This window comes from Vipera berus (assembly GCF_964194415.1).
Source record: "Vipera berus genome assembly, chromosome: 2".
Lineage (NCBI taxonomy): Eukaryota > Metazoa > Chordata > Lepidosauria > Squamata > Viperidae > Vipera > Vipera berus.
The window spans coordinates 271,275,825-271,347,654 of NC_138203.1; the positions used below are offsets into that span (position 1 = coordinate 271,275,825).

The following is a 71,830-nucleotide window of genomic DNA, read 5'->3' on the forward strand; positions in this document are numbered from 1 at the left end:
TCTTCCTCTGCCAGATCTTCATCTTAGAGAAAGGATTATAATGTCTACATTCTCCTTTCTCTCTGAGACATCCTATCAATTGCAGCAGTGGATTTGGGCTTTTATCTAGGGTTTCTCCCAGTCTGTTTCATTCCAGGTTTACTCCATCCCTTCTTCCCAGTTTTTAAAAAGCATTTTCCCCTTTAACAAGCTGGTTGGATCAATAATAATTAATCAGGGAATCCGTCCCATGGATGTTTCTTTCCCTCCAGGTTTTTTCCAATATCTTTCCCTTTAGCAGGATACATGGATCAATAATTGATCAGAGGGGGCCTCCAAAGAAAGTTTGCTTCTCCCCAGATTTTTTAAAAACTTTTCCCCTCTTTAATAGGATGCTGGTGTGGGAAGGAAAATCTGATCTGTATTTCAGGGGTGAAAAGAAAAACAAACAAACATCAGTGCTACTTGAACAGGAGGAACTTGTATAGGCAGTCTTCAACTTACAATTATAATTGAGCCCAAAATTTATCTTGCTAAGTGAGAAATTTATTGAATTTTGCCTCATCTTACGACCTTTCTTGCCACATTTCTTAAGCAAATCACTGCAGTTGCTAAATTAGTAACACGGTTGTTAAGTGAATCTGGCTTCCCCATTGACTTTGCTTGTCAGAAGGTCACAAAAGGGGATCGCATGACCCTGGGACATGGCAACCAGCATCAGCCGTCAGGCATCCAAATGTAAATCACGTGACCATGGGGATGCTGCCACGGTCATAAGTGTGAAAAGTGGTCATAAATCACTTTTTTCAGTGCCATTGTAACTTTGAAGGGTCACTAAGTGAACTGTTGTAAATCGAGGACTACTTGTATTTCCAAGTCAAAGCCCATGGATAGTAGACTCTAAAATACGAAACATTCTAGCAACATTTATAATATTCTAAATTAGTTTCTTAATTGGTTTTCCTTGTTTACATTTTAACATTCTTATTAACCCCGGGAAAAAAAATACTGATTAAATCAAGTGATGATTAAATCTTTTTCTTTATAATTAAGTTTACATAGTGAAAGTTCATGTATTTGTTTGTTTTTATAACTTAAAAGTATTTAATCCTCATGTTTGCTTGTGAATTTAAACGTTTTCTTTTCCTGAGTCCTTCGGGAGAAGGGCGGTATATAAATAAAATTATGATGATGATGATGATGATGATGATGATGAAGAAGAAGAATTGTCGGCTTTTTCACCCTTCCCTCTCCCGAGGCTCCTGTCAGCCATTAGTAACTTTCTTAGAGCTTAGATTACTCAATAATGCGATTTCTTATAAAACAGTTCTAATACACTTTATACAAATTTATAGACCCTTCCCACACTGGGACCAATTGATTTGGGATCCGTCCTATGCATGATGGCTTCTCCCCAGTTTTTTTTTAATAAAATTCCCTCCCTTTGACCAGCTGATTGGGCCAATAATCATTGATCGGAGGTCCGTCCCGTGAATATTTGCTTCTCCTCAATTGGTTCTTTTCAAAATACTCTGTTTTTCCTTTAAGAAGCCAGCGAAGCTGACCGCAACAGCCACAACAAATATTCTCGGTTTCCCAAAGGCGGTCACCTGTTTCGCAGGGAAAGGCGCGAAACTTAATTTTCTCTTTCCTTGTCCCGGCGGAGGAGATGGCGATGGCGGCGGCAGCGCCCATGCAGGATTTGCTGGAAGAAGCCACCTGCTCCATCTGCCTGGATTATTTCCAGGACCCCGTGCTCATCCCGGAGTGCGGCCACAACTTCTGCCGGGGCTGCCTGACTCGCAGTTTGAGGACGTCGGAATCGGAGGCTTCCTGCCCCCAGTGCAGACAGACCTTCGGGCCCCGCAACGTCCTCCCCAACAGGCAGCTGGCGCGGCTGGTGGAAGTGGCCAGGCGATGCAGAAGCCCTTGGGGCGAAGAAGGAGGGAGCTTTTGCCCGAAGCACCGGGAACCCTTCAAGCTGTTTTGTAAGGACCACGAGACCCTCATCTGCGTGGTCTGCGACCGATCCAAAGAGCACAGGGGCCACTCGGTGATCCCTGCGGAGGAGGCTTTCCAGGAGTACCAGGTAGGAATCAGCCATTCAGATCCTTGACCTTTCTGGCAATCCTTATATCAGTTTACTTGCTTCCTCTGCTGTTAGCAAAGTGGGGGTTAGCCTGGGGCAGATGCCAATGAGAACCAGACAGGAGAGGCTGTTCAAGCTGATGTTGAACTTAATTACGGCAGCCAGACTTTTAGTAGCGCAATATTGGAAGAAGGAAGAACTGCCGACTATAGAAGAATGGACTTTAAAAGTTTCCAACCTGGCGGAAATGGCAAAGATCTCTGCGTACTTGAAAGACCAGTCGCAACAGAGATATATTGTGGAGTGGAGAAGATGGATTGATTATATCCAGAATAAATATGGGACTAAAAAGTTTCATCTAGCATTTGAATAAGTATTGATGTGATATTTAAATTGCTTGTAGTTATTTTATAAGAGTTAAAGTGCGATAGATTTAATATTTTATTGTTGTTGGCATAAGGTAGACTATGATTGCTTGTATTTTTATACCCTGTATTGAGCTCTGGGAAGTCGGGGAGAGGGGAGGGGGAAGGGAGGGAGATGTTGGGGAGGGTTGGGGAGAGGGGAGGGGGTTGGGAGGGGTTTTGTCTTTTTAAAAAAAATGTATTGTAAAACTTTTCAATAAAAAAAGGAGAGGCTGTTCAAGGAACTTTTCTTGAAGTATGAAGGGTCTCAGCAGCTAAAGGAGCCAAGACCCCAACCATACACATACAAATTTTATACAATTATGATAAGGCCCTAAAAATCACACATTGGCTCATTGACTCCTGCGAGTCCCTTGGACTGCAAGGTGATCAAACCGGTCAGTCCTAGAGGAGATCAACCCTGACTGCTCTTTCGAAGGCCAGATCCTGAAGATGAAACTCAAATACTTTGGCCACCTAATGAGAAGGAAGGACTCACTGGAGAAGAGCCTAATGCTGGGAAAAGTTGAGGACAAGAGAAGGGGACGACAGAGAATGAGGTGGCTGGATGGAGTCACTGAAGCAATAGGCATGAGCTTAAATGGACTCCAGAAGATGGTACAGGACAAGAATGCCTGGAAGAAAGTTGTCCATGGGGTCGTGAAAATTCGGACCCGACTTCACAACTAAGAACAGCAACAACAACTTTGGATTGTATTCTACTTTACCTTCATTCTTAATACATTGCATATTTATATTTATGCTAATGAGCTTTCTTATCAAAAGGACTGTGTATTTTATTATTACAATCTAGAGGTTACCATACTTTATGTCTACGTTCCTTAGCTTCTAAACTTTCTTGTAACTTTCTTATTCAGTCATCCAATCAATCAGAACAGCTGGAAGGGAAGGCTCAAGCAGGAGGCCTTATACCAGGGCTGTCCAACTCACAACAGCACCTGATGTGTCGAGACGTATTGCGACCCTTTTGCCATTGCCGGCAATGGGGTGGGCACGTTTTTGCTATTTTGCATCAGGCCCGCGGGCCGGCAGTTTGACACCCCTGCCCTATACCATTTCAGACATTTAAAACCTCCAGTGATGAAGCACCCACAACTTCTGGAGGCAAAGCTGTTCCACTGGTTAATTGTTCTCACTGTTAGGAAGTTTCTCCTTAATTCCAGGTTGCTTCTCTCTTTGGTCAGTTTCCATCCAGAGTTTCTTGTCCTGCTTATTGGAAAATAAGTTGACCACCTCTTCTTTCTGGTGGCCCCTCAAATACTGAAATACTACTATCATGACACCTCAGTCCTTCTCTTGTTGCTAGGCAGTAGTGTCCCACCATTTGTCACATAAAAATTTGGATGCTTGGTAACTGGCATGTATATATCTTGTAACTTGGTGTACCCTCAGATGTAACTCTTTACGGAAAAGAAACTCAAAACTTGTATTTTCTCCTCAGATCAAGGTTGGGGATTGCCTGAAGGCTCAGAAGAAGGAGAAAGAAAAAATAGCTACATACAAAACGGACACAGAGCAAAGAGTGCAGGAGATGCTTGTAAGTATTGATCCAACGGTGAGGAGCTTCTGAACTAATAGGAAAAAGAACACAGTCTGCCATCTTTAATAATAGGCAGCCTATTATTTAATAATAGACAGTAAGTACAAGTTCTGACTTAAATAAAATTCAAGTTAAAGACTGTGTTAGGGCACAGAACTTGTTCGTAACCTGGGGATTGTATCTTTCGGTTGTCACCATTGGATGAATGAGTCACACTTATGTTAAGGCACCTATGAGCCTTGGTGGAGCAGTGGGCTAATGCCTCCTTAAGTAACACCAGCTGCCTGCAATTAGTGCAGGTTCGCATCCCACCAGGCTCAAGGTTGACTCAGCCTTCCATCCTTCCGAGGTAGGTAAAACGAGGACCCAGATTGTTGGGGGCAATTAAGCTGACTTTGTAATAATGCTGCTTGGGGGTGTGTGAAAGCCCTAATAAGCAGTCATATACATAGAATGAAGGCTACTGCTAAGCTTGTAAGCCGCCCTGAGTCTTCGGAGAAGGGCGGGATATAAATGGAATTAAAATAAATAAATAAATAATGAGCCGTGTTTTACAAAATGGGTTTGGTTTGCATAATTAATGCCAACCATATTTCATCTTACTGAAAAAAATGTGAACTCAAACATTTTTCTGACTTACTTTTTTGGAATCCCAGATCTCCCAAAGAAAATTTTCATGAGAGAGCATTTCAACTGGAGCCTTTTTTTTTTAGAAATCTTTCCCCCTGCCCTTGTTAATATAAAAAGTTTTTTTTTCTCCCTAGGAAATTCTACCACTTCACTTCTGGATTCTTCAGGGAATCTATTAAAATTAAAATAAATATAATTAAAATAAAATATAAATATGCCTTTTGCTGTTTCTGTCTTCTTGTTCTAGGACCTCATCGAAAAAGAGAAACAAAATGTAGTGGCTGAATTCAGAGAACTACAACTCTGGTTAGAAGGACAGGAGAAGCTTCTGTTGGCTAGAATGGAAGAGACGGAGAAGGAGATTATGGCTATAAAGGAGGAAGGTTTGGCCAAGCACATGGAGGAACTGTGCTGTCTTGACGATCTCATCCAGGAGATAGAAGAGAAGCATCAGCAGCCAGCCAGCAAACTCTTACAGGTCAGGCAGGGAGATCATAGATTCACAGGGCTGGAAGGGACCTTGGAGGTCTTCTAGTCCAATGCTTTGCCCAAGGCAAGGAGTCTTTATACCATCCTGAAGAAATGATTGTCCAAACTATTATTGGAAGCCTCCAGTGATGGAGCAACCGTCATAAATATGAATCAGTTGCTAAGCAGCTGATTTTTGATCATGTGACCATGCTGCAACAATCTTAAGTGTGAAAAATGATCATAAGTCATTTTTTTAGTGGTGCTGTAATTTCAAATGGTCACTAAATGAACAGTTGAAAGTCGAGGACCTTGTATAGTTGCTAATATTAGGGATATATAGTATAATTCAGAAAAAGCAAGCCGCACGAAAAGCAAGAATTCAAAGTTCAGGTCACTTTTATTTTTTTATTTATTTTATTTTATTTTAATCCCATTTATATCCCGCCCTTCTCCGAAGACTCAGGGCGGCTTACAATTTCAGCACAAAACAATGTGCTTAGCAGTAGCCTTCATTCTATGTATATGCCTGCTTATTAGGGCTTTCACACACCCCCAAGCGGCATTATTACAAAGTCAGCTTAATTGCCCCCAACAATCTGGGTCCTCATTTTACCTACCTCGGAAGGATGGAAGGCTGAGTCAACCTTGAGCCTGGTGGGATGCGAACCTGCACTAATTGCAGGCAGCTGGTGTTCCTTAAGGAGGCATTAGCCCACTGCTCCACCAAGACTCCTTGTCTATATTCTTCGCTTGTCTATATTCTTCACAATTTTAGGAATGCCTGCTTGTGAGGGGACGTGGTGGTGGGTGTTCTTTTAGGGTCTCCTCCCCTTAATCTCAGGGCAAGGAGAACCCCAACACTGATGGCCTTCTGCAGACTCATAACCACTTAGATTTTCCAAAGTGCTTTGATTCTGGAATAGTAAATGCAAGACATTTTTGTACTCTTTTAATGCACTATTTTATTTTTCACATATATCATAATCTGTATAATTGTGTTGGATTCAACCGGGGTATAATTTTTGTAAGACAAGGAAATAAAAATAATACCTCTCTAAAAGAGGTGGATGGCTAGGGAAAAAAGAGCAATGGGATTTTTTTTTTTAAATGGAAGTAGTTTTTATGTGTGTGTTAGTGTCTGGTTGTCCAGAGGCTTCACACATTTCTTTTGTGAATTTAACTGCATAGGAAATGGTTCCTTTCAGTGTTTTGTCTCTTTTTTTTTTTAGGACATTAGACGCATTTTGAAGAAGTAAGTGAATCCACCCCCTTCTTTACAGTCTCAGAAATCTGCGGTTCCTCCAGCAGTTTTCCTATTTTGGAAACTTCTGTTTGTATTTAACAGTCTTTTAATTTAAAGATAATGTACTGTATTTCAGAGCTTCGTAAATATTTCTTCAGACAACCCCAATACTGTACAATATAATTAGCAATATTTGATAAGGTGAATTATGGTTCGTTGCACTGTTAACCAGATGTTTAGACTGAATTTGGTATTTTTATCCAGCTGTTGAGTACTTTTGAAGTATAGACAGTTGTTTGACAGTATTAAAGGTATCATTGTAGGATGTAAGCTATTCCAAGTAAAGCTGCCTTTTGCAATTGTCTGATAGTGGTTTTGCCAATGCCGATGGTGTTCCAGTGGTGCTCCAGATGTTTTGGGATTACACCCAAGGCATTTATTCCTATTGGTACTACCTTTGTTTTCTTTTGCCGCAGTCATTCTACTTCTGTTTACAAGTCTTTGTGTTTTGTTATTTTCTCCAGTTCTTTCTCTTTTATTCCACTGTCTCCAGGTAATGCCATGTCCACTATCCAGACTTTTTTTTGTCTTTCTTATCAATAATTGTTAAGTCTGGGGTGTTATGCAGCAGCAAATGGTTGCCTTTGAATTCTAAGGTCCCAAAGCACTTTAGCTTCTTCATTTTCTATCACATTGTCTATTTAATGATCCAATTATAGTTTACTATAGTAATATTTAAGGGACGCGGTGGCTCAGTGGGTTAGGATGCTGAGCTTGTCGATCAGATGGTCGGCAGTTTGGCGGGTCGAATCCCGAGTGCCGTGTAACAGAGTGAGCGTCTGTTACTCATCCCAGCTTCTGCCAACCTAGCAGTTCGAAAGCATGTAAAAGTGCAAGTAGAAAAATAGGGACCACTACGGTGGGAAGGTAACAGCGTTCCGTGCGCCTTTGGCGTCCAGTCATGCCGGCCACATGACCACGGAGACGTCCTCGGACAAGTGCTGGCTCTTCGGCTTTGAAACGGAGATGAGCACCGGCCCCTAGAGTCGGAAACGACTAGCACGCACGTGCGGGGGAACCTTTACCTTTTACCTTTATAGTAATATTTAAAAAACCTTTTTGATACTGAATTATTTGTCCCCAGGATTTATCAGTCATTTTCATTAACGAAATCATTCAACATTGTTCTATCTGTCTCATTTTCAGTGAAAAAATATTTTCCGTAAGGAAGTCTTTTGAATCCTAGTTGCCGATTACACAATTAATGTCCTCTGTGAATTTTCTCTGCTCAAGACTAAACATTTACTTTCAGTATCTCTTCAAGGACCTGTTTTTAGGCATCTTTTTGCTCTTCTCTTTCCAGCCCCTTCTACAATACTTTTTAATATGTGGTACACAAAACTCAACCCTTCAGCACAGAAAAAAAGTGGAAGTAGCACAAATCCTGATTTGGAAAATTTGCCTCTGTTCATGTACATTTTTCTGGTAGATCACACTGTAACTCCTATTCATCCTCAGCTTGCATTTGGCTTCTCTTGCAACTAGGTAATCCTCGACTTATGACAACAATGAGGTCGTTAAATGAGTGATCATGGGGCAGCGCCCAACTATACACTCGTTTTTGCCACATTTGTTAGGTAAATCATGTGGTTGTTTAAGCCAGTTACACGGTTGTTAAGAGAATCCGGATTCTCCCGCGGACTTTGCTTGTCAGAAGCCAGCTGGGCAGAATCGGAAATGGTAGTCATGTAACCCTGGGATGCTGCATCTTTTGTAAATACCGTACATGCCCGTTGCGAAGCACCTGAATTGTGATTACAGGGGCACCGTGACAGATGTCGTGTGAAAATGGTTGCAAGTCACTTTTTTGAGAGCCGTTGTAACTGGCTGCTAACAAATAGTCATAAAATGAGGATTATTTGTAACTGCATTTGTCTCCGTTAAATTTCACTGCATTGCTTTTAATCCATCAAGATCAGTTTGAATGTTATATCCATCTTCTAAATTGATTAGCTACCTCATCCTCTCTAGCGATTTTCAGATTTGGTAAGATACAATCCATTTTTTTTGTCCAAGGGATTTGCAAAGAATTTTAAAAAGTAGGGATCTCAGAGCGGATACTTGGTGGTCTCTATTAGATCTCTCACTTGGCTGGATGAGGGTGGATGAGTGCAGTTCCAGGTCAAGCACCACATAAATACAACGGGCAGAACAGCCCAGTGCACACATTCTGGAGAGAGAGAGCAGTTCTCTGAGAATGGGCTGCAGCACGGATCCGAAAGTTTGGAAGAATAAACCTTTGTCTCAGTGACTGACTCAGACTGGATCCTTGTAGCTAGCCAATCCTCAAGCACCATCTGATGTTTTAGAAAGCTTCTTCCATGGAAGGATGATAAACAATGTTCTTTTGTCTTGCCAGGTACCAGGCTAAAAAAATGTATGAGAATCCGGTGGATTTACTTGTAGACCGGCAGTGGACAATCTGGGATTACAGTGAAATGACTGCACTTCTGAAAAGGGCCATGAAAAAACTGAGAGGTAAAAAAAAAAAACAGCCTCCGGGGTTTTACGCTGGGTGACATTTTGATCCCAGAGCATCCAAGAGAGATTCTGGGTCAGTGTCACAAGGATCAAGGAGGGATCATTTCAGGATCAGTGGAAGAGGCCCCTTCATTTCTCTGGGGAAAGGCCTTGGGTCTTGACACCAGGAGGGGGAACAGGAGCTTTCTGCTTTCTCTCATTAAAGATGGGCCTGCTAAAAATGGGAACCATTAGCTAGTGATATTTGACCAATTACAGGTAATCCTCGACTTACACTTCATTTAGCGACCGTTCAAAGTTAACAATGGCACTGAAAAAGTGACTTACGGCCATTTTTCACACTTTATGACCCTTGCAGCAACCCCAAAGTCATGCGATCACAATTCAGAGGCCTGGCAACTGACTCATATTTATGATGGTTGCAGTGTCCCGGGGTCCTGTGACCATCTTTTGTGACGTTCTGACAAACACAACCGGGTTCCTAATTTAATAACTGCAATGATTCACTTAACAAATGTGGCAAGAAAAGTCGTAAAATGGGGGGGGGGGAAACTAACTTAACAAATTCCTCATATAGCAACATAAATTCTGGGCTCAATACTGGTTGTAAGTTGAGGACTACCTGTATATGGAATATATAGTAGAATATATTTATATCTGGTGGAATATACATAAAGAGCTATGACATTCTGGCTTGTGGCTTTCCTTATTCCTTATTTCCTGATTTGAGTCCAAGGAAGGGAAACCAGGGTATCTGTAGGGAGGCCCTTCTGATGCTCCATTTCCAGTGAGGAGATGCTGAATCCCTCCCTTTTCTTCCCCAGATACTCTGGAAAGTGGACTGCAAATAGAGTAAGGTAAATATGAGTTATAAGAATTGCAATTGCTTGCTATTTTAAGCTCTGATGCCAGTAACTTTAGGAAAAACATAATAGAGTAACAAAAAAGAAAAATACAGGACTATGATGATCCAGTACATGTTAATGATTTTATGATTTATTACGTATTACTTTCTGTTTATATGTACACTACGAACTTATGCAGCACAAACAGGTTCCTTGTGTGTCTGATCACATTTGGCCAATAAAGAATTATTCTATTCTATTCTATTCTATTCTATTCTATTCTATTCTATTCTATTCTATTCTATTCTATTCTATTCTATTCTATTCTATTCTATTCTATTCTATTCTATTCTACTCTACTCTACTCTACTCTACTCTATATATAATGTACAATACAATACAATACAATACAATACAATACAATACAATATAATATGTTAGTTAATTTCTTCCCCTTCTGAATCCAGGAATAAGAAAAATTCTCTCTGTTCACATTCTTGGATCTCTTAGTGCTGGATGTTGTCATTAAATAAGTGGTATTTATTAGGGTTGTTGTTATACAACTGCCTTGTCTATTTCACAGATTTTTACCCAGGATGTAGATGGAAAGTTGATCTGTGTTAACAAACCATTCTAACTAAGCCTGTCAGCTCCCATAAGATTTTATGTTTGCTTATGCTTTGCTGCTATGCAGTGACAGACTGCCATGAATTGTGGGGAGGGGGAATTGAAGGGGGGAATGCTTGGGGAGATGAAAGTAAGGGATGTATCTCCTTGAGACTGCCTCAAGATCACTTGGCTGGAAGTGGGGGGGGGTCACTTGGCTGGAAGAAGGGGGCCGCATACCAAAGTACACTCGGACCATTATGAAAACATCTTGCCTGAACTATAGGACTGGGCAATGAGACACTGTTAAGGGAAATTGAACTTAGGGGATTTTGGTGCGCAATTCTCAGTTCTGGCTTTGCAGTACTGCTATACACTTGATCTCTAATAAAACTATACCTTTCTCAACAAATGGAACCAAGGATTGTTTCTGTTTAGAGGTGTAAGTTGTGGCAGGTCCGACAAAGCCTTTTTAAAGCCAGCAAAACCCTGACTGGATTTGTTTGGCCATGTTTGCTCTAACACTGGAGGTTTTTAAGAAGAGATTGGACAACCATTTGTCTGAAATGGTATAGGTTTTCCTACTTAAGCAGGGGGGTTGGACTAGAAGACCTCCAAGGTCCCTTCAAACTTCTTTCCTGACGTGATAGCATCCAGACGTATTTAAACTACAACTCTCAGAACTGGCCATGTTTGCTTGAATTCTGGCAGTTGTAGCCCCAAAACACCAAAAGAGAGGCCAGGCTGGGCTATATTGCCCTAGACTGTCAATTTCAAGCATCCTCTCATCTGCCTTTTACTTTCTTTTTTCCCTTTCTTCACCCCAAAGAAAACATAACTCTGCATCCTGATACTGCGAACGCTTGGCTAATCCTATCCGAAGACTGAAGAAATCTGAAAGTGGGAGGAGAGGGCCTGGATTTTCCCAGGAGCCCCGAGCGATTTGATTCCCATTTCTACATCTTGGGACAGGAGGGTTTTGCAAGTGGGAGATCGGTCTGGGATGTCATCATGAGAAGAGAGGAAGGCTGGAGTATTGATGTGGCTAAAAGTTCGGTGAGGAGGAAGAAGAAGGTTGAATATGGCTGAGAGGCTGGTATCTGGTGCTTTGGGAACTGGGGAGGGGATTACTATATCTCAGAACCCCCTGAGTATTCACCTCTGGTCCTGAAGGAGGAACCCAAGAAGATCTGAGTTTCTCTGAACTGTGAAGGGAGGTGGGTGACCATTGCCCTGCTCCATATATACTCCGAGCCCTCCTTCTTTGGAGATGCTCTCCTGCCCTTCTTTCTAAGTGGATACAAAAACCCACCTTATAATTGCCTGAGGGCAATTGAAAGGAGGAGGTAGCCTTAAGTCACATATATTGCTGTTACATCGGGATAGGACTCAATGTTAATTTCCCTCACTGAAGTAATTTATTTGGAGAATGGCAATATGAATTGCCTCATAAAAAGGTGCCAGGCTTTGAACTACCACACCAGCAATGGACAATCCTGAACAGGATTTGCACTCACATGGCATCTGCTGGGACTCACTGTATAAAAGGGACATAGTATCTTCCTTCAGTGTGATTGTGGGCTCCTGTGTCAACCTGTAGATCCAATCCTGCCCAACTGTAAACTGAGCACATATACAAGTCCGGTATCTGATTTTTTTTCTCCATATAAGCAATGCTGCAGTGATTAGACGGCCTAGACCAGGGGTAGGCAACCTCGGCTCTTTTATGACTCGTGGACTTCAACTCCCAGAATTCCTGAGCCAGCTGGCTCAGGAATTCTGAGAGTTGAAGTCCACGAGTCATAAAAGACCTGAGGTTGCCTACCCCTGGCCTAGACCAAGGTAGGTAACCTTGGCTCTTTTATGACTCGTGGACCTCAACTCCCAGAATTCCTGAGCTAGCTATTTTGGCTCAGGAATTCTGGGAGTTGAAGTCTATGAGTAATAAAAGAGCCAAGGTTGCCTACCCCTGGCCTAGACATTGGTATCTGAATATACTGTAGATCTTTTTAATATTCATATGTGTAGGCGAAATGTTAATATTTATTGCTAGTTCATGCATGATATGCCATACACCAAGGGTCCCCAAACCCCGTTCTGTGGACTGGTACCGGGCCACGTCATGCCAGCAACTGGTCTGCACAAACAAGCCAAGCTCCATCCACGAGATGCAGGCAGCACACAAAACCACACCCCCTCCAGTCTGCGGAAAAACTTCTCTCCACGGAACTGGTCCCTGGTGCCCAAAAGGTTGGGGACCTCTGCCATACACTAAATAAATAAATAGGGACTGTATTGGTCTATGACTTGAAGATTTCCCTCAGTAAATGATCCCATCCCACATTCTACATATTCCATATTCTGCAACTGTAACCTTCTGTTTCTCCCTTCCTTGGAGTCACCTAGGCTGCCTCCTCATGCTGAGTTTTGCCCAGTTTTAGAGCTTTTCCTCATCCATTTTCTGACTGGCTGGCTGGGAAGTGGGCAGTCCAGGCAGATCTTCCTCTGCCAGATCTTCCTCTTAGAGAAAGGATTATAATTTCTACATTCTACATGCTTCCTAGGTAAGTCAATGGAATCTCTTTCCCAGACGACCTCTGGGTAGTTAGTTGCCTTTAAGTTGGACTCCTAGGGGTGGGTGTCTGGCCACTTTTGGATTATTTCTGGCACAGATCAGGCAAGCTGCTACAGTTCGGGAGGCAACAGAATAGAGACCTTTGCCGACTGCATAGCATGTCACAAAGTCTACCAGGAATCCCCCCCCAAAAAAGCGTGTTAGCATGTATTTGGGATAAAAAGAATCCTTAGGGGTGCATTTGGTAGAATATGTTTGCCTCCATCGTCCATCATTCCCCTCTCTTCCTCCAACTGACATGGCCCGTGTCCTGTCCTTAGGTATATATGAGGATGGGGAAGTGGGTATAGATGGAGAAATTGGAATTAGGAAGGCTGTGAATTCTGAGCATCGTGGGGCAGCTCCTTTAACAGTCCTATCTGCAGTCCGATTCCCATTTGCATAAACGGTGCCTTCCTTAGAATGCCCCTTGTCATGTATGACTGCTACTTGTTTTGGCTGCCAAACTGCCTCCAATAATTCTAAAATTTGTGAGCCATACTTAATCGTTCACCCTTTTGCATTCAATAATCCCCTTTCCTTCCATAAGGCTCCATGGGCGTGCAAGACTCCAAAGGCATATTTGCTATCTGTGTAAAGATTTACTGTTTCTCCCACAGTCAGCTGTGAGGCTCTAGTTAAAGCAGAGGTCCCCAACCTTTTGGGCACCATGGACCGGTTCCGTGGAAAGAGGTTTTTCTGTGGACTGGAGGGCGTGTGATTTTGTGTGTCACCTGCATCCCACAGATGGGGCTTTGTTTGTTTGTGCGGACCAGTTGCTGGCATGTCGTGGCCCGGTACTGGTCCACAGACCGGGGATTGAGGGCCCCTGAGTTAAAGCAATCATCTCAGCCAGCCGGGCAGAAGTGTTTACTGATAATGGTTTGGCTTCTATAACTTCCCATGGTGTGACCACTGCATATCCTGCCTATCTCTAGCCTTCTGCCATTAAGCTACTACCATCTGTAAACCATTGACCGTCAGCATTTGGGATAGGCTGATCACTAAGATCGGGTCTACTGGCATAGACTGTACAGAATCTGTTCAGTCTATACGCCACCTGTACACAATCATGATGTAATTCAGTATCTACCGGGCAAGAGTGTAGTTGGCTTGAGTGTATTGTATAACTCTAATATACAATACAATACAGAGGCAAGCAAGAAAGTATTTTGCTTGGTGGCCCCCAGTCATATAAAATGCTCCATTTACTTCCATAATCTCTTGAACCCCGTGTGCAACTTTGAGTATGAGATGTTGTCCCAGTGTGAATTTTTGAGCTTCTTCAACTAGCAGCGCTATTTGCTGCCACTGCTCGCAATGAGCCAGGCCATCCCAATGCCACCCCCTCTATCTGCTCATTGAAATATGCCACAGGTCTTTGCCATGAGCCTAGTTTCTGGGTGAGAACTCACACTGCAATGCCTTTTCATTTGTGTACAGAGAGAGTAAAAGGTCTAGTGGGGTCTGGAAGCCCCAGTGCTGGTGTTTGTAAGCTTACTTTTTGTGTGACTGCTTGTTGGCCTTCTCTGGTTCATTCAAACATTTTCCTCCCTCCCCCCTGCTTAACAGCTTCATAAAGGGACTTGACAATTAATCCAAAATTAGGAATCCAAATTCTACAAAAAACAGCCATCTCCAAGAATCCTCTTAGTTGTTTTCTGTTAACAGGTAAGGTAAAGGTTCCCCTGCACATGCGTGCTAGTCATTTCCAACGGTGCTCATCTCCGTTTCAAAGCCGAAGAGCCAGCGCTTGTCTGAGGACGTCTCTGTGGTTATGTGGCCGGCATGATTAGATGCCAAAGGCGCACGGAACACTGTTACCTTCCCACCGTAGTGGTCCCTATTTTTCTACTTGCATTTATACGTGCTCTCGAACTGCTAGGTTGGCAGAAGCTGGGATGAGTAACAAGTGCTCACTGTTACGCGGCACTGGGGATTCAACCCGCCAAACTGCCGACCATCTGGTCGACAAGCTCAGCGTCCTAACCCACTGAGCCACCACGTCCCTTGTCTGTTAACAGGGGCCTTTAATTGACAGTCTGCTTCCCTCCTTGGAGCTAACACTCTCTGCTGTCCTGCAGAGATGCCATAGCATAGCCTAAAGTATTTAACCTTCTGCTGTGTAATTTGGACTTTTGCTTTAAGATACCTTCCAGCCACAAGTTGCCAGCCAATTCAAGAGCAGTATAGTTCTTTCTGTACATTTTCCCCTTGTATTGGTACCTAAAAGCAAATCATCCACATACTGTACAAGTGAATATTCCTTCACCCATGATGGTTTATACAGGTCCTTGGCCAAACATTGGCCAAAATTAGTGGGACTATTTTAAAATCTCTGTGGTAATCTCGTCCATGTATATTGAATAAGGTAAAGGTAAAGGTTCCCCCGCACATGCGTGCTAGTCGTTTCCAACTCTAGGGGCCGGTGCTCATTTCCGTTTCAAAGCCGAAGAGCCAGCGCTTGTCTGAGGACGTCTCTGTGGTCATGTGGCCGGCATGACTAGACGCCAAAGGCGCACGGAACGCTGTTACCTTCCCACCATAGTGGTCCCTATTTTTCTACTTGCATTTTTACATGCTTTCGAACTGCTAGGTTGGCAGAAGCTGGGACGAGTAACAGGCACTCACTCTGTTACACGGCACTCGGGATTCGACCCGCCAAACTGCCGACCATCTAATCGACAACTCAGCGTCCTAACCCACTGAGCCACCGCGTCCCTATGTATATTGAATAGGGATGCCTAATGAGGGGTCTTGCCATTCAAAGGCAAGGATTGGTTGGCTCTTTTTGTGCCAATGGAACACAGAAGAAAGCACCCTTTAATATTGTATTGTATTCCATTAGCCACTTGTCCCCCTGGGGCTAAAGCCACAGTGACTGGTTTAACGAATACTGCCTTGCCTGGCTGTCCTGCCCAAACCCAAGTTTTCACAGCATTTTCTATTTCTGGTGGGATTGGGGAAATTTCTTCTTTTATTACTAAGGCAGTTGCTCTCCATATTTCCTATTGGGGTATCTTCATCTTTATGTTTCTCCCTTTGCATGTTATGGTTGCTTGTAATTTAGTTTTTCCTGAAGCTCCAACAATAGGTATCTCATCAGCAGTCTGAGGAGCTATAGGTCTGTTAAGGACAAATCTGCTTGCTCCTGTATCTATTAGCATCTTCTGATTCAACGGGGACAAAGAAGAGGAAATAAAAATAAACCACCATGGTAAATTCAAACATAGTGGTTTTGAACAAAATTTAATTCCTTTTATGTAGATTGTGATGAATTGGTCGGCTAATAAAAAATAATCCTATATTCAGCCCAGCCCGATCACTCAGTGAGGAACAGAATTATTAGCTCAGAGTCATTTAGTGTAATAAAGGATACTAGGGCAAGATACAGAGAAATGTTTTCAGTTATTTTATTAACTAGAATAGGGACTTTCAAAAATTAGATAATAGGATATTGTTATACAGTACTTCCCTTTAACAAGCTAGACAATAAAATGTTAAACCTTTGAAGGTTGGACTTTTTCTTGCAACAGAAATATGGGATATTAAAGAGAAATTTAGATGTGAATGTTCTGTAAATCACACCTAGTTTCCAGGCCCTAAATCTGTTTAGTAGTACTACAGTAGCCTCAGTCATATTAGTGGTGCCTTCCTTCCTTCCTTCCTTCCTTCCTTCCTTCCTTCCTTCCTTCCTTCCTTCTCTCACAGTTCACCTGGTGCCAAAATGACTTTAAAAATTTGATAATGGGATATTGTTATACAGTACTTCCCTTTAACATACTAGATCAGGGGTCTTCAAACTTGGCCCTTTTATGACTTGTGGACTTCAACTCCCAGAAACCCTCAGCCAGTGTGCCTGGCTGAGGAATTCTGGGAGTTGAAGTCCACAAGTCATAAAAGGGCCAGGTTTGAAGACTCCTGTACTAGATGATAAAAAGTTACACCCTCCTAGATTGAAAGTTTTACTAAAACAAAAATATTAAAAAGAGATTTAGATGTGAATGTTCTGTAAATTAGGATTCTAAAGTTTCCAGGCCCTAAATCTGTTTAATAGTACTACAGTAGCCTCAGTCATATTAGCCTTCCTTCCTTCCTTCCTTCCTTCCTTCCTTCCTTCCTTCCTTCCTTCCTTCCTTCCTTCCTTCCTTCCTTCCTTCCTTCCTTCCTTCCTCACAGAAAGGTCTTCACCTGGGGCCAAAATGAGGCCACTGTGGGTGCCAATTGAGGTTCTTTGGGAAGGACATTCCATATATGAGGTGCTGTCACTGAAAAGGCAACATAAAGGGGCTTGGGAGTGTCCATGTCCCCTCTGGGATCCCGTTGTGACTAAGGAAGACTCCCCCAAAAGCCCTCGAATAAAGAGCCTATAAGATGTTCTCCACCCACCAGATGCCCCCTCCCCTGCCCATGGGTCCCCCTGTCCTAGGTTGGTCTGAGACTACTAATTATTCTTTCTGTCCATCTCTTGCCTTATTGGACCTCATTGGTCTAACTTGAAGATTTCCATCCAGCAATTTTTTTTTGGTTTGAAGTTTTTAAGAAGACACTGGACAACCATTTGTCTGAAATGGTATAGGGTTCCCTGACTGAGTGGTGGGGGTTGGACTAGATGACCTCCAAGGTGTCTTCCATCATCATCATTCACAGTCAGCCAGATGCTCAGACTGGATTTAGCTTTTTTTGTCTACATATCGAGTCCTTACCAAGAATCTGGGAAGGGCAGATCTAGATGTTTGATGGTGTTACAGATATCGTCCTACCTAAGGCTGCTTTTTGCAATTGACTGATAGCGAATTTGTCAAAGTCAATTGGTGCTCTGGTTCTTTTGGGATTGCACCCAAGGCACCTATTTCTATTGGTGCTACCCTTACTTGCCTTTGCAACAGTTGTTCTATTTCTATGTCTTTGTATTTTGTTATCTTCTCCAGTTCTTTCTCTTCCTATTCTGCTGTCTCCAGACACTGCTATTATTGTTCTTGTTGTTATTTAAATGATCCCATTCCACATTCTACATATTCTATATCAGACATTTCAAACACAAGGCCAACCCCCTGCTCAGGCAGGAAACCCTATACCATTTCAGACCAATGGCTGTCCAGTCTCTTCTTAAAAACTTCCAGTATTGGAGTACTCACAGCTTCTGGAGGCAGGTTGTTCCACTAATCCAGCCATGTCAAACACAAGGCGGGGGGGGGGGGGCAGATCCGACCCTCCAAGTGGTTTCATGTGGCCCGCGAAGCCATCCTGGAAACAGTGAGGGAGCGGCCCCCACTGCCTTGGCCCTGGACCAGAGACCCTCCTTCTGCCAGAGACCCTCAGATCTGTCCCACTCCTGCCCAGGCCTCCATAGGCACCCTTGATGCGAATGATGTAGAGCTGGCCACGCCCACCCAGTAGGCCATACGCACTCTAGCCACGCCCACCCAGTAGGCCACGCCCACCCTGGCCATTGACACCCGTGTTCTATATTCTACAAGGTACTCTTTGTGTCTCCCTTCCACGGAATGACCCAGGCTGCCTCCTCACGTTGACTTTTGCCCAGGTTTAGAGCTTTTCCTGATTGGCTGACTGGGAAGGGGGCAAGCCAGGCAGGTCTTCCTCTGCCAGATATCCATATTAGAAGTTAAGAGAAAGGATTATAATTTCTACGTTCTCCTTTGTCTCTGAGACATCCTATCAATTGCAGCCTTGGATTTGGGCATTTATCAAGGATTTCTCCCAGTCTCTTTCATGCCAACTTTACTCAGTCCTGTCCCCTAAGTGTTTCCTTCTTCCTAGTTTTTCAAAAGCATTTTCCCCTTTAAACAAGCTGGTTGGATCAATAAAAATTGATCGTGAATCCACCCCATGGATATTTCTTTTCCCCCAGGTTTTTTTACAAATATTTTTTCCCTTAGCACATCGGTTGTCCCCAGTTTTTTTAAACTCCCCCCCCCTCTTTTAACAGGATGCTAGGACATATTATAATTGATCGGGGGTGGGTGGGTTCCATAGATGTTTCTTTTTCCCCAAGTTTTTTCCTACATATTTCTACTTAGCATTATTGCTTGGATCAATAACTGATCGGGGGGCTCAGTCCCAAAAATATTCGCTTCTGTCCAATTTGTTCTTTTGAAAATACTGTGCTTCTCCTTTAAGAAGCCAACGAAGCTGACCGCCACAGCAATAGTCCTTCGTTTCGATTTCCCGTCTGGGCACAGCCCAAAGGCGGTCACCTGATTCGCAGGGAAAGGCGCGAAACTTAAATTTTTCCCTTTCCTTGTCCCGGCGGAGGAGACGGCGATGGCGGCCGCAGCATCCTTGAAGGATTTCCTGGAAGAAGCTACCTGCTCCATTTGCTTGGAGTATTTCCAGGACCCCGTGCTCATCCCGGAATGCGGCCACAACTTCTGCCGGGGCTGCCTGACCCGCAGTTGGGGGACGTCGGAATCGGAGGCTTCCTGCCCCCAGTGCAGACAGACCTTCGGGCCCCGCAACGTCCTCCCCAACAGGCAGCTGGCGCGGCTGGTGGAAGTGGCCAGGCGATGCGAAGGTCCTTTGGGCGAGGAAAGAGGGAGCTTCTGCCCGAAGCACCGGGAACCCCTCAAGCTCTTTTGTAAGGATCACGAGACCCTCATCTGCGTGGTCTGCGACCGATCCAAAGAGCACAGGGGCCACTCGGTGATCCCTGCGGAGGAGGCTTTCCAGGAGTACCAGGTAGGAATCCGCCAGGGAGAATCCCTGCGGAGGGCCATCCAGATCCTTGGCCTTCCAGGCAATCCTTGAACTACTTGCAAACGTTGGAACTACTTTACTTGTTTCTTCTGTGGTCCGCAAACCGGTTTTAGCCTGGCACAGATGCCGATCAGAACCAGACGGTAGTTCAAGGAATTTTTATTGGAGTATTTGAGCTGTTATGTATAGGGGTTAATAACACTGCTAGCTACAGCTCTACCGATACCACCAGGTGGCGCTAGAGCTAAACTGCTGCAGCCAGGAGCAGCGTTTCAGCGGGAAGGTAAAGGTTCCCCCGCACATGCGTGCTAGTCGTTTCTGACTCTAGGGGCCGGTGCTCATCTCCGATTCAAAGCCAAAGAGCCAGCGCTTGTCCGAGGACGTCTCCGTGATCATGTGGCCAGCATGACTAGACGCCAAGGGCACACAGAACGCTGTTAATTAATTAATTAATTAATTAAATTTTTATACCGCCCTATTCCCGAAGGACTCAGGGCAGTTTACAGGGCAACATAAAATACAATATAAAAATAGTATAAAATTAAAATAGATTAAATTAATTAAGCCCAACAATTAAAACAATATTAAAAGCTAAAACCCCTTCAGTCCAGGCCTGATAGATCAAAAAATCAGGTTTTCATGTCCCGGCAAAATGAACGCAGATCGGGGGCGGTCCGAAGTTCCCACCGTAGTGGTCCCTATTTTTCTACTTGTATTTTTATGTGCTTTCGAACTGCTAGGTTGGCAGAAGCTGGGACGAGTAACAGGCGCTCACTCTGCTATGTGGCACATGGGATTTGACCCGCCAAACTGCCAACCTTCTGATCGACAAGCTCAGTGTCCTAACCCACTGAGCCACCGCGTCCCTTTCCCGTGGGAAAGCCAGGTTTAAATCTATTGGCTGGAAGTGTACCTGGACAGGTATAAATAGGGCTCAGGTAACCCCTATTCCCCCAGTACAGTCTACCCTCAAATAAAGAACGTGTGCTGTATTCATTGCCTGGCGTCCTTCCTGTTCTCCAAGAACCCACTACACAATATGAGCAAAAGGCTCTTAAGCAGTTAACGGAGCCAAGACCCCCTGAACCATATACAAATACAAATTTGATCCAGTTAAGATTAAGAAAGTTGAGAGATTGCGGTTTTTATTGATTTTTTAAATACAATAGTGCTTATTTGGGTCAATATAAAAGGGGGGGAAAATGACATTGCCATAGGTGTATACTATAGGCTGCCCAACCAAGCAGATGAAATAGATGAACTTTTTGCTAGTCAGCTAACTAAGGTATGTAAGAAGCACATCACAATAGTAATGGGGGACTTTAATTACCCTGATATCAACTGGGAGACAAACTCTGCACCAAGTGGAAGATCAAACAGATTCCTGACAAACTTAGCAGACAACTTTCTCTCCCAAAAAGTAGAGAAGGGAACTAGGGGATTAGCCATATTGGATTTAATTCTCACAAACAGAGATGAAATGATAGAAGGTGTTGAAGCCACAGGAACCTTGGGGGGGAAGTGATCATGCAATATTGGAATTCAACATTCTGGAGGCACAAGCAATAGAACACAGCCAAACTAGAGTCTTGGACTTTAAAAGAGCTAATTTCAATAAACTTAGAGAGACCATGCGAAGAATTCCATGGATGAGAATCCTAAAGGGGAAAACAACTCAAGAAGCTTGGGAAATTTTGAAAAGTGAGATAATAAAGGCCCAGTCTAGTGCAATACCAACCAACTAGTCCAACTTATTATTATTTATTATTATTTATTCAACAAGTGTTGTCTGGGTTTATAATTCACTAATACAAATTAAATTCCTAATCGCTAGTTCGTTTCTCCGGCCATTGATAAAATAAGTCCCAAGTTTGAAAATATTGTTTCTTTTTTTTCTTTCAGTCTCAAAGTAAGTCTGTCCATTTCTGCACAGTCTAGTATTTTTTTAATTATTTCTTCCTCTGATGAGTATTTCTTCATGTTTCCAATATTGTGCAAATATAAGTCTTGCTGCTGTTATCACATGCAAAATCAGATATATACTTCGTTTTTCAAGCCTTTCTGGCATTATACCTAATTTTAAAAGTTCAGGTTTAAAATTTACATGTTTTCCCAGCATCTTTTCTTGCTTAACATGTCCACCATACATGATAATAACTACCTGTTTTTTTATTACATTTCTAACATTTATCTGACATATTTTTAAACATTTTTGCTAATCTTGCTGGTGGCACATGCCATCTATAAGACATTTTATATAAGTTTTCTTTATAAGAGGTTGACATTGTCCGTTTGTAATTTCTTTCCCAAAGGCTTTGCCATTTCTTTAAATCTATATTATATCTCAAAATTTTTGCCCATATTATCATTGTTTCTTTTACTTGTTCATCTTCCATTTTCAAATTTAGTAGAAAATTATAAATTTTCTTAATTAGTTTTTCATCAGAGGTTAATAGTATCTGATCAAACAGTCTGCTGTTTATGGAATCCATACAAATTAACATCTTTATCATATCTCACTCGTATCTGTAATTATGACCACTATGATATATCAGTACCATCTCTTGTCTAGGTTTTAAGTTCCCTTCAGAGTTTAGAATATCTTTATATGTCCATATTTTCTCAAAGCTAACTAGATTTGGGTGTATAAATGCTTCCATTTTTGAGAGCCATCCTGTAATTTTCAAATATATTTTGCTTTTTATTTCCCCATATTAGTGATAATGCATTTCTAATATAGTGGTTTTGAAAATATTTATGAATTTTATTTTTCCCATACCATAAAAAGCATGCCAATCAAGTTGTAAGTCATGTCCCTCTAAGTACAACAATCTTTTATGTCTGAGGGTTATCCATTCTTTTACCCATTTTAACACCTATGTGCTTGATAATATAAAACCCAGTCTGGCAAACCAAAATCTCCATTTCCCCTTAGTTTCTTGTAACATTTTCAGTTTAATTCTAGCTTTCTTTCCTTGCCAGATAAATTTTAAAATTAAGGAGTTCAGGTCTTCAAAAAAAATTTTTCTCTAGTTTTATAGGTGTAGGTATTGTTTGAAATAAAAGAAGTATTTTTGATAATACATTCAATTCTCCCTAACATCTACAATGGCAGATTTTTCAATTTTTCCAATTCAAGTTTTATTTGGTTTAGTGATATATAGATTAAGGAAGTTAATCACTCATTGGTTCCTTGACATGTGTTTGTTTTGATTTCATGTCCTGCCCTACTTTACCCTCCTTCATACATTGCATACTTATGCTAATAAGATTTTTTTATCAAAAGGGCTGTGTGTTTTATTATTATAATAAGCTAGAAGTTACCAAAGTTTATATTTGCATGCCTCAGCTAGCATCCTTCTTACAGAGTGCTTCTAACTTTCTTGTAACATTCCTGTTGCTGGGCAGTCGTGTCCCACCATTTGTTACTGGTCTTATTACACTCAACTGCAACTTTCTAACCTGAGACCTTCACCTCCTGTGTGCCTCCAATTTTTTGAAAACAGATTTACCATAGTCCTCGACTCACAACCATTCATTTAGTGACAGCATTGAAAAAAGTGACCCATGACCATTTTTCATACTTATGACAATTGTAGTGTCCCTGTGGTCACTAATCAAAATTTGGATGCTTGGCAACTGGTATGATGGTTGCAGTGTCCTGGGGTCAGGTGATCAGATTGTGTGACCTTCTGACAAGCAAAGTCAATGGGGAAGCCAGATTCGCTGTACAACCGTGTTGCTAAGTTAACATCTGCAGTGATTCACTTAACAACTGTGGCAAGAAAGGTTGTAAAATGGGACAAAACGTTCCCTAATTGTCTTGCTTATCGATGGAAATTGCCTGTAGGCGTAGGGAGACCCTTTGTCAGCTCACTTTCCACATTTGTTATAGAGTAGAGCAAGATCACCATAGAGTCCTCCACAGTCTTTGAGTGCAGACCCTGAAAAACACTCCTGGTGGGTCAGGCCGAAGCCATCCCAGCCCAAGCTTTTGTTTCTCAGTGATGCTTCTCAGGTGACTCAGGCAGCTCACTTTCCTGCCATTACAGGTAGTCCTCGACTTAGAACAATTCGTTTAATGACTGTTCAAAGTTACGATGGCAATGGGAAAAGTGACTTGCAACCATTTTTTACATTTACGACCGTTGCTGCATCCCTGTGGTCACATGATCAAAATTTGGACACTTGGCAACTGCCATGTATCTATGACGGTGGCATATATCTTCTAACTGGGTCTTCCCTCAGATGTAACTCTTTACAGAAAAGAAACTCAGAACTTGTATTTTCTCTTCAGATCAAGGTTGGGGATTGCCTGAAGGCTCAGAAGGAGGACAAAGAAGAAATAGCTACATATAAAACGGACACAGAGCAAAGAGTTCAGGAGATGCTTGTAAGTATCGATCCAACGGTGAGAAGCTTCTGAGCTAATAGGAAGGAAAACCCAGTCTGCCATCTTTAATAATAGGCAGACTGTAAGTACAAATAAAATTCCAGCTAAAGACAATGGTGGGCACAGAACTTGTTTTTAGCCTGGGGACTGTATCTTTGACTGGGATGTCACCATTGGCTGAATGAGTCACAGTTGGGTTAAGGGCACCTATCACATGAGCCATGTTTTATAAAGTGGGTTTGGTTTGCATATAAATTAATGCAGACCGTATTTCATCTTATTGAAACAAATGTGAAATCAAACATTTTTCTGTCTACTTTTCTGGAAATCCTGATTGCCAAGAAAATTTTCATGAGAGATCATTTAACTTGAGCCTTTTTTTTTTGGTTTTTAGAAACCTTTCCTCCTGTGTTTGTTGATGTCAAAAAAATTTTTTTCTCCCTAGGAATTTCTCCCATCTCATTTCAGGACTCTTCAGGGAATCTGTTTTAATATTATAATAAAATAAATAAATATAATTAAGTAAAAATAAAAACAAAAATATTCCTTTTGCTTTTTCTGTCTTCTTGTTCTAGGACCTCATCAAAAAAGAGAGAAAAAATATAGTGGCTGAATTCAGAGAACTACAACTCTGGTTAGAAGGACAGGAGAAGCTTCTGTTGGCTAGAATGGAAGAGACGGAGAAGGAGATTATGGCTATAAAGGAGAAAGGTTTGGCCAAGCACATGGAGGAACTGTGCTCTCTTGACGATCTCATCCAGGAGATAGAAGAGAAGCATCAGCAGCCAGCCAGCAAACTCTTACAGGTCAGGCAGGAAGTGGAGATCATAGACTCACAGGGCTGGAAGGGACCTTGGAGGTCTTCTAGTCCAGGACTTTTCAACTTTTTCAGCCATTGTACCACTTTTAGGATATGGCAACATCTGAGTACCACCAGTCGCCTCACAAGGTGTCAAAAACTTGATGACCAAAAAAAAAAAAAGGAAAAAAGTGATGAAGTACAGGTAGTCCTCGACTTACAACAGTTTGCTTAGTGACTGTTCGAAGTTAGAATGGCACAAAAAATGCCCCCCAAGCCACAGCCGAGCAAGACACCTGCCTGCCCACCCGGCGGCGCTCTTCCTCCTCTCCAAGGTTTCATTGTTGTGAGCATTTCTGTTGAGGGTTAGCAGCAGGAGTGGCGTAGAGACTGTTTGGTTTTATTCCCCCCCGCCATCTGCTGGGTGGTTGCAGCAGGTTTTGGTCACTTCACATGACCCTGGGACACTGTGACCGTCATAAATATGAATCAGTTGCCAAGCATCTGAATGTAAATCTCAAGACCCTGGAGATGCTGCAACATTCCAGCTGATCGACGCTTCAGGATCAGCGCCGAGCTCCAGCTGGAGCCTGGCGCTGATCCTGGCGCTTCCACTGAGCCCAGACAGCCCTGCAGCTCCAGCCATCTCTTGCTCAGGTTTGTGCGGTGCTGCCACTGCTTCAGCTCATTCCCCTCCTCTGCTACCACTTTTCTAGGATGGTCCCATACCACCTTCCAGGTACGAATGTACCACAGGTGATACCCGTACCACTGGTTGAAAAGCCCTGTTCTAGTCCAATCCTCTGGCCAAGGCAGGAGTCCTTATACCGTCCCAAACAAATGTTTGTCCAATCTATTATTGGAAGCCTCCAGTGATGGAGCACCCACAACTTGGGGAGGCAGGCCATTCCATTGATTAATGGTTCTCAATGTCAGGAAATTCTTTATTTCTCAATTGGATTTCCTTCTGATGAGCTTCCAGCCCTTGCTTCTTGTCCTGCCCTCTGGTGGTACAGAGAGTAAATTGATGCCCCTTTCCCTATGACAGTCTTTCAAGTATTGGAAGATGGCTGTCGTGTCTCTTTGTTAACCTAAGCATACTGAGTTCCCTTAGCCATTCATTGTACGGTTTGGCTTCCAGAGCCCTTATCATCTTTATTGCTCCTAATCATAATCATAATAGCAAAAACAATGCATCTCTAAAAAACGGTGAGCAGCTGGGGGGGAAAAAGCAATGTTTTTTAAAGAAAAAAAGTACTTTTTAATTACATGTCAGTTTGTATCTGGTTTCAAACAATTATGAATTTTAAGAATGTAACTGCATAGAAATGGCTCCTTTCCGTGCTTTGTCTCTCTTTTTTTAGGACATTGGAAGCATCTTGAAGAAGTAAGTGAATCCACCCTCTTTACAGTCTGAGAGATCTGCAGCTCCTCCAGCAGTTTTCCTATTTTGGAAAGTTCTGTTTGTATTTGTCAGTAATTTAATTTAAAGACAAATGTATTGTATTTCAGAGCCTCGTAAATATTTCCCCAGACAACCTCAACACAATATAATTAGCAATATTTGATAAGGTGAATTATTACTATGGTTGGTCCCACAGTCATCTAGATGATTAGATTGAGTTTGGTATTTTTATCCATCTATTGAGTCCTTCCCAAGGATAGACAGATGTAGTGGTATCATTGTAGGATGTAAGCTGATCCAAGTAAGGCTGCCTTTTGCAATTGTCTGATAGTGGTTTTGTCAGTGCCGATGCTGTTTCAGTGGTGCTCCAGATGTTTTGGGTTTACAGCCAAGGCGTCTTACTATTGGCGCTACCTTTGCTTTCTTTTGCAACAGTCCTCCTACTTCTCTTTGCAGATCTTTGTATTTTGTTATTTTCTCCAGTCCTTTTTCTTTTATTTTGTTGTCTCCAGGTAGTGCCATGTCCACTTTTTTTTGTCTTTCTCATCAATAATTGTCAAGTCTGGGGTGTTACGCAGCAGCAGGGGTTTGCCTTTGAATTCTAAAGTCCCAAACCACTTTAGCTTCTTCATTTTCTATCACTTTGTCTATTTACTGATCCCATTATAATTATTATAAGAACCCCTTTTGCTACTAGATTATCTGTCCTCAGGATTTATCACTCATTTTCATTAACAAGATCATTTAGCATTTTCTATATTATTATTATTATTATTATTATTATTATTATTATTATTATTATTATTATTATTATTATTATTATTATTATTATTATTATTATTATTATTATTATTATTATTATTCTAGTCCAACCCCCTACTCAAGCAGGAAACCCTATACCAGGTGCAGGCAACCTTGGCTATTTTATGACTCAGGAATTCTGGGAGTTGAAGTCCATGAGTCATAAAAGAGCTGAGATTGCCTACCCCTGCCCTATACCATTTCAGACAAATGGCTGTCCAGTCTCTTCTTAAAAACTTCCAGTGTTGGAGCATTCACAGCTTCGGGAGGTAGGTTGTTCCACTGATTAATTGTTCTAACTATCAGGAAATTTCTCCTTAGTTCTAGGTTGCTTCTCTCTTTGGTTAGTTTCCATTTGTTGCCTCTTGTCTTGCCCACAGGTCCTTTAGAGAATAGCTTGACTCCCTTTTCTTTGTGGCAACCCCTGAGATATAGGAACACTGCTATCATGTCACCCCTCATCCTTCTCTTCATTAAACTAGACATACCCAATTCCAACAACCGTTCCTTATATGTTGCCTAAATGTAGAACCTTACTTTTTTCACCATTGAATTTCATTTTGTTAGATAGCGCCCAGTGTTCAAGTCTACCAAGATCCTTCTGTATCTTAAGCCTGTCTTCTGGAGTGTTGGCTATTCCTGCCAGCTTGGTGCCATTTGCAAATTTGGTAAGTTCCCCATCTATCCCCTCATCCAAATCATTGATGAAGATGTTGAAGAGCACTGGGCCCAGGACAGAGTCAGTACACACTTCCCTCCATGTAGATGCAGTTCCATTGAGGACCACACGCTGAGTACAGCCGGTCAGCCAGCTACGAATCCATCTGGTGATGATGCTGTCAAACCCACATTTTTCTATCTTATCAAGTAGTAGGTTGTGATCTATTTTATCAAATGTTTACAATCTGCTTAAAGTAGAGCTTTTGACTTCCGTTGTTTGCAGCTTGGGCTAGATGGACGTTAGGCTAGCCTTTCTTCTGTTGGTTTCTGGAAGGCTTCTCGACCGTTCGGGGAGACCGCCGTCTCTCCTAGGTCCCTGGAACTTCCTTCCTTCATGCCACCTCTCCGGGGTGGCTCCTGGCCCATTTAGGGTCCCCGAACAGAAAGAAATTCAGCTGAAGGGCTCGGCATTCCGAATCCCTCAACTGTTCCGCTGCTAAACAGAAACAGGCAGTCCACCATTTTCTTGCCTATCTTAACTTGTGTTTCTAGTCTGTTTTTTATGATATCCTGTATTTTGAACCCTAGTTGTTGATTCCAATATTAATGTTCCCTCTGAATTTTCTCTGCTCAAGGCTAAACATTTACTTTCAATATCACTTCGAAGAGCTTCTTCTAGTCAGCTTGTTGCTCTTCTCTTTTCAGCCCCTTCTACAATACTTTTTAATGTGTGGTACACAAAACTCAACCCTTCAGTCCAGAACAAAGCGTAAGTAGCACAAACCCTGATTTGGAAACTTTGCCTCTGTTCCTGCATCTTTTTGTAGCAGATTACACTTCTGATTCATATTCATCTTCAGTTCGTATTCAGCTTCCCTTGCAACTAGTACAGGTAGTCTTCAACTTAAGACAATAATGGGAACTGGAACCTCTTTTGCTAAGCATTGAGGTCATTAAGTGAGCGATCATGTGGCAGCACTCAACTTTACAACCAGACTGGTATTTTCAAATACTGTTGTTGTTTAAAAAATTTCATACTAGCAGTAATGCATTCCTAATATAATGTCTTTGAAAGTAGCTACGTATATCACTCTTCCCATACCATAAAAACGTGTGCCATCATGATCCTCCAGTGTCAACAATCTTATGTTCCTCAGATTAATCTATTTTTCATCCATGTGAGTAACAATGCTTGATAATATAGCTCCGAATATGGAAGGCCAAAGCCTCCTCTAAGAAGAAGGGGACGACAGAGAATGAGGTGGCTGGATGGAGTCACTGAAGCAGTAGGCGTGAGCTTAAATGGACTCCAGAAGATGGTAGAGGACAGGAAGGCCTGGAGGAACGTTGTCCATAGGGTCGCGATGGGTCGGACACGACTTCGCAGCTAACAACAACAACATTTTTACGTTTATTCTTGATTTTTTGCCTTGCCATATAAATTTTAATATTTAATTCTTCAAAGTATTTTTTTCCTAGTCTTATTGGAATTGTCTGAAACAGGTACAATAATCTTGGCAAAATATTCATCTTAATTGTAGCTATTCTGCCCAACAAGGATAATTGTAGGTTTTTCCAATTTTCCAAATTACTTTAATTTGCGCTTTCAATTTATCAAAGTTATCTTCTTTGATAGTTACACATCTTGCTGTTAATTGAACTCCTAGATATTTAACTTTCTTTGCAGTTTGCATACCCATCATCTTGGCAAATTCTCTTTTCTGTTTATCTGTAAAGTTTTTAACTAATATTTTAATTTTCTCTGTTTATTTTCAATCCTGCCACTGCACCGTATTCTTCTATTTTCTCAATTAGTTTAGGTCCTGTTTCCTGTGGTTCTTATAAAGTAAACACGGAATCATCAGCAAATGCCTGTAGTTTATACTCCTCCTTTATTTTCATGCCTTTTATTCAACTGTCTTGCCTAATATTTCTGTTTAACACCTTTAAAGTTAAAATAAATAACAATGGAGATAAGGGACATCCTTGGTTCGTACCCTTAGTTATATTAAAGATCTCTGTCAAGTCCCCATTTATAAGCACCTTTGCTGTTTGTTTATGATATGTTGCCTTAATCGTGTTAATAAATTTATCTCCAAAGTCTATGTACTTTAATTGTAAAAGCATAAATTGCCAGTTCACATTGTCAAATGCCTTCTGTGCGTCAAGGAAGATCAGTGCCATTTGCTTTCCAGGGTGCATCTCGTAGTATTCCAATGTATTCAAGATCATCCGCGTATTATTTTTAATTTGCCTCTTAGGTAGAAATCCATTCTGATCTATGTGTATAAAGTCATTTAAAAACCTTTTCAGTAGCTCTGCTATTATTGAAGCGTAGATTTTGTAATCTATATTTAAGAACGATATTGGCCTGTAGTTTTTTATTTGTAGTGAATTAGAGTAGGTATCAATGTTATATTCACTTCTGTCCATGTTTTAAGTACCTTTGCTTCTGACAATGCTTCATTATAAATTTCGAGCAGCCCAGTGTACAGATTGTGGAGAGAGAGAATGGGCTCCAGCATGAGTCCAAAAGCTTGGAAGAATAAACCTCTGGTCCCGGTGACCAACTCAGACTGGATCCTGTAGCTAGCCAATCCTCAAGCACCATCTGATGTTTTAGAAAGCTGCTTCCATTGAGAGGATGATAAACATTGTTCTTTTTTTCTTGCCAGGTACCAGGTGAAGGAAGCATATGAGAATCCCATGGATTTACTTGTAGACCCAATGTGGACAATCTGGGATTACAGTGATATCACTGTGCTTCTGAAAAGTGTCATGAAAAAATTCAAAGGTAAAAAACGGCCGCCGAGTTTTTACGCTGGATTTTTGACCCCATAGCATCCAAAAGAGATTCTTGGTCAGTGTCAGGGGGATCAAAGAGTGATCGATGTCAGGATCGGTTGAAAGGACACCTTCATTTCTCTGGGGAAAGGCCTTGTTTCTTGGCACCAGGATGGGGAACAGGAGCTCCTTGGGTTGTCCCGTTAAAGATGAGGAAACCATTAGCCAGTCATAGCTGACCATTTACAGGTAGTCCTTGACTTACAACAGTTCATTTACTGACTGTTGGAAGTTAGAACGGCACTGACTTAGGACCATTTTTCGCACTTATGACATCCCCACAGTCATGTGATTTACATTCGGATGCTTGCAACTGGTTCATATTTATGATGGTTGAAGTATCCTGGGGTCATCTTTTGTCACGTTCTGACAAACAAAGTCAACGGGGAAGCCAGATTCACTTCACCACTGTGTTACTAATTTAACAACTGCAGCGATTCACTTAACAAATGTGGCAAGAAAAGTCATAACTTTGACTTTAACAAAATCCTCACTTAGTAACATCAATTCTGGGCTCAGTTGTGGTCATAAGTTGAGGGCTACCTGTATTCTTTATTTCCCAAATCGATATTCACTGATCACTGGGGAAGCTGAATAAGCTTCCACTAAATATTATGGAATATGTACAAGTAGTCCTTGACTTATGACTACAATTTCAGTTGTTAAGTGAGTTGTGCTCTACTTTATGACCCCTTTTGCCATCGTTGTTAAGAAAATCACTGCAGGCAAGTGAATCGTGTGGTTGTTAAGCAAATCTGGCTTCCCGCATTGACTTTGCATGTCAGAAGCTCCCCAGGAAAGTTGCAGAGGACAATCCCACAACCATGGGATGCTGTAGCCGTGATAAATACATGCTGGATGTCAAGTGCTGGGGTTTTGATCATGTGCCTGGGGATGCAGGAACGGTCGTAAGTATGAGAACTGGTTATAAGTTTTTTTTAGTGCCATTGTAACATTGAGTAATCATTAAATTAATGGTTATAAGTTGAGGACTACCTGTATATAATATAGTAGAATATATTTGTATCTGACAGAATAGATATAGCCACTAATGACATTCTGACATGCAGCTTTCCTTATTTCCTGATTTGAGGCCAAGGAAAGCAAACAAGAATGAAACGAATATACGATAAATACGATAGAGTTTCAGTATTTGAGGGGCTGCTACTAAGAAGAGGGGGTCACATTATTCACCAAAGCATCAGCGGGCAGGACAAGAAACAGTGGTTGGAAACTGATCAAAGAGAGAAGCAACCTGGAATTAAGGAGAAACTTCCTGACAGTGAGGATAATTAACTGGTGGAACAGCTTGCCCCCAGAAATTGTGGGCGCTCCATCACTGGAGATTTTTAAGAAGAGACTGGACAGTCACTTGTCTGAGACGGTATAGGTTTTCCTGCTTGAGCAGGGGGCTAGACTAGAAGACCTCCAAGGTCCCTTCCAATTCAATTCTATTCCTATTCTATTCCGTGTCGGTCACCGGGATGAGAATTTTTGTCTTCTGGGCTTTCGGTCTCTCCCTGGAGCCCATGTTCAGGGAATTTCTCTCTAGCAGAGTGTGTGCACGGTATTTATAGTGTCTGTCTGTCTAAAAAGCCACACACAGAGACACTATAAATACCATACACAAAACAGTAAATTCGCTGATGACAGGCTCCAGCAAGAGCCCGGAAGACAAAACCTCTCGTCCTGGTGACTGACCCCAGATGGGATCCTGCAAAGGAAAGCAGGGTTTCTGTAGGGAGGCCCTTCTGTTGCTCCAGTTCCAATGATGAGATGCTGAATCCCTTCCTTTTCTTCTCCAGATTGATGGATTCAGAAACCAGTCATAGCAGGGTGTCCCAAATGTCTGTCTGCCTACGCAGAGTTTATTGCTTTTTATACAGTTTTAACAAGCAGCAAAGAGTATATAGCAACAGCATCGTTATTGGTGTATTCTCCTTGTCAATCTTTAAGAACATCCCAGCCAGGGTAGAGTCTCACATATCTTGATGGTGCCTGGTGGTGCTCATTAGGGTGAGCTCATAGACATATGAGGTAAACAGGTACTGAGGCGTGGCAGTTTGCTGCACACGGCCTCTACATAACCTTTATATGACCTCTGTCTCTACACAGATACTCTGGAAAGTGGACTTCAACTCCAGGAAGGTAAATATGAGTTATAAGAATCTCTTATATATCGCTTGCTGTTTTCAGAGGAATGCTGTACAGTAGAGTGACAAAGAAAAAAAGCATAAGATTAGATACCTTGAAGACAGTAAACTTAATGATTTATTATTTATGAGTTATTACTTGCTATTTATATGTACACTGTGAGCTTATCCACCAAAGACATTGTGTGTGATCACACTTGGCCAATAAAGAAGTCTCTTCTCTTCTCTTCTCTTCTCTTCTCTTCTCTTCTCTTCTCTTCTCTTCTCTCCTCTCCTCTCCTCTCCTCTCCTCTCCTCTCCTCTCCTCTCCTCTCCTCTCCTCTCCTCTCCTCTCCTCTTCTCTTGTCTTCCTCCTATTCTATTCTATTCTATTCTATTCTATTCTATTCTATTCTATTCTATTCTATTCTATTCTATTCTATTCTATTCTATTCTATTCTATTCTATTCTATTCTATTCTATTCTATTCCATTCTATTCCATTCTATTCCATTCTATTCCATTCTATTCTATTCTATTCTTCTATTGCATTCCTTTCCATATAAAGAGTGACAAAGAAAAGAAGTATAGGATTAAATGCCTTAAAGACTATCATAATACAGTAAATATAAATATAAAATCCAGTCTTAGTGTAGAATGAAATATTTGCATAAATGGGAAAATATGGGCTGGGACTGAAAAAGAATATAGAATTCCTGCCAGGCTAATAACATCCTCTTGATTTTACTGCCTGATTATAAATTGGTGAGACACCAGGTCTTTGGGAGCAGAGAAATTAAGTCCTTTGGGTCAGAGCAAATAGCAATGTTGGAGCACCAGTGATGTCTCAAAGGTGCTTTTTTCACAAGGTAACTGGACTTTCTTGCTTCCTCACATTCCGTCATGTGCCCCAGGTTACCTGTGGGGGATCCCTCTGACTCTGCCCGTTCAGAATTGAAACATGGCAGCCTCTTGCTCTGCCTGATCTTCTGTATTAAAGCTCCAGATAAAAGTCCCTGTTCCCACCTTGGCCCTCCCAGGAACTCAGTGAAGACAAAGCCAACCACTCTTCATTCCCCATCCCAATCTCCCCACCCGCAAGATGGAAATTAAAGAGATTGATATGCAGGGATATTAGAATGGGGTGAAGCACCATGAAGGCTTGGAAAGACAAGGCAATGTGCCATTCATAAAATCAGTGAATCTTCCAGTCTTGGAAGCTGAACTCCTTTCAGAGTGGAGGCCGTAGGGTTGATATATTGGAGGTCAAGACACAAACCAGGCCTGCAGCCTAAGCTCTTGTTCTTCCTTCCTTCCCTTCCCCCCTTGCAGTGAATGTAAGTCTAAATCAATACACAACCCATCTTGACCACCTTTACATCCCCGAAGATGAAAAAAGCGCCAGAGGAATTAAGCCAGTTAAAAATATATATATCCTTCCCCAAACAGCAAGAGATTTGAACATTATCCATATGTCCTTGGCTGTCAGAGCTTCTCAACAGGGAGTCATTCCTGGGAAGTTATTGTAAGCAATAGAATAGGATGGGGTGTAGGGGTGACCAGCATTCCGGTGAGCGTAACAAATCTTGATGAGCAGACCAGACACTGGCACGTTTGTAAATGGGAAAATAAGTATAGGATCGTCTCTTTGTCAGTATACTCTAAACTGGTCCTGACTGAGGAGCCCATGAGGATCCGCATTTCTCTCAACTGTGAAGGGGGACTGGCAGTTGGCGAAGGCAACCTGAATGAGTGGGAGTAGAAGGCCAGAGGCCAGAGGGATGCTGAACAGGCCGGCAGTGAACAGAGGACGGAACTAAGACAGTGGGAGAGCCAAGTGTTTACGGAAAATGGGGCAGAGCAGGGACCTGGACACTAGCAGCCCCATCAGGGGAATTCTGGGAGTTGAAGTCCACAAGTCTTACAGTTGCCAAAGTTGGAGAAGCCTGGACCAGGCAATGCTTAGGTTTAGTTTAAAAAAAAACAATGAGTCTTCCAGTCCTGAAGGGGGTGTTTGGGGACTGAACTCCATTCCCACAAGAGGCTATAGGGTTGAACTTCTGGGGTCAAGACAAAAAATCAGGTCTGCAGCTGAAGCTCTTGTTCTTCCTTCCCTTCCCCCTTACAGTGAATGTAACGCTGGATCCAGACACAGCCCATCCTGGCCATCTTGACATCTCCGAAGATCACAAAAGCATCAAAGGAGTTAAGCCAGTTAAACCAATATATCCTGCCGCAAACTGGAAGAAATGTGAATATAATCGTTATGTCCTTGGCTGTCAGTGGTTCTCAACAGGAAGACATTTCTGGAAAGTTATTGTAGGAGATACGGCTGGATGGCGTGTAGGGGTTGCCAACAAGCCATTGAACGTAAAAAATGTTGATTTGCAGACCAGGCACTGGCAGATTGAGTTATGGGAAGGGAAATACTGGATCTTCTCTCCATCAGTATGCACTGAACTGGTCCTGACTGAGAAGCCCACAAGGATCCGCATCTCTCTGAACTGCGAAGGGAGACAAGCAAATTTTTTTGATGCCAGGACCGCAGCTCTGCTTCATACATTCTCGGACATTTCCTTGGTTGGAGAGACCCTTCTGCCCTCTTTCTTTTTGCGTGATGGCGCCTGCATAACACTCCCCTAAAATAACGGGAATCCATAGACAATACTTTGGAAAAATCCCTATTTGCTAAGCTGTAGTCCCTGAAAGCTGTTAAATCAGAGGTTCCTTAGCTTTTGGCTACTACACCTTCCTTTAGTGTTGGATGCCGCACTGAGTTGCTTGCGGTTGTGTAGCTTTGGAAATTGAAAGAATGGGTCAGTCAATCAATCTAAAAAATGAGGTGCCCTGTAGGAGCTTTATAGGCTTTAATGTTATGTGTTCAAGTGTATCAATATTAAGGATACTTTTTTCTTACGGCTAAACCCATAAATCGTGGGTTTTAGATCTCCGTCACAGCTCTCCTTCCCATTTATGTATCCTGCTTGTTTCTTTAAAGTTTAGTTGCAATCAGTGATTGTGTAGGTTCCCATAATTCAATATATTCTATTTTCTTTCCCTTTTTTTCTTTATTTTTTTCTGTTTCCTTTTAAATATACACAATCATAATCCCAACAAACTCTAGCAGGGCTTCAGCAAATATTAGACTCAATGTAAGATTTACAGCATCATAGGCTTTTTTTTTTTTACAAATGCTAGTACTGTTTCTGCCTTTTTATATATTACTTATCTACTTTTTATACTCATCTAGTGCTACTGCCAGTAGGGACAAGAAGCATATTTTAAGGTAGTCAAGAATGCCAGCAAGGAATGTGATGTGGATGCTATTGTACATCTTGGCACTAACGATCTGTCCCCAAAAGAGATACTCTCTCTGCAGAATGATTTCCAGAGCTTGGGGCAGGAACTTAGCAGGATAGGCTGTAGGCCTACTTTTTCAGAGGTTTTACCAGTGTATAAGGAACAAAGTGGAAAAGGCCAGCATATAGCAGAATTCAATATGTGGCTAAAGGAGTGGTGTAAAGGGGAAGGCTTTGGTTATATTAGTCACGATGTCTGTAGCTGAACCAATGAAAAGTAAAAAAGATGGTTTCCATCCATCAAAAAAAGAGACCAAGTTACTTGGCAATAAATTCACAGATTTTCTGGAGGAATATTTAAACGGACACAGTGAGTTTATTGATCCAGAACATCCCTTTCCCCGGCAATCTAAAAATTATAGTGTTATCAGTGCATGTAGCATAGATGTGATATATGTCTATACACCAATGCACAGAGTATGAACAATAAACAGGGTGAACTAGAAATTCAGGTAAATGAGGGTAGATATGATATTGTTGCCATTACAGAAACATGATGGGATGAAACCTGCAAATGGAACACACAGCTAGAAGGATTTAAATTATTTAAAAGAAACAGACCAAATAAAAGAGGTGGAGTTGCTCTCTATATAAGAAATAACTACATCTCTACAGAAATAGCACAACAATGATAAAACTCTTGAATGCATTTGGGTCAATATAAAGGGGAAAAATAACATTGCCATAGGTGTATACTATAGGCCACCCAACCAAACAGAGATAATAGATGAACTTTTTGCTAGTCAAGATAACTAAGGTATGTAGGAAGCACATCACAATAGTAATGGGGGACTTTACCCTGACATCAACTGGGAGACAAACTCTGCACCAAGTGGAAGATCAAACAGATTCCTGACAAACCTAGCAAACAACTTTGTCTGCCAAAAAGTAGAGAAGGGAACTATGGTTTTATTGGACCTAATTCTCACTAACAGATGAAATGATAGAAGATGTTGAAGCCACAGAAACCTTGGGGGGAGGGGCAGTGATCATGCAATATTGGAATTCCAACATCATGCAAGCACAAGCAATAGAACACAGTCAAACTATTGTCTTGGACTTTTAAGAGAGCCAATTTCAATAAACTTAGAGCTCGGGAAGGATTCCATGGATGAGAATCAAGGGGAAAACAACTCAAGACGCTTGGGAAATTTTGAAAAGTGAGATTATAAAAACCCAGTCTAGCACAATACCAAGGAAGAAGAAAAATAACAGCTCTCAAAATAAACTAGCATGGCCGCAGAAAGAACTCTGATAAATTGAAAAAGGACAAGTATAAAAAGTGGAAAGAGGGGCACATAAATAAGGCAGAATATCAGCAAATAGCTTGAGCCAGCAAAGATGAAGTGAGGGAAGCTAAGGCTCAAAATGAACGAAGGCTTCCAACAAAAGTCAAAAATTACAAAAAAAAGGGTTCAACATGTAAAAAACAAGAAAAAAGTTAAGGAAATAATTGGTCCTTTAGTGGGGGAATGTGGGAAGAAGGTGACAAGCAACAGGGAGAAAACAACTCAAGAAGCTTGGGAAATTTTGAAAAGTGAGATTATAAAAACCCAGTGTAGCACAATACCAAGGAAGAAGAAAAATAACAGCTCTCAAAATAAACCAGCATGGCTGCAGAAAGAACTCTGATAAATTGAAGGACAAAAAGGACAAGTATAAAAAGTGGAAAGTGGAGGAGAGCAGGGGATAGAGAGGGAGAGCTGAGTGTCTTTGGGGGGAGAGAAGGGAGAGGAGGGAAGTGGGGCCTCCTGCTCATCTCTTCCTCACCCCATCGAGTGAGGGGGGGAATGAAGAGGAGGTTTTGGCAGGAAAGCGGAGGAGAGCAGGGGATAGAGAGGGAGAGCTGAGTGTCTTTGGGGGCAGAGAAGGGAGAGGAGGGAAGTGGGGCCTCCTGCTCATCTGTTCCTCACCCCACCGAGTGAGGTGGGGAAGCGATGCATGAGGATAGGTTGAGGAAAGGGGGAGAAAGTGTGGGTGAAGGTAGAGAAAAGTCTGAGGAAAGAAGAGGAGGAAGGGGAAGGAGGGAGAGAAGGAGGCAGGCAAGCAGGGGAATCAATCGAGCAGAGGCAGGAGAGAGAGAGGAAGAAGGGCAGACTGGCAGTCTGACCATCACCCCACCATGTGACTGGTCTGCCGGGAGGAGGCTGCATGAGGAAGGACAAGACATCAGAGTCCAGCTGACCCTGGGGCAAATGGAGGTGCCAGAGCGAGGGAGCAGAGTGGACAGGCAGCCACAACCACGGACTGTAGCAGGGAAAGGCGCCTGGATGGTTGTGTAAGGTTCTCTTCTTGACCTCACAAACTTCCCTGCCCTACTCAGGAATTTTGAAGAGCCAAATAAACTCCTGAGTTGAGCTTTAAACAAGAAAATGACTTTTATTTTGATCAGAGTTGTGCGTCTCCCTCCCTCTTCGTGGCTGCTTAGAGGGGTGAAGGCACACCCAGAAAAGATTTCTTCCACTTTGTATACCCTTCCAGAACAAAGAGACTCAAGTCTCGGTACCAGGAGTAAAGTAGTACAGAAAAGCAAATTCCAAGGTGGTGACATCAATCCAGCCTTGCTCACCTTCCCCACTCCTCATTTCCTGGACCCCTGAATCTCACCTTGCTCCTTGCATGTAAGCAATCTCCTGTATATTTAGCGTGAGGCATAAATAATTTCCCAATATAAGGCACCTAAAAAAGCTGCTTGCACATAAACAAAATTATGTGTAAAATGATTACAAAGTATCACTACTAATATCAATATAAAGTGGTTACAAAATTACATTACTAATATCAAGCTTAAGTATAATAAAATAATAAGCATAATAAAATCCCTTCAGTTGGAAAAGACGGCTGGGGAAACCAGACCTCAGTGACTCTTTCAGGGTTAGCGCTCCATGACAATCTTTCTTGTCACAGTTGTTAAGTGAATCACCACAGTTGTTAAGTTAGTCACATGGTTGCTAAGTGAATCTGGCCTCCCCATTGACTTTGTTTTTCAGAAGGTCACCAAAGGTGGTCACATGGCCCTGGGAGACTGTAACCGTCATAAATATGAACCAATTGCCAAGGGACTGAATTTTGATCAAGTAATCAAGGGAATGCCACAATGGTTGTAAGTGTGAAAATCTATCATAAGACACTTTGTAATGTCTCCATACATTTAAAACAAGAAATGTTAAAAAATGCTTACCGTATTTATTTTGACTTCCACAGACCCCAAATTGAGAGCCACTGATCTAGCAGACTCTCAAAAGGGATGGGGATTGCAGCAACGGTGTCCCAAGGCAGGTCAACCACGTCAAGATGGCAGCCAGACCCGCCTTCTACCCATATGTAAACAAGGGGCGGGGCTTCCATCCCTGAGCCCTCTAGGATAGTTCTTGCTTTGCAGCATCTCCCTGCTTCTGGGCAGCAGGGCCTTGGAAAGAGGGGTTTGTGAGAATCCATGGGGAGATGGGATTGGCTACCAATGGGAAGGATCCTCCCCTTTTTGTGGGGGGAAATGGAAATGGAAAGGAGGGAAGGAGGAAATGTGGGTGGAGGTATGGGGAAGGAGAGGCCAAAAGTGAATTTTAGAGGAAGCTGTGCAGAGTGTTTGTCTTGGAAAGTTAGTCCTGCAAGGTTGAAGGACTCGACACCCAGCCTTTGCCAACCCATAGCAACTCTAAACAAACCTAGTTTGCTTTGCCCAGCCAAACTCAGTTCAGATAAGGTTACCTGGGCTTGTAAGCATGGTTTCAATGGAGGAAAAGATCTGTTGACCTGAATGGGAGGTACAAGCTGAGGGGTTTTCAGGGCCTGCAATCAATTTAATCCCGTCTTCAAGTGCAACACACCCATTTGTTTGTGACATTTTTGTGCCAATAAAGAACCACTGCTATGGGCGTCAGGTTTAGAGATTGGGACATTTTCATCAGATAAATGGAGACAAAGAAGAAGAAATTAAAATAAACCACCAGGCTAAATTCAAAGATAGCGCTTTTGAATGTTGATCACAACCGAACAGAAATTAATTCCTTTTATGTAGATTGTGATGAATTGATCTAATAAAAATAATCCTATTTTCATTCCATCCCGAACACTCAGGTACAGAATTATTAGCTCAGAGTCAGTTAGTGGAAAAAAGGATGCTACAGCAAAGTAGAGAGAAATGTTTTCAGTTATTTTATTAGCTAGAATAGGGACTTTAATAATTGGATAATGGGATATTGTTATACAGTACTTCCCTTTAACACACTAGATGATAAAATGTTACACCCTCCTAGTTCGAAAGTTTTACTAAAACAAAAATATGAGATATTAAAAAGAGATTTAGATGTGAATGTTCTGTAAATTAGGATTCTAAAGTTTCCAGGCCCTAAATCTGTTTAATAGTACTACAGTAGCCTCAGTCATATTAGCCTGCATTCCTTCCTTCCTTCCTTCCTTCCTTCCTTCCTTCCTTCCTTCCTTCCTTCCTTCCTTCCTTCCTTCCTTCCTTCCTTCCTTCCTTCCTTCCTTCCTTCCTCACAGAAAGGTCTTCACCTGGGGCCAAAATGAGGCCACTGTGGGTGCCAATTGAGGTTCTTTGGGAAGGCCATTCCATAAATGAGGTGCCACAACTGAAAAGGCAAGATAAAGGAAGGGGCTTGGGAGTGCCCATGTTCCCTTGGGGACCCTGTTGTGACTAAGAACGCTCCCCCAAAATCTTTTGAACAAAGGGCCTATAAGATGTTCTCCACCCACCAGATTCCCCCCACCCCATGGATGCACCTGTCCTAGGTTGGCCTGAGAGTACTAATTACTCTTTCTAACCATCTTTTGCCTTAAGGAACCTCATTGGTCTAGCTTGAAGATTTCCATCCAGCAAATGATCCCATTCCACATTCTACATATTCCATACTCTGTAAAGTCGTCTTCTGCTTCTCCCTTCCGTAGTGACCCAGGCTGCCTTCCTCCTGATTGGCTGGCTGGGAAGGGGACAGTCCAGGCAGGTCTTCCTCAGTCAGATATTCCTATTATCTCTGAGACATCCTATCATTTGCAGCATTTGATTTGGGATTTGATCAAGGATTACTCACAGTCTGTTTCATTCCAAGTTTACTCCATCCCGTCCCATAAAGATTTCAGTTTTCAAAAAGAATTTTCCCCTTTAACAAGCTGGTTGGATAAATAATAATTAATGGATGTTTCCTTAGCCCCATTTTGTTAAAATATCTTTTCCCTTAGCAGGATGCTTGGATGAATAACTGATGTGAGGAGGCACCCCAAGAATGTTTGTTCTCCCCAGTTTTAAAAAATTCTCCCCCCCCCCCCCCGTTTAACAGGATGCTGGTGTAGGAAGAAAATCTGGTCCGGATTTCAGCAGTGAAAGGAAAAAAAACAAATGCTGAAAAGGAAATTTTATTTCCAAGAGCCCATGGAAGGTAGACTACAAAATATGAAATATTATAGCAACAACATCTATATTATTCTAAATTAATTTCTTAATTGGTTTTCCTTGTTCATTTTTTAACATTATTAACCCAGAAAAATTGCTGATTAAATCAAGCGATGATTGAATCTTTTTTTAAAATCCCATTTATATCCCGCCCTTCTCCGAAGACTCAGGGCGGCTTACAATCTAAGAAGCACAAATCAATGTGCTTAGCAATAGCCTTCATTCTATGTATTGTTGTTGTTGTTGTTAGTTGCGAAGTCGTGTCCGACCCATCGTGACCCTATGGACAACGTTCCTCCAGGCTTTCCTGTCCTCTACCATCTTCTGGAGTCCATTTAAGCTCACGCCTACTGCTTCAGTAACTCCATCCAGCCACCTCATTCTCTGTCGTCCCCTTCTTCTATTGCCCTCAATCTTTCCCAGCATTAGGCTCTTCTCCAGTGAGTCCTTCCTCCTCGTTAGGTGGCCAAAGTATTTGAGTTTTAGCTTCAGGATCTGGCCTTCTAAAGAGCAGTCAGGGTTGATCTCCTCTAGGACTGACCGGTTTGATCGCCTTGCAGTCCAAGGGACTCGCAGGAGTCTTCTCCAGCACCAGAGTTCAAAGGCCTCAATTCTTTTGCGCTCAGCCTTTCTTATGGTCCAACTTTACTGCCATACATTGCAACTGGGAAGACCATAGCCTTGACTATACGCACTTTTGTTGACAGGGTGATGTCTCTGCTTTTTAGTGTGCTGTCTAGATTTGCCATGGCTTTCCTCCCGAGGAGCAAGCGTCTTTTAATTTCTTGACTACAGTCCCCATCTGCAGTGATCTTGGAGCCCAGGAAAATAAAATCTGTCACTACCTCCATTTCTTCCCCATCTATTTGCCAGGAATTGAGAGGGCTGGATGCCATGATCTTGGTTTTCTTAATGTTTAGTTTCAACCCAACTTTTGCACTCTCCTTCTTCACTCGCAACAAGAGACTCTTCAGTTCCTCTTCACTTTCTGCCATTAGAGTGGTATCATCTGCATATCTTAGGTTGTTGATATTTCTTCCGGCAATCTTAATTCCAACTTTTGATTCATCTAGCCCTGCCTTTCCCATGATGTGCTCTGCATATAAGTTAAATAGGCAAGGCGACAGTATACAGCCTTGTCGGACTCCTTTCCCAATTTTGAACCAATCAGTGGTTCCGTGTCCAGTTCTCACTGTTGCTTCTTGGCCCGCATATAGGTTTCTCAAGAGACAAATAAGATGTTCTGGTACTCCCATCTCTTTAAGAACTTGCCACAGTTTGTTATGATCCACACAATCAAAGGCTTTAGCATAGTCAATGAAGCAGAAGTAGATGTTTTTCTGGAACTCTCTAGCTTTCTCCATGATCCAGCGTATGTTGGCAATTTGATCTCTAGTTCCTCTGCCTCTTCGAAATCCTGCCTGTACTTCTGGTAGTTCTCGATCCACATACTGCTGGAGTCTAGCTTGTAGGATTTTAAGCATAACTTTTTTTTTTATTGAAAAGTTTTAAGATACATTTTATCTTTAACAATCCCCCCTCCCCCTCCCCTCTCCCTCCCTCCCTACCCCTCTCCCCCTCCCCCCCCCGACTTCCCAGAGCTAAGTACAAGGTATAGAAAAGAAAAAAAACAATCATAAACATCCATATACTAACAACCATAAACTCTAAAATCTATCACTCTCTGGCTTATATAGGATAGTACAAACACTAATAATATTAAATACCGTATATATAGAGAAAAAAAGGAAAAAGAAAAGAAAAAGAAAAGGAAGACTTATTCAAATGCTACATGGAACTTTTTAGTCCTATATTTGTTCTGGATATACTCAATCCATTTTCTCCATTCCATAATATAACGTTCTTGCGAGTGATCTTTCAAATAAGCCGAAATCTTTGCCATCTCTGCCAGGTCAGAAACCTTTAAGGTCCATTCTTCTATGGTCGGCAGTTCCTCTTTCTTCCAATACTGACCTATTAATAGTCTTGCTGCCGTAATTAAATTCAACATCAGCTTAGTGTCCACAACCGTAGCATCTGTAATTATTCCCAACAAAAAAAGTTGCGGACAAAACTTTATCCTTTGCTTGAAAATCTTCTGCATATTCCACCAAATTTTTATCCAAAAGGCCTTAACCTTTTTGCAAGTCCACCATACGTGAAAATATGTTGCATCTTCATCACCACACCTCCAACATTTTGGCTGATAATTCGGATACATACTTGCAAGCTTTTTAGGATCTAGATGCCATCTATAAAACATTTTATAAAAGTTCTCTCTTAAATTTTGAGCTTGTGTAAATTTTACGTTCCTCACCCAAATCTTTTCCCACGTATCCATTGTAATAACTTCTTGAATGTTTTGGGCCCATTTTATCATACAGTCCTTAACAAGTTCTGTTTCTGAATCAATCTCTATCAATGCAAGATATATCCGTTTAATATGTACTGGTCCCTGATTTCTAATTTGCTTTATCAGATTTTCATCAGTCATTGTGAAACCAATTTTCTGGTCTTCTTTCCACCTGGCCCGTAGCTGAATATATTGAAACCAAGTTTGGACAATCTCCTCATCTCGCAAGAGGCTATATGGTTTCAGACACCAGACATTTCTTTCCAAGCTTAAAATCTCTTTATACGTAGTCACATCATGTTTAAAACCAATATTTATATTTTCTATTGCGTGTTTTGGAATTGCCCACAATGGTATCTTACAGTCTAACTTATGTCTATACTTCTTCCAAACTCTCAGCAATGCCTGTCTTAAAATATGCACTCTAAACACATTATCTACCTTCTTATCATACAACAAATATGCATGCCAGCCAAACAGCAAATCATGGCCCTCAAGATTTAATAATCTCTCTTGTGTCAAATTAATCCAATCACTTATACCTGCTAACGCAGCAGCTTCATAATATAATTTAAGATTAGGCATTTTAAGACCACCTCTTTCACGAGTATCCTGCATAATATTAAGTTTAACTCGTGGCCTTTTCCCTGCCCAGACAAATTTGTTGATACCTCTCTGCCATTCCTCCAGATTAGAATCTTTCTTAAGAACCGGTATCATTTGAAATAAAAATAAAAATTTAGGCAGGACATTCATTTTCACTGCTGCGATTCGCCCCAACAAAGACAATTGCAGTTTTTCCCAACTCTCCATTTCTTTTTGGATTTTTCCCCATAATTTTTCATAGTTATTTTTATATAGTTTTGTATTAGAAGGCGACAAAAACACCCCCAAATATTTGACCCTTTTGACAATCTCAAATCCAGTTAACCCTTCTAAAAGGGCCTTTTGCGATGCTGTCATGTTTTTAGCCAAAATTTTAGTTTTTTGTATATTAACTTTAAATCCAGAAACCTTCCCATATTGCATTATTATCTCCATCAGGTCCACAACAGAGCTCTCTGGCTGGGTCACTGTAACAACCAGATCGTCTGCGAACGCTCTCAATCTATAATCCTGATCTCTAATTTGTATACCCTTAATTCTTTCCGAGTTTCGTATTTTTACTAGTAATATCTCCAATGTTAACACAAATAACAAAGGCGATAACGGACACCCTTGCCTTGTACCCTTCTCAATATTACATGCTTCTGACAAACTATTATTAACTATTATTCGAGCTGTTTGTTTTTGATATAATGCCCTAATTGGTTGCAAAAATTTATCCCCAAAATTCATTTTATCTAAAACTTTCATCAAAAATTGCCAATTCAATTGATCAAAAGCTTTTTCAGCATCTAAAAAAATTAGCGCCGCAGGTATCTGGTTGTTCCTTTCCAAAAATTCCAACACATCAACTATATGCCTCACGTTATTTTTCATTTGCCTACCACTAATAAACCCAGTTTGATCCCCATGAATCACCTGTTGCAGAACCCTCATCAATCTATTAGCCAACACCTTAGCAAATATCTTGTAATCTGTATTTAATAGTGATATCGGTCTGTAGTTTTTTACTTGAGTAACATCTTGGTCTTCCTTCGGAATCAAAGAAATAAAAGCAGTTCTCCAAGACGGAGGCACCTTTCCCCCTCTCTGGATTGTCTGGAACAATTCCTTTAACGGTTTTATCATCTCTAATTGTAAATTTTTGTAGTAGGCCGCAGTCAGACCATCTGTACCTGGCGCTTTGTCCACCTTCAACTCCTTAATTGCTGTAAATATTTCTTCTTCTGTAATCAATTGATTAATCTCCTCTTTTTGTACTTGCGTAAGAACCGGAATGTTAGCATTCTCCAAATATTCATCAATGTCTTTTTCGTTAATCTTCTCCTTAGCATATAATTTAGAATAAAAATCCACAAAGGCTTCCTTAATAAGATCCTGTTGAAACACTACCTTTCCCTTATGTTCAATTTTGTCTATATTAGAAGCCCTCTGCTTTTTCCTTAGTCTATAAGCTAGCCATCTACCTGGCTTATTAGCATTGCAAAAAGTGTTATGCCTGGCAAACCGCAAATTGGTAGCCACCTGATCAGCCATTAGTTTATCAAATTGTCCTCTTAATAGCTTAATAACCTCCTTAATCTTCACATCCAATGGATTCAGAATCAAGGCATTCTCTTTTTGCTTAATTTCATTCTCCAATTCTTTCCTCCTAGCTTCCAAAGTACGTCTGTGTTTATTATTCATATATATCAACACCCCTCTCATATAGGCCTTGCTAGCATCCCAAACCATGTCCATAGAAGTATCCTTATTCATATTAATTTCAAAAAAATCCTTCATTCGCTGTTTACACTCTTCCACACTTTTCTGATTTCTAAACAAGTTCTCATTTACGCGCCACGAGCGCCTATCTCTATTGTCCTTATTGATCTCTAACCATACTGGACTATGGTCAGAAATAGCTCTTGCACAAATCTTTACCTTCTTAATCCTAGAAAAAAAAATCGTTAGTCAACAAAATGAAGTCAATCCTGGAAAAAGATTGATGTCTATCAGAAAAAAAGTATAATCCTTTTCATATGGATGTGTGTCACGCCAAATGTCTCGCAGTTCCAAATCATCCTTCATTTCAAAAAAAGATTTAGGCAATCTGGCATGACACGGAACACGCTTAAAAAAACCAGCCTTATCCATCTGTACGTCCAAAACACCATTCCAGTCCCCTATAAAAATAAACGATTTGTAATCCAACTGAGTAAGCTTTGTATGAAGTAAGCTAAAAAAGTCAGCTTGTTGTTGTTGTTGATTAGGAGCATACAGTCCAACTAAAAGCGTTTTTTTGCCTTCTAACAACAAATCTATCATTACGTATCTTCCATGCTTATCTGCTTCAATTAAGTCCGCTGTTAAAGCACTTTTAACATAGACAACCACTCCGTTTTTCTTATTCATTGCAGAGGCGACAAATTGCGTACCCAACCTTGAATTCAATAAAAACTTTTGGTCCATAGCCCTAATATGCGTTTCTTGCAAGCATATAACATCAATCTTAAATTGTTTTAAATATTGAAAAACTTTCTTTCTCTTCTGAGGCGAGTTTAGTCCATTAACGTTCCATGTTAGAAATTTAGTCGCCATGCTTGTCATCCCGAAGCTGTTGGAGCACACCTTTAATAGCCCCTCTGTCGCCTTTGGGCCGCGCTCCTCCCACTGCCTCGCTGTAAGTACGCTTTGAAATTTCCATAAACTTCTGCTGGTCTTGTTCTTTTATTTGTTTTGCTCTTTTTAAAGCAGCACGCGTCACCCTCAACTCTCCAACATCAGCCAACGAAGTTATAGTTTGATCCCCTCCAGCACCATTCTCCTCTGTCTGTACATCTTCTCCAGATCCCTTTGCCGCTTCCAGAAATGATAGTGGGGTTGCTTTTAAAACATTATTGTAGAAATCACGCGCCTGTGTCACAGTAACCAGACGGTATCTTTTACCTTCATGCATCGCCACCAATCCAACTGGGATCTCCCATCTGAACCTTATGTCACGTTGCTTAAGTTCCTGCACAAGAAATGCAAAGTCCTTTCTTCTCCTTAAAATCTTTGGAGGAATTTCCTTTAAAACCAAAACTTCTTGGTCAGCAACCACTACTTTAGTATCATAGGTGGCTTGAATAACTTCATCTCTAGTTTCTCTCTTTGCAAAATAAACCACCACATCTCTAGGTAACTTCCTCTGTCTAGCAATCCATGAATTTACACGAAAAACTTTATCCATGCATCCCTTTATTTCAGATGCTGGCTGACCCAATACTGCTTCCAGAGCTTCAGAAATCAGCTGCTTTAGGTCTTCTTTAATATTTTCTTTTAAGCCTCTGATTCTAACGGCATACTGCATCTGATGGAACTGAACAAGACTCAGTTCTCTGTCCATTTTATCTCTTAACTCTTCATTCTCCAATACCTTTACTTCTAATATAGCATTTTTTTGAGTCAAATCTTCCACTTTTTCTTCCAAACCTTGCACACATTCAGCCACGCTTTCCACTGTAGACAAAATGTCTACCCTCATCGCACTGAATTTCTCTTCCATCCTCTCTTCCATCCTCTCCTCCATTTTCTCCAATTTCTCCTCCACCTTTGCCAATTTATCACCCAGTGTTTCTAAAATTACCTGGACGTGTTTTTCAAGAGCATCTTGTAAATCCTTCGATGTCAATGCAGCAGGAGGAAGCAAGGCTTGCAACGATGTCTGTTGCACCGGGGAAGTTCCAGCACTCCGAAGAGTTTTTGAGGGAGGTTTAGCCGCCATCTTTTTACTTTTACTTGTTACGCACTTTCACTTTAAGTTTAAAAAGTCCATTAAGCTAGAGAGTAAAAATAAAGGTCCTCTTCACCTTTTCCTCTTGTACCGCTCTGCCTGCTCCTTTTAATTCCAGGGTCTTTCCTTCTGGCAGGGGTGGTCGCAAACGCCTGGCTCTGCTCCAAGAATTCCGGAGCAGAGACGCTGAACAGCTGGGAGCAACCCAGGCTACGGGGGAGTTCAATCCTTCAGCCGCCCAAGCTTTAAGCTCAGGCGGCCCCGGAGAACTCAACCCCTACCTGGGGCCTCTCCCCCTGCTCTTCTCCCGGGGAGGGGGCTTCAAATTCACCCAAACAGCTGATCGGCGCTGTTTCGGGTGAAAACAACTCAGCTGAGCAGTGGGCAGCCCGAAACGGCTGTCTCCGGCGCCGCGCCGCCACCGGAAGTCTTTTGCACTCTCCTTCTTCACTCGCAACAAGAGACTCTTCAGTTCCTCTTCACTTTCTGCCATTAGAGTGGTATCATCTGCATATCTTAGGTTGTTGATATTTCTTCCGGCAATCTTAATTCCAACTTTTGATTCATCTAGCCCTGCCTTTCCCATGATGTGCTCTGCATATAAGTTAAATAGGCAAGGCGACAGTATACAGCCTTGTCGGACTCCTTTCCCAATTTTGAACCAATCAGTGGTTCCGTGTCCAGTTCTCACTGTTGCTTCTTGGCCCGCATATAGGTTTCTCAAGAGACAAATAAGATGTTCTGGTACTCCCATCTCTTTAAGAACTTGCCACAGTTTGTTATGATCCACACAATCAAAGGCTTTAGCATAGTCAATGAAGCAGAAGTAGATGTTTTTCTGGAACTCTCTAGCTTTCTCCATGATCCAGCGTATGTTGGCAATTTGATCTCTAGTTCCTCTGCCTCTTCGAAATCCTGCCTGTACTTCTGGTAGTTCTCGATCCACATACTGCTGGAGTCTAGCTTGTAGGATTTTAACCATAACTTTACTAGCATGAAAAATGAATGCAATGGTGCGATAGTTTGAACATTCTTTGGCACTGCCTTTCTTTGGAATTGGAATGTAAACTGATCTTTTCCAATCCTGTGGCCACTGTTGAGTTTTCCAAATTTGCTGGCAAATTGAGTGTAGCACTTTTACTGCATCGTCTTTTAAGATTTTGAAAAGCTCAGCTGGAATACTGTCACCTCCACTAGCTTTGTTGTTGCTCAGCTTTTCTAAGGCCCACTTCACTTCACATTCTAGGATGTCTGGCTCGAGGTCAGTGACCACTTCATTGTGATTATCAGGGACATTAAGCTCATTCTTGTATAGTTCTTCTGTGTAATTTTGCCATCTCTTCTTAATCTCTTCTGCCTCTGTTAGGTCCCTGCCATTTTGGTCCTTTATCATGCCCATTTTTGCATTGAACGTTCCCTTCATCTCTCCAATTTTCTTGAAAAGATCTCTGGTCCTCCCTATTCTATTTTTTTCTTCTATTTCTTTGCACTGTTCATTTAAGAAGGCATTCTTATCTCTTCTAGCTATTCTCTGGAATTCTGCATTCAATTGGGCGTATCTTTCTTTTTCTCCCTTGCCTTTCGCTTCCCTCCTTTCCTCAGCTATTTGCAAAGCTTCCTCAGACAGCCATTTTGCTTTCTTGCATTTCTTTTTCTTTGGGATGGTTTTGGTTGCTACCTCTTGTACAATGTTGCGAACCTCTGTCCATAGTTCTTCAGGCACCCTGTCTATCAGATCTAATTCCTTAAATCTATTTGTCACCTCTACTGTATATTCAACAGGGATATGATTTAATTCATACCTGACTGGCCTAGTGCTTTTCCCTACTTTCTTCAGTTTAAGCTTAAACTTTGCAACAAGAAGCTCATGGTCTGAGCCACAGTCAGCTCCTGGTCTTGTTTTTACTGACTGTATAGAGCTTCTCCATCTTTGGCTGCAGAGCATATAGTCAATCTGATTTCTGTGTTGACCGTCTGTGATGTCCATGTGTAGAGCCATCTCTTGGGTTGTTGGAAAAGAGTGTTTGCTATGACCATCGTATTCTCTTGACAAAATTCTATCAGCCTGTGCCCTGCTTCATTTTGTACTCCAAGGCCAAACTTGCCTGTTATTCCAGTTATCTTTTGGCTTCCTACTTTAGCATTCCAATCCCCCATGATGATAAGGACATCATTTTTTGGTGTTAGTTCTATAAGGTGCTGTAGGGCTTCATAGAACCGGTCAATTTCATCCTCTTCAGCACCGGTGGTTGGGGCATAGACTTGGACTACTGTGATATTGAATGTTTTGCCTTGGATTCGAACTGAGATCATTCTGTCATTTTGAGGATTGTATCCCAGTATTGCTTTTCCTACTCTTTTATTGACTATGAAGGCTACTCCATTTCTTCTGAGGGATTCTTGCCCGCAGTAGTATACCTGATGGTCATCTGAATTAAATTCACCCATTCCTGTCCATTTTAGTTCGCTGATACCTAAGATGTCGATGTTCAGTCTTGTCATCTCTTGTTTGACCACGTCCAGCTTTCCTTGATTCATGGATCTTACATTCCAGGTTCCTATGGAGAAAAAATCTTTACAGCATCGGACTTTCCTTTCACCACCAGACATATCCACAGCTAAGCGTCCTTTCGGCTTTGGCCCAGTCGCTTCATTCTTTCTGGCGCTACTAGTACTAGCCCTCTGCTCTTCCCCAGTAGCATATTGGACACCTTCCGACCTGAGGGGCTCATCTTCCAGCGTCATATCGTTTTGCCTTTTGGTACTGTCCATAGGGTTTTCATGGCAAAGATACTGGAGTGGGTTGCCATTTCCTTCTCCAGTGGATCACGTTTTGTCAGAACTCTCTGCTATGACCTGTCCATCTTGGGTGGCCCTGCACGGCATAGCTCATAGCTTCATTGAATTACGCAAGCCCCTTCGCCACGACAAGGCAGTAATCCATGAAGGGGATTCTATGTATATGTCTGCTTATTAGGGCTTTCGCCCCCCCCCCAGCGGCATTATTACAAAGTCAGCTTATTGCCCCCAACAATCTGGGTCCTCATTTTACCTACCTGGGAAGGATGGAAGGCTGAGTCAACCTTGAGCCTGGTGGGACTCGAACCTGCACTAATTGCAGGCAGCTGGTGTTACTTAAGGAGGCATTAGCCCACTGCTCCACCAAGGCTGTTTTCCTCTATAATTAAGTTTATCTAATGAAAATTAAGTTTTGTGTGTTTGCTTTTTTGTTTTTATAATTTAAAAGATGTATTTAATTTATTATCATATTTGCTTGTGAATTTAAAAGTTTTCCTTTTTATTATGGCTTGTCGGCTTCCCCCCCCTCCTCTCTTAATGAGGCTCCTGCCAGCTGTTAAAAACTTTATTAGAGCTTAGGTTAGTCATTATTTCTTATACAACAGTTCTAATACATTTTATACAGATTTAGAGATCCTTCTCACACTGGGATCAATCGTCATTGATCGGGGCTCCGTCCCATGGATGTTTGCTTCTCCCCAGTTTTTAAAACCATTTCCCCTTGGACGAAGTGATTGGGCCAATAATAATTGATCGGGAGTCCGTCCCGTGGATGTTTGCTTCTCTCCAATTTGTTTTTTTTAAAAAAAATACTGTACTTCTCCTTTAAGAAGCCAGCGAAGCTGACCGCAACAGCCCAAAGGCACAGCCCAAAGGCGGTCATCTGATTCGCAAGAAGAGGTGCGAAGTTAAGTTTCTCTTTCTTTCTCTCGGCGGAGGAGACGGCGATGGCGGCCGCAGCGTTCTTGCAGGATTTGCTGGAAGAAGTTACCTGCTCCATCTGCCTGGATTATTTCCAGGACCCCGTGCTCATCCCGGAATGCGGCCACAACTTCTGCCGGGGCTGCCTGACCCGCAGTTGGGGGACGTCGGAAGCGGAGGCTTCCTGCCCCCAGTGCAGACAGACCTTCGGACCCCGCAACGTCCTGCCCAACAGGCAGCTGGCGCGGGTGCTGGAAGTGGCCAGGCGATGCGAAGGTCCTTGGGGCGAGGAAGGAGGGAACGTCTGCCCGAAGCACCGGGAACCCCTCAAGCTCTTTTGTAAGCACCACGAGACCCTCATCTGCGTGGTCTGCGACCGATCCAAAGAGCACAGGGGCCACTCGGTGATCCCTGCGGAGGAGGCTTTCCAGGAGTACCAGGTAGGAATCCGCCAGGGAGAATCCCTGCGGAGGGCCATCCAGATCCTTGGCCTTCCAGGCAATCCTTGAACTACTTGCAATCCTTGGAACTACTTTACTTGTTTCTTCTCTGGTCCGCAAACCGGTTTTAGCCTGGCACAGATGCCGATCAGAACCAGACGGTAGTTCAAGGAATTTTTATTGGAGTATTTTAGCAAAAGGCTCTTAAGCAGCTAACGGAGCCAAGACAAATACAAATACAAATTTGATCCGGTTAAGATTAAGGAAGTTGAGAGATTACGGTTTTTATTGATTTTTTTAATACAATAGTGCTTATTCAACAAACGTATTGTCTGGGTTTATCATTCACTATAAATTCCTAATCGCTAGTTCGTTTCTCCGGCCATTGATAAAATAAGTCCCAAGTTTGAAAATATTCTGTTTCTTTTTTTTCTTTCAGACTCAAAGTAAGTCTGTCCATTTCTGCACAGTCTAGTATTTTTTTAATTATTTCTTCCTCTGATGGGTATTTCTTCATGTTTCCAATATTGTGCAAATATAAGTCTTGCTGCTGTTATCACATGCAAAATCAGATATATACTTCGTTTTTCAAGCTTTTCTGGCATTATACCTAATTTAAAAAGTTCAGGTTTAGAATTTACATGTTTTCCCAGCATCTTTTCTTGCTTAACATGTCCACCATACGTGATAATAACTACCTGGTTTTTTATTACATTTCCAACATTTATCTGACATATTTTTAAACATTTTTGCTAATCTTGCTGGTGGCACGTGCCATCTATAAGACATTTTATATAAGTTTTCTTTATAAGAGGTTGACATTGTCCGTTTGTAATTTCTTTCCTAAAGGCTTTGCCATTTCTTTAAATCTATATTATATCTCAAAATTTTTGCCCATATTATCATTGTTTCTTTTACTTGTTCATCTTCCATTGTCAAATTTAATAGAAAATTATACATTTTCTTAATTAGTTTTTCATCAGAGGTTAATAGTATCTGATCAAACAAAGTCTGCTGTTTATGGAATCCATACAAATTAACATCTTTATCATATCTCACTTGTATCTGTAATTATGACCACTATGATATATCAGCACCATCTCTTGTCTAGGTTTTAAGTTCCCTTCAGAGTTTAGAATATCTTTATATGTCCATATTTTCTCAAAGCTAACTAGATTTGGGTGTACAAATGCTTCCATTTTTGAGAGCCATCCTGTAATTTTCAAATATATTTTGCTTTTTATTTCCCCATATTAGTAATAATGCATTTCTAATAGAGTGGTTTTGAAAATATTTATGAATTTTATTTTTCCCATACCATAAAAAAGCATGCCAATCAAGTTGTAAGTCATGTCCCTCTAAGTACAACAATCTTTTATGTCTGAGGGTTATCCATTCTTTTACCCATTTTAACACCTATGCGCTTGATAATATAAAACCCAGTCTGGCAAACCAAAATCTCCATTTCCCCTTAGTTTCTTGTAACATTTTCAGTTTAATTCTAGCTTGCTTTCTTTCCTTGCCAAATAAATTTTAAAATTAAGGAGTTCAGGTCTTAAAAAAAAAATTTCTCTAGTTTTATAGGTGTAGGTATTGTTTGAAATAAAAGAAGTATTTTTGATAATACATTCAATTCTCCCTAACATCTACAGTGGCAGATTTTTCAATTTTTCCAAATCAAGTTTTATTTGGTTTAGTGATATATAGATTAAGGAAATTAATCACTCATTGGTTCCTTGACATGTGTTTGTTTTGATTTCATGTCCTGCCCTACTTTACCCTCCTTCATATGTTGCATATTTATGCTAATAAGATTTTTTTATCAAAAGGGCTGTGTGTTTTATTATTATAATAAGCTAGAAGTTACCAAAGTTTATGTTTGCGTGCCTCAGCTAGCATCCTTCTAACAGAGTCTTTCTAATTTTCTTGTAACATTCCTGTTGTTGGGCAGTCGTGTCCTACCATTTGTTACTGGTCTTATTACATTCATCTGCAACTTTCTGCCTCGGCAATTTCTTTAACAAACTTACCTAATTCCAACCTGAGACCTTCACCTCCTCTGTGCCTCCAATTTTTTGAAGACAGATTTACCATAGTCCTCAACTCACAACCATTCATTTAGTGACAGCATTGAAAAAAGTGACCTATGACCATTTTTCATACTTATGACAATTGTAGTGTCCCTGTGGTCACTAATCAAAATTTGGATGCTTGGCAACTGGCATGATGGTTGCAGTGTCCTGGGGTCAGGTGATCAGATTGTGTGACCTTCTGACAAGCAAAGTCAATGGGGAAGCCAGATTCGCTGTACAACCATTGATATATATTTAAATGTTTAATGTTGATGTTATTAGTAGTTATGTTAAATGGTTATGGATTAACAGTTAATAACATGTTACATGAGGTAAACGCAGCTGACAGGAAAACACGCGGCAATTTGACAGCTGTCAAATTGCCGCCGGCTACTGCGCAAGCGCAAGGACTGACAGCTCAGCACGAGGACTCAAGCTGTCAGAAGCCGACTCAGCCGATTGGCCCAGCGGCCCGGGCGGGAGAAGCCGGGTCGCTGATTGGAGGAACCAACTTCCAGCTGGCTATATAAAGAAGTCAAACCGGCTGACTTTTGCCGGGTATACCTCAATAAACAAATGTAACTGAGCCTGCTGTCTCCGCGTGATCCTTGCCATCGCAAGCCACTTCAACCATGTTACTAAGTTAACATCTGCAGTGATTCACTTAACAACTGTGGCAAGAAAGGTTGTAAAATGGGACAAAACATTCCCTAATTGTCTTGCTTATCGATGGAAATTGCCTGTAGGGAGACCCTTTGTCAGCTCACTTTCCACATTTGTTAGAGTAGAGCAAGATCACTGTCAAGGTAAAAATCACCTTTGTAGAGGGCGACGGACCGTGCTTCAGAGAATGCATGATGTGCATGCAGGAAGGCAAGAAAAACACGACGCATAATCTTACTAAATACCTTTTACTTACAAAAATATAAAAACTAAATATATATTATACAGAGCTAGCTGGGCTACATCCTAACGTAACAGTCAGTAACAGCAAAGAGAAAAAAACAATACAGATAACAACTCAGAACTTTCTCTAGACATGCGCACTAAACAGACTGAAACCATAACATAGCTAGTCATATGGGATTCACTATGGTTACCAGATAAGTTATCACAACAGGTGCAGAGAGCAGGGGAAAATGTACAGTTAGAAATGAACTTTCTGACGAACAAAAAAAACGTGCAGTGACAATCACCATAGAGTCCTCCACAGTCTTTGAGTGCAGACCCTGAAAAACACTCCTGGTGGGTCAGGCCGAAGCCATCCCAGCCGAAGCTTTTGTTTCTCAGTGATGCTTCTCAGGTGACTCAGGCAGCTCACTTTCCTGCCATTACAGGTAGTCCTCGACTTAGAACAATTCGTTTAATGACTGTTCAAAGTTACGATGGCGATGGGAAAAGTGACTTGCAACCATTTTTTACATTTACGACCGTTGCTGCATCCCTGTGGTCACATGATCAAAATTTGGACACTTGGCAACTGCCATGTATCTATGACGGTGGCATATATCTTCTAACTGGGTCTTCCCTCAGATGTAACTCTTTACAGAAAAGAAACTCAGAACTTGTATTTTCTCTTCAGATCAAGGTTGGGGATTGCCTGAAGGCTCGGAAGGAGGACAAAGAAGAAATAGCTACATATAAAACGGACACAGAGCAAAGAGTTCAGGAGATGCTCGTAAGTATCGATCCAACGGTGAGAAGCTTCTGAGCTAATAGGAAGGAAAACCCAGTCTGCCATCTTTAATAATAGGCAGACTGTAAGTACAAATAAAATTCCAGCTAAAGACAATGGTGGGCACAGAACTTGTTTTTAGCCTGGGGACTGTATCTTTGACTGGGATGTCACCATTGGCTGAATGAGTCACAGTTGGGTTAAGGGCACCTATCACATGAGCCATGTTTTATAAAGTGGGTTTGGTTTGCATATAAATTAATGCAGACCGTATTTCATCTTATTGAAACAAATGTGAAATCAAACATTTTTCTGTCTACTTTTCTGGAAATCCTGAAGAAAATTTTCATGAGAGATCATTTAACTTGAGCCTTTTTTTTTGGTTTTTAGAAACCTTTCCCCCTGTATTTGTTGATGTCAAAATGTTTTTTTTTCTCCCTAGGAATTTCTCCCATCTCATTTCAGGACTCTTCAGGGAATCTGTTTTAATATTATAATAAAAAAATAAATATAATTAAGTAAAAATAAAAACAAAAATATTCCTTTTGCTTTTTCTGTCTTCTTGTTCTAGGACCCCATCAAAAAAGAGAGAAAAAATATAGTGGCTGAATTCAGAGAACTACAACTCTGGTTAGAAGGACAGGAGAAGCTTCTGTTGGCTAGAATGGAAGAGACTGAGAAGGAGATTATGGCTATAAAGGAGAAAGGTTTGGCCAAGCACATGGAGGAACTGTGCTCTCTTGATGATCTCATCCAGGAGATAGAAGAGAAGCATCAGCAGCCAGCCAGCGAACTCTTACAGGTCAGGCAGGAAGTGGAGAACATAGACTCACAGGGCTGGAAGGGACCTTGGAGGTCTTCTAGTCCAGGACTTTTCAACTTTTTCAGCCATTGTACCACTTTTAGGATATGGCAACATCCGAGTACCACCAGTCGCCTCACAAGGTGTCAAAAACTTGATGACCAAAAAAAAAAAGGAAAAAAGTGATGAAGCGGGTCACACCCTTGACCTGATCTTTCTATCTGGACAATGGTTGGATGATTTGGGAGGGGGCTCGCCAACTGCTGTCCCCCTGTCATGGTCCGATCATTATCTCCTGCGGCTGGTCTTCCATTGTGCCACCCCCCGCTGCTGGGCTGTGGAACCGACCAGGTGGTTCTGTCCCAGGCGCCTAATGGACCCAGAACGGTTCCAGATGGCGCTTGGGTCCTTACCTGTCTCCCTCACTCACAGCCTGGTCGATGCCTTGGTGGATGCCTGGGAAAGGTTGACTCAGCCTTCCATCCTTCCGAGGTAGGTAAAATGAGGACCCAGATTGTTGGGGGCAATTAAGCTGACTTTGTAATAATGCCGCTTGGGGTGTGTGTGAAAGCCCTAACAAGCAGGCATATACATAGAATAAAGGCTACTGCTAAGCTTGTAAGCCGCCCTGAGTCTTCGGAGAAGGGCGGGATATAAATGTAATAAAAAAAAAAAAAAAAAAAAGGGCGGCCACTGAGGCACTCGACCGTGTTGTACCCTTGCGACCCCAGACTCGACACAGATCCCGTTGGGCCCCATGGTTTTCCATGGAGCTCCGGGAGATGATGCGTCGGAGACGGAATCTAGAGAGCGGTTGGAGGTCCACCCGGTCTGAATCTGACCGATTGCGACTAAGAGACTTTACAAGGTCTTACCTCACTGCGATGAGGACGGCGAAGTCTAATTACTTCGCTGCCCTCATCGCGTCCGCAGATAATCACCCAGCCGCCCTGTTTAGGGTGACTCGCTCTCTCCTTAATCGGGAGATGAGGGGGGAACCCTTACAGGGATGGGCTGAGGAGTTTAGTCATCATCTGGTGGATAAAATCGCTCAGATCCGGACCGGTTTGGACTCTGACTGGGCAGAGTCTGGAATGGAGGAATCAAGCGGTCTTGAGCATGTTACCTGGACTGAGTTCGACCCTGTTTCCCCCGATGACGTGGACAGGATCATGAGGAGACTGAGTTCCACCACCTGTTTACTGGACCCGTGCCCCTCCTGGCTGGTCTATGCGGCTCGGGAGGAGACACGAGGCTGGTTCCAAGCAGTAATATCTGCTTCCTTGAAGGAGGGTACCTTTCCCACTGCTTTGAAGGAGGCGGTGGTGAGGCCCCTCCTCAAGAAGCCTGCCTTGGATCCGGCTGTTTTAAATAACTATCGTCCAGTCTCCAACCTTCGCTTTTTGGCGAAGGTTGTTGAGAGTGTGGTGGCACATCAGTTCCCTCTGTTCCTGGAGGAAACGGATTATCTTGACCCGTACCAATAGGGCTTCAGGCCCGGGTACAGCACGGAGACGGCATTGGTCACACTGGTGAATGATCTCTGGCGGGCTCGGGACAGGGGATGTTCCTCTGTCCTAGTCCTTTTAGATCTCTCAGCGGCTTTCGATACCATCGACCATGGTATCCTACTGCGGCGTCTCAGGGGGCTAGGAGTGGGAGGCACTGTTCTACGGTGGTTCTCCTCCTATCTCCTGGGCCGCTCGCAGTCGGTGTTGGCGGGAGGGCAGAGGTCTGCCGCGAGGTCTCTCGTTTGTGGAGTCCCTCGGGTCGGTTCTCTCTCCCCTCCTGTTCAACATCTACATGAAACCGCTGGGCGAGCTCATTCGTGGTTTCGGGGTGGGGTATCATCAGTACGCTGATGATACCCAACTTTTTCTCTCCACCCCGAACCAACCCAGTGATGCACTCGACGTGATGCCCCGTTGCCTGGAGGCGGTCCGGGTTTGGATGGGGAGAAACAGGCTTCGTCTCAATCCTGCCAAGACTGAGTGGCATCTCGGATAAACCAGGTTGTTCCACCACTAATGATGGGGGGTGAGGTGTTACCCCCCGTCGATAGGGCTCACAACTTGGGTGTCCTCTTGGATTCACGGCTCAATTTTGAAGACCATATAGGAGCCGTGACCAGGGGGGCTTTTGCCCAGCTTCGTCTGGTGCGCCAGTTGCGGCCCTATCTGGACCGAGATGCCCTACGCACAGTCACCCATGTGCTCGTGACCTCCCGGCTAGACTACTGCAACGCTCTCTACATGGGGCTGCCCTTGAGGACCACTCGGAGGCTTCAGCTGGTGCAGAATGCAGCTGCGCGAGTTGTTATGGGAGGTTCCCGATACTCCCGTGTAACACCTCTTCTCCGTGAGCTGCATTGGCTTCCGGTTGCCCTCCGGGTGAAATTCAAGGTGCTGGTAATGAACTATAAAGCTCTCAATGGCTTGGGTCCGGATTATCTAAGAGAACACCTGCTGCCGGCATCAACTTCCCATCGTCCCGTGCGCTCCCACAGGGAGGGCCTTCTTAGGGTACCGCCGGTCAAGGAATGCCGGCGGGTTATCCCCAGGGGAAGGGCGTTCTCTGTGGGCGCGCCGGCCCTCTGGAACCATCTTCCCACGGAGCTTAGGACTGCCCCCGACCTTCGCTCATTTCGCAGGGATTTGAAAACTTGGCTTTTTGAGCTTCTGGCCCAGACTGAGGGGTTTTAATTATTTATTAATGGGGTTTTAGTTTAAATTCAGGGACTTAATTTAATTTTAGTTTTAATCGATTTTAACTTTGTATGTATGTATTTTTAATTTTTCCCTGTAAACCGCCCTGAGTCCTACGGGAATAGGGCGGTATACAAGTTTAAATAATAAATAAATAAATAAATAAGTACAGGTAGTCCTCGACTTACAACAGTTTGCTTAGTGACTGTTCGAAGTTAGAATGGCACAAAAAATGCCCCCAAGCCACAGCCAAGCAGGACACCTGCCTGCTCACCCGGCGGCGCTCTTCCTCCTCTCCAAGGTTTTCATTGTTGTGAGCATTTCTGTTGAGGGTTAGCAGCAGCAGTGGCGTAGAGACTGTTTGGTTTTATTCCCCCCCCCCATCTGCTGGGTGGTTGCAGCAGGTTTTGGTCACTTCACATGACCCTGGGACACTGTGACCGTCATAAATATGAATCGGTTGCCAAGCATCTGAATGTAAATCTCAAGACCCTGGAGATGCTGCAACATTCCAGCTGATCGGTGCTTCAGGATCAGCGCCGAGCTCCAGCTGGAGCCTGGTGCTGATCCTGGCGCTTCCACTGAGCCCTGACAGCCCTGCAGCTCCAGCCATCTCTCGCTCAGGTTTGTGCGGTGCTGCCACTGCTTCAGCTCATTCCCCTCCTCTGCTACCACTTTTCTAGGATGGTCCCGTACCACCTGCCAGGTGCGAATGTACCACAGGTGATACCCGTACCACTGGTTGAAAAGCCCTGTTCTAGTCCAATCCTCTGGCCAAGGCAGGAGTCTTTATACCGTCCCAAACAAATGTTTGTCCAATCTATTATTGGAAGCCTCCAGTGATGGAGCACCCACAACTTGGGGAGGCAGGCCATTCCATTGATTAATGGTTCTCAATGTCAGGAAATTCTTTATTTCTCAGTTGGATTTCCTTCTGATGAGCTTCCAGCCCTTGCTTCTTGTCCTGCCCTCTGGTGGTACAGAGAGTAAATTGATGCCCTTTTCCCTATGACAGTCTTTCAAGTATTGGAAGATGGCTGTCGTGTCTCTTTGTTAACCTAAGCATACTGAGTTCCCTTAGCCATTCATTGTACGGTTTGGCTTCCAGAGCCCTTATCATCTTTATTGCTCCTAATCATAATCATAATAGCAAAAATAAACAATGTACGTACCGGCATCTCGAGATATTCAGAACATTCCATCTCTTTCTATAAGGGGTAAGTTATTATCCCCCACAGATAGGGCTCGCAACTTGGGAGTCCTCTTAGATTCACAGCTTTCCTTGGAAGACCACATAACAGCTGTGACTAGGGGAGCCTTTGCCCAGGTTCGCCTGGTTCGCCAATTACGGCCCTATCTAGACCGAGATGCCCTACGTACGGTCACTCATGCACTCGTGACCTCTCGTTTAGACTACTGCAATGCTCTTTTCTTGGGGCTGCCCTTGAGGACCACTCGGAGGCTCCAACTGGTACAGAATGCAGCCGCGAGAGTTGTGTTGGGAGTCTCCCGATACTCCCATGTTACACCTCTACTCCGTGAACTGCATTGGTTCCCAGTTGTCCTCCGGGTAAGATTCAAGGTGCTGGTAATGGTTTTCAAAGCCCTACATGGCATGGGTCCGGAGTACCTTAGGAATCACCTACTGCCAGCGTCAACGTCCCTCCGTCCAGTGCGCTCCCACAGAGAGGGCCTCCTAAGGGTTCCGCCGTTCGGAGAATGCCGTCTGGTGGCTCCCAGAGGGAGGGCGTTCTCTGTGGGCATGCCTGACCTATGGAACCGTTTACCGGTTGAGCTCCGGATGGCTCCCGACCTTCGCTCCTTCTGACGCGACCTAAAAACATATCTGTTTAAGCAATTCCGGTCTGGTCTGACGGGTTCTGTTTTAATTATTGTTTTTAGATAACTATCTTCTGCATTTGGGCAAAATTAGGGTTTAATGTTGTTTTCAATATCTATATTTGTGCATTCTGTTTTTTGTCACTGTTCACCGCCCTGAGTCCTTAGGGAGAAGGGCGGTATACAAATCAAATCAAATCAAATCAAATCAAATCAAATCAAATAAATAAATAAATAAATAAATAAATAAATAAATAAATAAATAAAAACGGTGAGCAGCTGGGGGGAAAGCAATGTTTTTTTAAAGAAAAAAAGTACTTTTTAATTACATGTCAGTTTGTATCTGGTTTCAAACAATTATGAATTTTAAGAATGTAACTGCATAGAAATGGCTCCTTTCAGTGCTTTGTCTCTCTCTTTTTTAGGACATTGGAAGCATCTTGAAGAAGTAAGTGAATCCACCCTCTTTACAGTCTGAGAGATCTGCAGCTCCTCCAGCAGTTTTCCTATTTTGGAAAGTTCTGTTTATATTTGTCAGTAATTTAATTTAAAGACAAATGTATTGTATTTCAGAGCCTCGTAAATATTTCCCCAGACAACCTCAACACAATATAATTAGCAATATTTGATATAGTGAATTATTACTATGGTTGGTCCCACAGTCATCTAGATGATTAGATTGAATTTGGTATTTTTATCCATCTATTGAGTCCTTCCCAAGGATAGACAGAGGTAGTAGTATCATTGTAGGATGTAAGCTGATCCAAGTAAGGCTGCCTTTTGCAATTGTCTGATAGTGGTTTTGTCAGTGCCGATGCTGTTTCAGTGGTGCTCCAGATGTTTTAGGTTTACAGCCAAGGCGTTTATTACTGTTGGTGCTACCTTTGCTTTCTTTTGCAACAGTCCTCCTACTTCTCTTTGCAGATCTTTGTATTTTGTTATTTTCTCCAGTTCTTTTTCTTTTATTCTGTTGTCTCCAGGTAGTGCCATGTCCACTTTTTTTGTCTTTCTCATCAATAATTGTCAAGTCTGGGGTGTTACGCAGCAGCAGGGGCTTGCCTTTGAATTCTAAAGTCCCAAAGCACTTTAGCTTCTTCATTTTCTATCACTTTGTCTATTTAATGATCCCATTATAATTATTATAGGAACCCCTTTTGCTACTAGATTATCTGTCCTCAGGATTTATCACTCATTTTCATTAACAAGATCATTTAGCATTTTCTATCTCATTTTAAGTATTATTATTGTTGTTGTTGTTATTATTGATCATCTAGTCCAACACCCTGCTCAGGCAGGAAACCCTATACCAGGTGTAGGCATCCTCAGCTGTTTTATGACTCAGGAATTCTGGGAGTTGAAGTCCATGAGTCATAAAAGAGCTGAGATTGCCTACCCCTGCCCTATACCATTTCAGACAAATGGCTGTCCAGTCTCTTCTTAAAAACTTCCAGTGTTGGAGCATTCACATCTTCGGGAGGTAGGTTGTTCCACTGATTAATTGTTCTAACTGTCAGAAAATTTCTCCTTAGTTCTAGTTGCTTCTCTCTTTGGTTAGTTTCCATTTGTTGCCTCTTGTCTTGCCCACAGGTCCTTTAGAGAATAGCTTGACTCCCTTTTCTTTGTCGCAACCCCTGAGATATAGGAACACTGCAATCATGTCACCCCTCATCCTTCTCTTCATTAAACTAGACATACCCAATTCCAGCAACCGTTCCTTATATGTTGCCTAAATGTAGAACCTTACTTTTTTCACCATTGAATTTCATTTTGTTAGATAGCGCCCAGTGTTCAAGTCTACCAAGATCCTTCTGTATCTTAAGCCTGTCTTCTGGAGTGTTGGCTATTCCTGCCAGCTTGGTGCCATTTGCAAATTTGGTAAGTTCCCCATCTATCCCCTCATCCAAATCATTGATGAAGATGTTGAAGAGCACTGGGCCCAGGACAGAGTCAGTACACACTTCCCTCCATGTAGATGCAGTTCCATTGAGGAACACACACTGAGTACAGCCGGTCAGCCAGCTACGAATCCATCTGGTGATGATGCTGTCTAACCCACATTTTTCTATTTTATCAAGTAGTTGGTTGTGATCTATTTTATCAAATGTTTACAATCAGCTTAAAGTAGAGCTTTTGACTTCCGTTGTTTGCAGCTTGGGCTAGACAGACGTTAGGCTAGCCTTTCTTCTGTTGGTTTCTGGAAGGCTTCTCGGCCGTTCGGGGAGACCGCCGTCTCTCCTAGGTCCCTGGAACTTCCTTCCTTCATGCCACCTCTCCAGGGTGGCTCTTGGCCCATTTAGGGTCCCCGAACAGAAAGAAATTCAGCTGAAGGGCTCGGCATTCCTTTTTTTTTATTGAAAAGTTTTTCAATACATTTTATCTTTAACAATCCCTCCCCCCACCCCTCACCCAACCCTTCCTAGCCCTCCCTAACCCTCCCCCTTCCCCCTCCCCCCTCCCCGACTTCCCAGAGCTAAATACAAGGTATAAAAGTAAAAACAATCATAAACAACTATATGCTAACAACAATAAGCTATTAAGTCTATCGCACTCTAGCTCATATAAAATGACTACAAGCAATACTAATATCACATCAAAACTTATACAAATGCTAAATGAAACTTTTTGGTCCCATATTTGTTCTGGATGTAATCAATCCACTTTTTCCACTCCATAATATAACGTTGTTGCAAATGTTCTTTCAAATAAGCCGAAATCTTTGCCATTTCCGCCAGGTCAGAAACTTTTAAAGTCCATTCTTCTATAGTCGGCAGTTCCTCCTTCTTCCAATATTGACCTACTAAAAGTCTTGCTGCCGTAATTAAGTTCAACATCAACTTAGTGTCCACAACAGTAGTATCCGTAATTATGCCCAATAAAAACAATTGCGGACAAAACTTTACCCTTTGCTTAAATATCTTCTGCATATTCCACCAGATTTTAATCCAAAAAGCTTTAACCTTTTTACAGGTCCACCATATATGAAAGTACGTTGCATCTTCGCCACCACACCTCCAACATTTAGGTTGATAATTCGGATACACACTTGCGAGCTTTTTAGGATCTAAATGCCACCTATAAAACATTTTATAAAAGTTCTCTCTTAAATTTTGGGCTTGCGTAAATTTTACGTTCCTCACCCAGATCTTTTCCCAAGTATCCATTGTGATAACTTCTTGAATATTCTGAGCCCACTTTATCATACAATCTTTAACAAGTTCTGTTTCTGAGTCAATTTCTATCAATGCAAGATATATCCGTTTGATATGTGCTGGACCCTGATTTCTAATTTGCTTTACCAGATTTTCATCAGTCATTGAAAAAACAATTTTCTGATCTTCTTTCCACCTGGCCCGTAACTGACCATATTGAAACCAGGTTTGAACAATCTTCTCTTCTCGTAGAAAATTATACGGCTTCAAACACCAGACGTTCCTCTCCAAACTTAGGATTTCCTTGTATGTAGTCACATCATGTTTGAACCCAACATTTATATTTTCTATTGCGTGTTTCGGTATTGCCCATAAAAGTATCTTGTAATTTAACTTATATCTATACTTTTTCCAAACTCTCAACAAAGCATGTCTAAAAATATGCACCTTAAACACATTATCTACCTTCTTATCATACAATAAATATGCATGCCAGCCAAATAACAAGTCGTGGCCTTCAAGATTTAATAATCTCCCTTGTGTTAAATTAATCCAATCACTTATCGCTGACAAAGCAGCAGCTTCATAGTATAATTTAAAGTTGGGCATTTTGAGACCACCTCTTTCACGCGTGTCCTGCATAATCTTAAATTTAACTCGTGGCCTTTTCCCTGCCCATACAAATTTATTGATACCCTTTTGCCATTCCTCCAAATTTGAATCCTTTTTAAGAATAGGTATCATTTGAAATAAGAATAAAAATTTAGGCAAAACATTCATTTTCACTGCTGCAATTCTTCCCAATAGAGACAATTGTAATTTTTTCCAGCTTTCCAATTCTTTTTGAATTTTTCCCCATAATTTTTCATAATTATTTTTATATAACTTTGCATTTGAGGGTGACAAATACACCCCCAAATATTTAACCCTTTTAACAATCTCAAATCCAGTTAACCCTTCTAAAAGGGCCTTTTGCAATACTGTCATATTTTTAGCCAATATTTTAGTTTTTTGTATATTAACCTTGAATCCAGAAACCTTCCTATATTGCATTATTATCTCCATCAGGTCCACAACAGAATTTTTTGGCTGAGTCACCGTAACAACCAGATCGTCTGCAAACGCCCTCAATCTATAATCCTGATTTCTAATTTGAATTCCCTTAATTTTTTCCAAATTCCGTATTTTAATCAATAATATCTCCAATGTTAAAACAAATAATAAAGGTGATAACGGACACCCTTGTCTTGTGCCCTTTTCAATATTACATACTTCAGTCAAACTATTATTTACTATTATTCGGGCTGTTTGTTTTTGATATAATGCCCTAATTGGTTGTAAGAATTTATCCCCAAAATTCATTTTATCTAATACTTTCATCAAAAATTGCCAATCCAGTTGATCAAAGGCTTTTTCGGCGTCTAGAAAGATCAGCGCCGCAGGGATCTGGTTGTTCCTTTCCAAAAATTCCAACAAGTCTACTATATGCCTCACATTATTTTTCATTTGTCTGCCACTAATAAACCCAGTTTGGTCACCATGAATTATCTGTTGCAAAACCCTCATCAATCTGTTAGCTAAAACCTTAGCAAATATCTTATAGTCCGTATTCAAAAGTGATATTGGTCTGTAATTTCTTACTTGAGTGACATCCTGATCTTCCTTCGGAATCAGAGAAATAAAAGCAGTTCTCCAAGACGGAGGCACCCCTCCTCCCCTTTGAATTGTCTGAAATAATTCCCTTAATGGCTTTATCATCTCCAATTGTAAATTTTTATAATACACCGCCGTCAATCCAAAAGGGCTCGGCATTCCGAATCCCTCAACTGCTCCGCTGCTAAACAGAAACAGGAAGTCCACCATTTTCTTGCCTATCTTAACTTATGTTTCTAGTCTGTTTTTTATGGTATCCTGTAGTTTGAACCCTAGTTGTTGATTCCAATATTAATGTTCCCTCTGAATTTTCTCTGCTCAAGGCTAAACATTTACTTTCAATACCTCTTCGAAGAGCTTCTTCTAGTCAGCTTGTTGCTCTTCTCTTTTCAGCCCCTTCTACAATACTTTTTAATGTGTGGTACACAAAACTCAACCCTTCAGTCCAGAACAAAGCGTAAGTAGCACAAACCCTGATTTGGAAACTTTGGCTCTGTTCCTGCATCTTTCTGTAGCAGATTACACTTCTGATTCATATTCATCTTCAGTTTGTATTCAGCTTCCCTTGCAACTAGTACAGGTAGTCTTCACCTTAAGCCAATAATGGGAAATGGAACCTCTTTTGCTAAGCATTGAGGTCATTAAGTGAGCGATCATGTGGCAGCACTCAACTTTACAACCAGACTGGTATTTTCAAATACTACTGTTCTTTATTTATTTTTTATACTAGCAGTAATGCATTCCTAATATAATGTCTTTGAAAGTAGCTACATATATCACTCTTCCCATACCATAAAAACGTGTGCCATCATGATCCTCCAGTGTCAACAATCTTATGTTCCTCAGATTAACCTATTTTTCATCCATGTGAGTAACAATGCTTGATAATATAGCTCCGAATATGGAAGGCCAAAGCCTCCTCTAAGAAGAAGGGGACGACAGAGAATGAGGTGGCTGGATGGAGTCACTGAAGCAGTAGGCGTGAGCTTAAATGGACTCCAGAAGATGGTAGAGGACAGGAAGGCCTGGAGGAACGTTGTCCATAGGGTCGCGATGGGTCGGACACAACTTCGCAGCTAACAACAACAACATTTTTACGTTTATTCTTGATTTTTTGCCTTGCCATATAAATTTTAATATTTAATTCTTCAAAGTATTTTTTTCCTAGTCTTATTGGAATTGTCTGAAACAGGTATAATAATCTTGGCAAAATATTCATCTTAATTGTAGCTATTCTGCCCAACAAGGATAATTGTAGGTTTTTCCAATTTTCCAAATTACTTTAATTTGCGCTTTCAATTTATCATAGTTATCTTCTTTGATAGTTACACATCTTGCTGTTAATTGAACTCCTAGACATTTAACTTTCTTTGCAGTTTGCATACCCATCATCTTGGCAAATTCTCTTTTCTGTTTATCTGTAAAGTTTTAAACTAATATTTTAATTTTCTCTGTTTATTTTCAATCCTGCCACTGCACCGTATTCTTCTATTTTCTCAATTAGTTTAGGTCCTGTTTCCTGTGGTTCTTATAAAGTAAACACGGAATCATCAGCAAATGCCTGTAGTTTATACTCCTCCTTTATTTTCATGCCTTTTATTCAACTGTCTTGCCTAATATTTCTGTTTAACACCTCTAAAGTTAAAATAAATAACAATGGAGATAGGGGACATCCTTGGTTTGTACCCTTAGTTATATTAAAGTTCTCGGTCAAGTCCCCATTTATAATCACCTTTGCTGTTTGTTTATGATATGTTGCCTTAATCGTGTTAATAAATTTCCAAAGTCCATGTACTTTAATTGTAAAAGCATAAATTGCCAGTTCACATTGTCAGATGCCTTCTGTGCGTCAAGGAAGATCAGTGCCATTTGCTTTCCAGAGTGCATCTCAGTATTCCAATGTATTCAAGATCATCCGCGTATTATTTTTAATTTGCCTCTTAGGTAGAAATCCATTCTGATCTATGTGTGTAAAGTCATTTAAAAACCTTTTCAGTTGCTCTGCTATTATTGAAGCATAAATTTTGTAATCTATATTTAAGAACGATACTGGCCTGTAGTTTTTTATTGGTAGTGAATTAGAGTAGGTATCAATGTTATATTCACTTCTGTCTATGTTTTAGGTACCTTTGCTTCTGACAATGCTTCATTATAAATTTCGAGCAGCCCAGTGTACAGATTGTGGAGAGAGAGAATGGGCTCCAGCATGAGTCCAAAAGCTTGGAAGAATAAACCTCTGGTCCCGGTGACCAACTCAGACTGGATCCTGTAGCTAGCCAATCCTCAAGCACCATCTGATGTTTTAGAAAGCTGCTTCCATTGAGAGGATGATAAACATTGTTCTTTTTTTCTTGCCAGGTACCAGGTGAAGGAAGCATATGAGAATCCCATGGATTTACTTGTAGACCCAATGTGGACAATCTGGGATTACAGTGATATCACTGTGCTTCTGAAAAGTGTCATGAAAAAATTCAAAGGTAAAAAACGGCCGCCGAGTTTTTACGCTGGATTTTTGACCCCATAGCATCCAAAAGAGATTCTTGGTCAGTGTCAGGGGGATCAAAGAGTGATCGATGTCAGGATCGGTGGAAAAGACACCTTCATTTCTCTGGGGAAAGGCCTTGTTTCTTGGCACCAGGATGGGGAACAGGAGCTCCTTGGGTTGTCCCGTTAAAGATGAGGAAACCATTAGCCAGTCATAGCTGACCATTTACAGGTAGTCCTTGACTTACAACAGTTCATTTACTGACTGTTGGAAGTTAGAACGGCACTGACTTAGGACCATTTTTCGCACTTATGACATCCCCACAGTCATGTGATTTACATTCGGATGCTTGCAACTGGTTCATATTTATGACGGTTGAAGTATCCTGGGGTCATCGTTTGTCACATTCTGACAAACAAAGTCAACGGGGAATCCAGATTCACTTCACCACTGTGTTACTAATTTAACAACTGCAGCGATTCACTTAACAAATGTGGCAAGAAAAGTCGTAACTTTGACTTTAACAAAATTCTCACTTAGCAACATCAATTCTGGGCTCAGTTGTGGTCATAAGTTGAGGGCTACCTGTATTCTTTATTTCCCAAATCGATATTCACTGATCACTGGGGAAGCTGAATAAGCTTCCACTAAATATAATGGAATATGTACAAGTAGTCCTTGACTTATGACTACAATTTCAGTTGTTAAGTGAGTTGTGCTCTACTTTATGACCCCTTTTGCCATTGTTGTTAAGAAAATCACTGCAGGCAAGTGAATCGTGTGGTTGTTAAGCAAATCTGGCTTCCCGCATTGACTTTGCATGTCAGAAGCTCCCCAGGAAAGTTGCAGAGGACAATCCCACAACCATGGGATGCTGCAGCTGTGATAAATACATGCTGGATATCAAGTGCTGGAATTTTGATCATGTGCCTGGGGATGCTGGAACGGTCGTAAGTATGAGAACTGGTTATAAGTCACTTTTTTTAGTGCCATTGTAACATTGAGTAATCATTAAATTAATGGTTATAAGTTGAGGACTACCTGTATATGGAAAATATAGTAGAATATATTTGTATCTGACAGAATAGATATAGCCACCAATGACATTCTGGCCTGCAGCTTTCCTTATTCCTTATTTCCTGATTTGAGGCCAAGGAAAGCAAACAAGAATGAAACGAATATACGATAAATACGATAGCAGAGTTTCAGTATTTGAGGGGCTGCTACTAAGAAGAGGGGGTCACATTATTCACCAAAGCACCAGCGGGCAGGACAAGAAACAGTGGTTGGAAACTGATCAAAGAGAGAAGCAACCTGGAATTAAGGAGAAACTTCCTGACAGTGAGGATAATTAACTGGTGGAACAGCTTGCCCCCAGAATTTGTGGGCGCTCCATCACTGGAGATTTTTAAGAAGAGACTGGACAGTCACTTGTCTGAGACGGTATAGGTTTTCTTGCTTGAGCAGGGGGCTAGACTAGAAGACCTCCAAGGTCCCTTCCAATTCAATTCTATTCCTATTCTATTCCATGTCGGTCACCGGGATGAGAATTTTTGTCTTCTGGGCTTTCGGTCTCTCCCTGGAGCCCGTGTTCAGGGAATTTCTCTCTAGCAGAGTGTGCGCGCGGTATTTATAGTGTCTGTCTGTCTAAAAAGCCACACACAGAGACACTATAAATACCATACACAAAACAGTAAATTCCCTGAAGACAGCTCCAGCAAGAGCCCAGAAGACAAAACCTCTCGTCCTGGTGACCCACCCCAGATGGGATCCTGCAAAGCAAAGCAGGGTTTCTGTAGGGAGCCCCTTCTGTTGCTCCAGTTCCAGTGATGAGATGCTGGATCCCTTCCTTTTCTTCTCCAGATTGATGGATTCAGGTCATAGCAGGGTGTCCCAAACGTCTGTCTGCCTACGCAGAGTTTATTGCTTTTTATACAGTTTTAACAAGCAGCAAAGAGTACCGTATATACTTGAGTATAAGCCGAATTTTTCAGCCCACTTTTTGGGCTGAAAAATTCCACTTCGGCTTATACTCCAGTCAACAAAAAAAACTTACCGAGGACTTGTGCGCGGCCGAGGCTTTGGTGCTTCCGGGATTGCGCGCACCTCTCCCAAGCCACCGCCGTCCGGAGACCTGCCGAAGTTTGGGGAGGTCTCCGGATCTCCGTGCCTTGCCTGCCTGCTTCTTTCCGCTGCGGAAAGAAGCAGGCAGGCAAGGCACGGAGATCCGGAGACCTGCTGACGTTTGGGGAGGTTTGGGGAGGTGCCCAAACCTCCCCAAACATCAGCAGGTCTCCGGATCTCCTCCCCAAACCTCCCCAAACGTTGGCAGGTCTCCGGATCTCCTCCCCAAACCTCCCCAAACGTTGGCAGGTCTCCGGATCTCCGTGACCTGCCTGCCTGCTTCTTTCCGCTGCGGAAAGAAGCAGGCAGGCAGGGCACGGAGATCCGGAGACCTGCTGACGTTTGGGGAGGTTTGGGGAGGTGCGCGCGCACCTCCCCAAATCTCCCCAAACTTCGGCAGGTCTCCGGACGGCGGCGGCTTGGGAGAGGTGCGCGCGATCCTGGAAGCACCGAAGCCTCGGCCGTGTGCAAGTCCTCGGTAAGCTCCGGGCGGTCACTTGCTTCGCGTCTCCTGAGGGAAGGGGGGGCGACTGGAGCGGGCGTGTTTCCTCGCCTGCTGGGCGCCGCGATTTGCCCGGGGAACGCGCGGGCCCCGAATGGCAGCGTGGAGCGAGGAAGCGGACAGCCAGGGCTTCCCCGAGAGCCGCGGCCACACAGGGTATTCCTGTGTATTCAGGCTTGCAAAATGGCGGATTGAGCCTCTGCTGGCGGCGGAGGCTTGCAGAACGGCGGATCGGCTTATACTCGAGTCACGAACTTTTTCCAGTTTTTGGGGGTGAAAATGGGGGTCTCGGCTTATACTCGAGTCGGCTTATACTCAAGTATATACGGTATATAGCAACAGCATCGTTATTGGTGTATTCTCCTTGTCAATCTTTAAGAACATCCCAGCCAGGGTAGAGTCTCACATATCTTGATGGTGCCTGGTGGTGCTCATTAGGGTGAGCTCAT

General features: G+C 42.1%; 3 protein-coding genes across 3 annotated transcripts in view; all 3 read left to right on the forward strand.

Annotated features, from left to right (window-relative positions):
* Window positions 1-1,618: 1,618 nt before the first annotated feature.
* LOC308663284 (zinc finger protein RFP-like) lies at window positions 1,619-11,744 on the forward strand. Its single transcript, XM_081319582.1, has 7 exons — window positions 1,619-2,068; window positions 3,935-4,030; window positions 4,911-5,141; window positions 6,364-6,386; window positions 8,797-8,915; window positions 9,743-9,775; window positions 11,199-11,744. The coding sequence occupies exons 1-6, from the start codon at window positions 1,649-1,651 to the stop codon at window positions 9,772-9,774; spliced, it is 921 nt and encodes a 306-aa protein (XP_081175708.1). The 5' UTR covers window positions 1,619-1,648; the 3' UTR covers window position 9,775; window positions 11,199-11,744.
* Window positions 11,745-19,268: 7,524 nt separating this feature from the next.
* LOC308663287 (zinc finger protein RFP-like) lies at window positions 19,269-36,407 on the forward strand (the record flags this gene model as incomplete). The annotated part of the gene is made up of 7 exons (XM_081319584.1): window positions 19,269-19,682; window positions 23,998-24,093; window positions 24,669-24,899; window positions 26,257-26,279; window positions 30,434-30,552; window positions 32,718-32,750; window positions 34,862-36,407. The coding sequence occupies 7 exons, from the start codon at window positions 19,269-19,271 to the stop codon at window positions 35,374-35,376; spliced, it is 1,431 nt and encodes a 476-aa protein (XP_081175710.1). The 3' UTR covers window positions 35,377-36,407.
* Window positions 36,408-51,902: 15,495 nt separating this feature from the next.
* The window catches only part of LOC308663279 (zinc finger protein RFP-like), a 23,857-nt gene continuing 3,929 nt past the window's right edge, over window positions 51,903-71,830 (forward strand). The window contains exons 1-5 of the mRNA XM_081319577.1: window positions 51,903-52,375; window positions 56,030-56,125; window positions 56,694-56,924; window positions 61,894-61,916; window positions 68,629-68,747. Of these exons, the coding sequence (XP_081175703.1) occupies window positions 51,962-52,375; window positions 56,030-56,125; window positions 56,694-56,924; window positions 61,894-61,916; window positions 68,629-68,747 (883 nt within the window). The 5' untranslated portion in view covers window positions 51,903-51,961. The remainder of the gene's footprint in view (window positions 52,376-56,029; window positions 56,126-56,693; window positions 56,925-61,893; window positions 61,917-68,628; window positions 68,748-71,830) is intronic.

Excerpts from the sequence above, each read along its gene's own strand:
- LOC308663284 (XM_081319582.1), top strand. The coding sequence starts at position 1,649 with ATGGCGATGGCGGCGGCAGCGCCCATGCAGGATTTGCTGGAAGAAGCC. Across the intron at positions 4,031-4,910 it reads AAAGAGTGCAGGAGATGCTT|GACCTCATCGAAAAAGAGAA; the intron begins GTAAGTATTGAT and ends TTCTTGTTCTAG. Across the intron at positions 6,387-8,796 it reads ATTAGACGCATTTTGAAGAA|GTACCAGGCTAAAAAAATGT; the intron begins GTAAGTGAATCC and ends TTGTCTTGCCAG.